This window comes from Diabrotica virgifera, chromosome 6 (assembly GCF_917563875.1).
Source record: "Diabrotica virgifera virgifera chromosome 6, PGI_DIABVI_V3a".
NCBI lineage: Eukaryota > Metazoa > Arthropoda > Insecta > Coleoptera > Chrysomelidae > Diabrotica > Diabrotica virgifera.
In genome coordinates, this window is record NC_065448.1 from 112,594,575 (window position 1) to 112,666,663 (window position 72,089).

General features: G+C 32.9%; 1 protein-coding gene across 1 annotated transcript; it reads right to left on the reverse strand.

Annotated features, from left to right (window-relative positions):
* Positions 1 to 11,691: 11,691 nt before the first annotated feature.
* LOC114336253 (solute carrier family 2, facilitated glucose transporter member 8-like) lies at positions 11,692 to 45,564 on the reverse strand. The gene is made up of 3 exons (XM_028286582.2): positions 45,087 to 45,564; positions 41,486 to 41,601; positions 11,692 to 12,703 (listed from the first exon to the last, which is right to left on the reverse strand). Exons 2-3 carry the CDS (start codon positions 41,553 to 41,555, stop codon positions 12,123 to 12,125), a joined length of 651 nt encoding a protein of 216 aa, XP_028142383.2. The 5' UTR covers positions 41,556 to 41,601; positions 45,087 to 45,564; the 3' UTR covers positions 11,692 to 12,122.
* Positions 45,565 to 72,089: the final 26,525 nt, after the last annotated feature.

Below are 72,089 nucleotides of genomic sequence, written 5' to 3' on the forward strand. Positions count from 1 at the left end.
TCGTACTTTTTAGCCACTCTGTTTTCCTCATTGATCAAATTTTCGTAGTTTCTTAACATCAACCGCAATTCTTTTTCTTTCCCTTCTCCACATATCAATTTTCTGTCTTTTTTCTCAGATTCTTCACACATGTTTACCGTGCATTCTGCATCCTCGTTTGCATATACCTCCTCTTCAAATACCACTGTTTCAATCATATTCTTTTCACTTTCATTTTTTAGCTTTATTTCTTCTTCTCCTGAGCCCGTCTCTTCTTTTGAGGAATCCCAGGTTTCCTTTGTTTCTGATACTCTCAAATTTTCTTCTTCTGGGCTCAACTCTTCTTTTGAGGAGCCACAGGTTTCATTTTCTTTTATCTTTTTCTGACCTTTTCTCCTTTTTCTTCTTTGTCCTTGCTTCGCTGCCAAATTCATTTCCACTGTTTGTTCTTTACCTGATTCGTCCGTATTTTGTTTCTCATGTTCCTTGTCCTGTTCTTTTTCTTTTTCTTCTGTTAGTTTCATCGTATTATTTTTAAAATCTATCACTACATGTTTTTCTGCCAATTCGTCCACTCCTACTATCATGTCATGTGACATGTTTGGCATTATTACACATTGTAGTGCATACATATTCTTGCCCAGTCGTACCATTACTCGTATGCCTTCATTTATAGTTGCCAATGTCCGTTTGTTTGCGCCCACTAAATTTACCCTAGGTATTTTATAAATTAAATTTGTTAAGTTAACTTCTTCTATTAGTTTTCTGTTGACCAATGTTATTTCAGATCCAGTGTCTATCATAATTTTAATTGGTTTCTCGTTGATAAATCCATCCACAAATTTTAAATTAACTCCATTTTTCTTTTCGTTGTTTCCTGCCAATTTAATAAACTCCTTGGGGTGACAAAAGATTCCTGTTTGATTTTTGGTTTTTAGTGAGCGCCGTCGTGAAAAGACGCCGGTTGCTCATCGTTGTTTATATTTTCGTCATAATGTCTCTCTCCGTCATATTCATCTGTCTGGGTATTATTTACTTCTCTTCTATTTTCTCTTGGTCTGTCGGATCTGTTTCGGTTTTCTCGATATCCCTGTTCATTTTGTCTACCATTATTTCTGTTTTCTTGATTTGAGCGTGTGGTGTTTCTATTCTGGTATTCTCGATTTCTGTCCTCATTCCATTGCCTATTTCTTTGTTCATAATTTCCTCTTCCGTTGTCTCTATTTTCGTTTTCCCTTCTGGGATTAAAATCTCGTCTTGTATAGTCCCTATTATTTTGATTTCTACCTCTGTAATCTTGTGTTTCTCGGGGCCTGTAATCTTCTCGCGACCTTCTTGATTTTCTTTCTCTTAGACGTGATTCTCTTATTTGTAGGAATTGGCATAAACTATCTATGTCTTTGTAATTTTGCAATGTGATATGGTCTTCCAGCGTTTCCTCGAAATGTCTTGCAATCAGTTCGACTAATTGTTCCGATGAGTAATTATATTGTAAATGTTTTGCATTATTGTAAATTTGCAAAGCATATGTCCTTTCTGATACACCCATCCTATCATTGTATTTCCCATTTTGCAATTCCTTGTTAATTTCCAATTGTTGGACCTTTCCCCAGAAATAATTCAAAAATTTTTGTTCAAATTGTTGCCAATTGCCGAATTCTTCTTCTTTACTATCGAACCATAGGCTTGCTTCATATTTGAGATGGTTTCTGATAGTTTCTTTTGCTGTATCGAAATTTCCGATGTGTTGTATTTTCTTTTTCAGGCTATTTATGAACGGCACTGGGTGTAATCTTCTTACATCCCCGCCAAACCTTATCTTCACGTCATCTGTGCTATGTATAACCATTTCTCTTCTTTCTCCGACATTTTGTTGCGTCCGGTTTTCGGTGACTTGTTTTTCTATTTCTGTGATTCTTTTTTCCACTTCTTCTCTGTCTACTTGATAAGCATTTTCCAACTTATTTTCCAAATTTTCTAGTTCCTTTTTCTGGCCATTCGTTAACTCCTTTATTTTATCTTGAATTTTCATTTCATACTTTTCTATGCGCTCCTCCATTTTCTTGTTGTTCTCTTCTATGGCTTGTTTTGTTTCCTTCTGATTTTCTTGCATTATTCTTTTTGTTTCATCCATTTTTTGATCCAATTTTTGTTGTGTTTCATCCATTTTTCGTTGTGTTTCTTCCTGATTTTTATCCATTGTCCTTTTTGCTTCATCCATTGCTTGTTTTGTTTCTCTTTGATTGTCATCCAGTTTTTGTGACTGGAGTTGCATCAGTTGTAATAGTTTATCTATTCCTGATAATTCTTGCTGTTCTGATGCCATGATTGTCGTGTCTAAAATATCTTCTTGGTCTGAATGTTCTTTTTGTTTTTTGTTGTCCTTGCTTTGGCTTCTTGTCACAGACATTTGTTTTCAAGAAGTATTATCCCCGCCAAATATGAAATTTTACTAGTATGTTACCAAAACGATTTTTTTTTTTACCCAAATATTATAAATTGTCAATAAATATATCAAATGTAAATATCGTAAAAATAAAATATTAAATCAGTTATGTGAAATTTGTACCTAAAGAGATCTAAAATTTTATGTTATCAAATGTAAGTATCTCACTTTTTACCACAGGCATATAAATTTTCAAATACCGGCTTTACTCTTTCTATCCTTCAAATTTGCCACTAGAAATACTTTACAATGCTTTCCACGTTGGACGACAGTTGATGTGATCTTGATTATTGATATGAGATAATATTCTTATATGTTACTTAATTTAATCAATGTATTAATACTAATCTAATTAATTAACCAGATCACATATCAATATGTTTTCAATCTCAGGGCGAATTATAAATTAATTACTTACTCCCGTGGCTTCTAAATATTTCTTAATGGTTCCTAATCGGGATAAAAAAGAAAAGAGTAAAAAAAAATACACATATGGGTTACAATTATAATCAAAATATTTTTTATTTTATTTAAAAGGCAATCAATGCTTAATATTTGCTATTTCTTATTATTCTTAAACATAACATTTACAAATGGGAATCTTATTTCCTTTTGGTTTTCAATTGAAAGTTTTTATTAACATTTAACTATTAGGAGTTATTAGGAACAACTCTATTTAAGTTTGATGAAGCTTTTCTGATATTATTGATTATGTTATTCAATTTTTTATGTGGAATTTAATACGAAAAACCCATACATTCATGTCCAAACAAATGAGACTGACCTTTTCCTGGTGAACTGAAAATGTCCTCACACAAAACCCTTTCCTGCTATCCTTGGCTGCGATCAAACCTCGTCCTGGCTTCCAGTGATGTTCTCCTTTGAAAAACTAGCTCGAATAGCTCTCGTTCCTGCTTTTGTCGTGATGCTGTGTTCTACCTTTTTCGAAACTGCTATCAGCTACCGGGACACTCTGGGCTCAAGGAGGTTCTTTTACTCTCGACCTGGCCTACTTCTCGTTCCACGATAGATACTCCACACTCACGGAACTACACCGGCTTTCTCACTCCTCGAACACCACCGTCTACTACTCGACTTCACTTCTCGACAGCTCAAAACATTCTGATCTCACTTTCTCATCCATTCCCCTACTTTCTAAATATCCCTTCCAGATTCACAAATCAATCTTCCACCACCAACTCTCATTCGTAATATTCCTCAAAACCAATTTTTAATCTTTCTAAATATGCTTAATGGATTTCAAAAGAAAATATTTAATTCCCATTCTAAAATACTTTCTAACTATTTACAAATTTTAATGACCTATTCTCTCTTTCAAATGAGTCTTATTTAGCATAGGCTAATGATCGAAACCTTCCGCGAAAAACGATAATGAACTATCATCTATTTCACTGAGTTTTATTTAGCATAGGCTAATGATCGACCTTCCGAGAAGAACGATAATGGTCCGCGTCATTCACTTTGTTTTTTCTAAGCACATTGTTCCGAGTTTCGTACGCTTATTCTAATCACTTCTTAAAATTAAATATAACAATTTGTTGTATACAGGTTGTTCTAAATTTATATGCCCGTGGTTGAGAAAATTGAAAATATTTTATATTAAATTGAATTTTGTTTATAATTATCAACATTTAATTTTCATATCAAATAGAAATATAACAATACATACATACATACATACATACATACATACATACATACATACATACATACATACATACATACATACATACATACATACATACATACATACATACATACATACATACATACATACATACATACATACATACATACATACATACATACATACATACATACATACATACATACATACATACATACATACATACATACATACATACATACATACATACATACATACATACATACATACATACATACATACATACATACATACATACATACATACATACATACATACATACATACATACATACATACATACATACATACATACATACATACATACATACATACATACATACATACATACATACATACATACATACATACATACATACATACATACATACATACATACATACATACATACATACATACATACATACATACATACATACATACATACATACATACATACATACATACATACATACATACATACATACATACATACATACATACATACATACATACAAACATACAAACATACAAACATACAAACATACAAACATACAAACATACAAACATACAAACATACAAACATACAAACATACAAACATACAAACATACAAACATACAAACATACAAACATACAAACATACAAACATACAAACATACAAACATACAAACATACAAACATTCATTTTTATTTATATAGATTACATAATTTTAATTCATTCTTCTTTTTTGTCAAATAATTCAATTAAAAAATTTCTTTTTTGAAATCCTGTATAAATAATTATTATTTAAATGTTAATATTACTGAATAGAGAATTACATGATCTTTGAAATGAGCTAGCACACGACCCCTATTCCCTTTTAAAAAAATCATCGACTACGTCATCATGCCCAGATGGATGATGTCACTAGTATGACATACCTATATGCCAAAATATCATAAATTAAATATAAAAATTTACTTATTTCGGGATTTTACTGTCGCTGGTTTACAAAGTAACGAATTTATTCCTTTCATTCGCACCATACTCTATATTATTATTAAAAATAAATATGTTTTTTATATTTATGTGCATGAATTACATTTTTTTTTTAATTTTTCAAACCTTATAGCAACCAAAAATCCGAAAATTAACAAGTCGAAAATCACGAAAACCTTATTCTTCTATATTTCTGAAAGTGTAGTGACTGAATATTTTCACCCACGATTTCTTTGAAACTTCATCGATTTTCATGAAAATTGTTGATTAGTTAGAGGATACTTCAAAAAACAAAAGTGATATGGCACCAAGTTGCGCTTTCTGCATTTTAGGGGTGAAATCCACCTTTTTTTTTAATGGTAAAAATGCAGATTTCAGCATTCTGGCTCAAGAAATCTAGGTTAATTAAGTAAAATAAATATTTTTTTTCATTTATGTGCATGATTTATAATTTTTATTAATTTTTTAAACCTTACAGCAACCAAAAATCAGAAAATTAGCAAATCGACAATCACGAAAAAAATTAATCTTTTATATTTCCAAAAAGGCAGTCACTGAAGGTTTTCACCCCTGATTTCGTTGAACCTCCATCAATTTTCATGAAAATTGGTAAGTAGTTAGAGGATACCTCAAGAAACAAAAATGATGTGGTACCAACTTGCGCTTTTATCCTGGGGGTGGACGTTACCCCTTCTCATGGGTGAACACTATTTTATTAAAAATAACCCCATAATTAGATAGAGGAGTAAATTCTAAGCAAACTTCCTTTTATCAAGTTTATAAATTTTTTATTTAAATAGTATTTCATAATTTAATAAAATATTATTGGTACAGTAAAACCTGACAATAACGGCCACTAAAAATAGAAAACAATTGGCCGTTATAGAAATGTGGCCGCTAATGCTAGGTTTCCTTTTCCACAAATACATAAAATATAATTGAAAATTTATTTATTTTAGTAATTAAAGCAAATCTAATTAAATATAATTCTACAAACAAACGGAACGTACTAAAACTAAATTCAATTTACTACAATATAAAACAATATCTATACGAAAAAACAACTAAAAGAAAAACAGAATTTTTGTTTGTTTTACATTTTTTTAGATAAACGAAACATACTAAAACTAATTTAATATAGGTAATACATAATATAAAACAATAAAACAACTTATCACTAAAGTATCGTCGTGCTTCCATGCTATATTCAACAAAACCAACTTGGTATGGCCTTTAATTAGATATCGCAAATCACTTTGGCTGAGTTTGTCTGCATATATATTATGTTTGAGGAATCCCTTTTTTTTGTGAGACTGGATATAGGACATTTCTCAAGTATGAATTCACATTCATGGTATATCGTTGCTATACAGGGATAATAATCTATGCAATGTTATGGTACAGGCTACGTTAAATATGAAGATATACACTGGTTATTCATTTCAATTTAATTTGATTGTTTTTTAATCGTTTACAATATTTAAAATAATTAAAGACATAAAGTTAGGGACTTCAAAAATAAATTCAGTTCTCACTGGCAGTGTGAGAAATAATAAAGTGCCATACAATAGCATTTCATTACAATGCTCATTACAGGCATTACAGGCTGCTCCGTTTGAGAAAACTCATACTCTCAAACTTTGAGAAAACACTCATTCAGTTTCGACCAACCCTGTACTAGCTAAAATTAAACGTTTTGCTAGATTAATAATATTTAACAATAATAGATTATATTAAAAATCACTTGAACATAAATTGATTTTCTGATGTCAAATCACTACAATTATACAGGGGGTGAATATTGCTATGAAATTTGAAAATAAAAACGTAATTATCTTTTAAACTACTTCGTATAACATCACAAAACCTGATATTTTAAGAAATAAAACATAGAGGAGAATCCAAAAATGTAAAAATATACAGGGTGTTCCATTAAACAAAAGATAATTTTGTTTCACCCTCTCAATATGAGTGGCCCTGTATATTTGGAAATGTATTTAAATTCTGATATTATCTATGCCCCAATCTCACCTAAATAAACTTTTTTCGTATCTCCTACAACAAACGACTAATAATTGGACTTCCCACAACCTGTATACATACAAAATCTCCGCTATAAAATTTTTTCAAAGAAAATGTTATTGGTTTTTTTAAAATAACTCCGTTAAATTTTGAAATATGAGATTTATCCAAAAACCATTACAAAGCTAAGTAAAAGTTCTATAACACTGTATTAAAAATAATTTTCTAAATCCTTTATTTTTTTTTTAAATACAAGGTGAAAGGGCCCCGGTTACATGGTTCTCGCAGTAAAATTTAGGTTTTAAATGTTTCTATCTCGGTTATTTTGCCGTAAAAAACTATTAAAAAAGTAAAAGCTTAAACAAAGTTAAAACTAAAATTTTGTTCTCTACCATTTTTTTAAGTATATCGAGTATTTTTGGAGTTATTATCAAAAGAAAATGAAATTCACGAAAATTTTAAAAATTCTAATTTTTTTTAATCGTATTTTTTTTTCAAAAATATGCATTCTAAACCTATCAAAATCGTTGAAGTTATTACTCATGTTAAAATAAATAAAGTTTTAAATGGGTTACTATAAATTTTAATTTTTGTGGAAATGACGTATGTTTCATTTTTCATTCTTCCCTAAAAAATCTGAAAGGGTCCTCTTATTTCCATCACAACTTGCTTAATTTTGATGCTATCGACTTCTTATATAGCTTTTTGATAATTACCTTTAAGTACTTTATTAAAATGTTTAACATCAATATTTAACAAAGTGCATCGTTTTCCTGTTATTTAAGCTTGAATACTAAGATTTGAGTACTCGCGGAAAAAAATATACATTAAATTGCATATAACTCACTTTGTGTATGTAATAAAGGATTTTTCGAATAAGGAGCTCATTTATTTTTATATTATCTTCGATTTTGGTAATAACAACTTTTTTGAAGAAACTTATGGTTTTTGAGTTATTTATGAAAAACTGCTTTAAAACATGGATTTTTTTCAGGAAAAATCAAAACTTTTGATCTTTAATAACTCAAAAACTATTGATTTATTGAAATAACTTTATATAACAAATTTTACTTATAATTTGTCCCTTTATCGATTAGTGGTATCATTTTTAATAAAATAATTTCCACCCCCGAGAAGGGGTGGCATCCCCCCCCCCCAGGGTAAGTAAAAGCGCAAGTTGGCACCATGTCACCTTTGTTTCTTGAGGTATCCTCTACATACTTACCAATTTTCATGAAAATCGATGGAGGTTCAACGAAATCGGAGGTGAAAACCTTCATTGACTCCACTAGAAGTACAGTTTTACTATTTTTATTTTAAGTTAAAAATATAAAAATAAACGGGACTTGCACATCACTGCTCACAAACTATATTAAATATGAATACAAAAATGTAATTGTAATAAGTATATTGTGTAAATTCTAAAACAAGGAGTATAAGATAAATTTTCTTATTAATAGTTTGTTTTATTTTTAGTAATTTTTCCTTTTAATAAGATTTGAATTTCATTTAATGTTTTTTCTTTTGTTTCGGGAACTAAAAAATACGTAACCAATATAGCAGAAAAACAGCATGCAGTAAAAATATAAAAAGGGTATTGTACTCCAAAAGAATCAGCCAATCTCTGATATACTTGCAAGGATAATAGGGATGCAACCACGTATATGCCGTCTGCAAATGCCATACCATATACCTTTACTGAAGTAGGAAATATTTCCGCTGTTACAACTATAGGAACTATCCCTAACCCATGCTTAACTGTAAAAGCGTATGTCATTACTAGAGACTGGAAAATATGCACTAAAAAATGTCTAAAATATGCATGCAATATGCATTTTAAAACAAGCTGAATATGCACAATTAACATGCAAATATGCATTTATATATGCACTTATTTTTATATGAATAATTTTATGGTTTACGTTAAATACATAAATAAATAAAAAATAATAAAAATAAATAAATAGGTTTGAATTTAAACCAAATTGTATTATTATTTCTTAATATATTTTTTTAACTTCAGGTTTTGTGACAAATAAAACGGCAAAATATTTTATTTTGACCACAAGATAAATAAGAGTACAATAAAATAAATGTACATATTTTTATTGTTACAATATTGATTCATATTTTCTAAACTAATATTATAAAAAGAGTACAATAAAACAAATTTACATATTTTTATTGTTACAATAAATAATCATATATTGATTCATATTTTCTAAACTAATATTATGTCTTCTATCTGTTAATATTTGTTTATAGGCAGAAAAAGATCTCTCAACGTCACAAGATGTAATTGGGGCATATTTAAACTTTGCTATTAGAGACGGATCCATATTAATATTTTCATCGAAGTTTCCAAAATTGATTATATTATTTATTGAACGCAATAAAGTGAAACCCTCATTTTTGTTTAAAACGTCATCAAGTTTATCTTTAATTTTTACTCCAATTTCCCCATTCAGATTTGTTATTTTCTGTTTAACCGAATCAACAATAGACATACTATTGTGAAGACATAAATTTTGAGCCTCTAATTTTGTAATTGAACTTTCAATGATATCGAAATTCGATTTTATATACAACAATTGATTTTTAATAGACTTTTCTTTAAAAATATTTTGACAGTTATCAATAGCGGTACAAGTCGGATCAAAACTTGAAATAACGCTTTTGATGTCGTCGTAGTGTTCAGATAAAAATATAGCACTTTTAAGCCAAGTTCCCCATCTGGTTAATACTGGTTCTGGTGGTAAAGGAATATCGGGAAGCATCTCCCTATATACCTGTATACGTAGTGGTGCTTTCAGAAATACTTTTTTTACATTATTTATTAAGGTGTTTACATTGGGAAATTCAATTCTAACTTTCTCTGCAACTCTGTTTAGGCCGTGCGCCAAACATGTACAGTGAATTAAATTAGGGAAAAAGATTTTAAGATTGGATGCAGCTTTCATCATATATGAGGCGGCATCACTAAGCATTAATAATATTTTTTCAAATGGTACTTGATCAGGTAAAAAAAAATTTGTTAGGGATTCGTTAACAAATCTAGCTATTGTAGCATAGTTTGTTTTTTCCAAACATTTTACACTAATTAAGTATGAGTTTTTAAAATCGCCAGAGTCGTTAAGAACTCCAACAATTAGATTCGCAATTTGTCGACCCTTTGTATCCGTTGTTTCGTCGACGGAAATCCAAAGATATTCGGCTTTTAACTGATTTTTAATACTCGTCATCACATCTTTGTAACATGCACTGACATATTTTTTCCGAAGAGTTGAAGAACTTGGTATTTGAGCTGGTTTATCTTTAATCTTGCAATAAGTTTTTAAAAAGTTTTGACACGATTTATGTTCTAACTTGTGCAGAGGGATATTGCAGTTCAAAAAAAAATGGCATAAATCCTTTGCAAAGGTTTCTTGCCCAACTGACGTATTCTGAATCTGCAAACTGTTCTGTAGAATCTGCTGGCGAGGTTTATTATCATTTTTTGATAGCTTAGTTTGGTGAAGTGAAGTTTTTATGTGTTGAACTACTTGGAATTTCTTTTGACATGGAATCTGGAATATAATGATAATGATGTTTTAGATGTTTTCGTAAATAGATACCTACATTAAAATGATCAAACTTTTTAAACCTCCCCCAATTTTTTTTTATTTCTCAAAGTGAAATTGAAATCGTCAAACAATAAAGTACAGTCAGTGTACCGTAGTATACAGGGTGGGCCACTCTCAACACCTCGCTCTGTATAAGCCAAACCGTTGCGAACTTTAAAAAACAGTTTTTGAAGAAATGGGACGGTTTGTCATTTTAGAATAGACAGACACATAGATGTGCAAAGAAGTTTGATAAGTTTAAAAATCTATTGAAGTGGAGAACTTACCTTTTTATCACAAATGGTGCAAAACATACTTTCACTGTCGATAACTTTTAGATGATTGTTACTTCCAATCCAACTTCTGAGAAGACTTGATTTTTCCCTTGCTACTTTAGGCATTTTCACAATAATAATAAAATGATTTTTTTACACAGTATAGTCAATAACTTGCAATCACAAAAGTTGAATAATCGGCGATTGATTTAAGACTAACCATTCATAAAATAAAATAATCTATCCTACCCTTAAAATGCTTAAAATTTCGTTTTGGTTGGTTTTCCCAGAATAATTCATAGTTGGCCGACACCAGCAGAAAGTACAGGTAATATTTGTAATGTTATTCAAAATATAATCGGTATTTACTTAGGTAATTTGTAAATTCTGAGAAGTCTATAAATCTTAAATATCCGGATAATGATACCTGCAGCTATAAATAACGCCCATTATGTTTATGGGTACAACAACAAAGGAGCTTAACAGCAAAATATTTACTTTCACATTTTATTTTAATGGATGTTGATGTTACTAATATATACCTTATTTTTAAATGGGGTAGAGTAAATTCCCATCAAAATATGCATTTATATGCTCTTAAATCTCCAAATATGCAAGGCATATGCATTTATGAAAAACATGAGAAATATGCAGCATATATATGCATATGCATTTTGCATATAATCCAGTCTTTAGTCATTACACATGCAATAGGAATCCAACTAAAGCTAGCAGTGTTTAATTCAACGTTTTTTAAATTAAAATAACACGCTAATGTTAGCAAACAGAATCCTGTTGAAAGACTTGAACTAATAAGTAAAATTTTTCTTCCAAATTGATCTACTAAAATTGATCCCGTTAGTGACGCTACTAGCATGATAGCTCCGAATACGATTGCCGTTATATGAGAATCCATATAGGTAGATCCAGCTTCTTGTAAAATAATATGCATGTTCATTAAAAATACGGTAACACCGCCAAAATGTTGTAAAAAATGAAGATACGTCATTATAAACAGTGCTTTTCTATTGCTTGCTATCATAAACAGATCCAGAAATCGTTTTCGATCAGTTCTTTCCTGATCTACAGCAAATTTAATGTGTTTGATCTCTTCATCTATGTCTGCTTCGTTCTATCTTAGTCTGCTTAGAGCATTTCTGTCAGATTCCGGCTGGTTTTTAGTTAAGAGATAATAAGGACTCTCTGGCATAAACGAAAACCAAATTAGTTCTATAAAGACAAGTGCTGCTCCTAAAAGGCAATGTACATATATGGGAAAAAACGAAGCAATACAATAGATCAAAAGAATTCCACAAAGCGCCATAAAATAAATTAAACCACTTAAAAAACCCCTTATTTTTTGGTCAGCTATTTCAGCAATATACATTGGAGTTGCTACGAATGCCATGTTTCCGGCTGCCCCAGCCACTCCTCTTGCCACAATAATATATTCCACACTTGGGGCCAGAGCAATTGTAATCCAGACAATCATAGATACAAAGGATGCCAGTAAAATTGATTTTTTTCGGCCTACTTTATCTGCGAAGTACATTGTTGGCCAAAGCCCAATAACTCCTCCAATTATAAATGCATTTTCCAACCATTCTCCCTGATATTTTGTAATGGGAATTGGTGAGTCACTGCTCAGCAGTATTGGAACTACGGGAGCACTCCAACCATAATGCATTCCATCGCTTAAAGCACACAGAGTCCCTACAAAAAATTTAAATTCAAATAAAAATAAAGTACGATAGCTGAACATTATATTTAAAATAACAAATAGGGGAGTCAAGATAGAACGAAAACATGCACTGTTTCGGAATAATTCAAACAAACTTATATTTTTCTAAAACTTTTTTTGTTAGTTTATATACATATGTAAAAAATTCTACTTGCCGTTAATTGTTTATTAAATAATTTTAAACATATCGTTGAATTCATCATTTTACTTTGCTCAAATATGTTTCTATTTTGGTTTTGATTATGCTGAATCGGAATATATGGCATTACAATTTGAAAATTCTTATACAGAAGCTCTTATACAATATGTCTGCGTATTCTTTTTCTCATGATCATCTTTCAGTGCGTCACAGTTTTTCGATTTCTTTCTAACGTATTAAATTGTATATGACAGAAAAAAAGGCACGTCGGTGATTACTTTGGCAATTATTTCTAGTTCGGCGATTATTCTAGTTGTCGATAGATGGCGCCATAATAAAAAAATAATTTTTTTTTAATTAGATAATAATATTACAAAAATGATCTGTATAATTTATAAGACCATACAAATCAAAGAAAATACCATTTTATAAATGCAAGAAACACATTTGATTTGTTTTTATTCCAAATTGAAAATGAAATGTGACAACTGTCAGATTTAACTAAAATGTCATGTTAGAATAAATGTCATAAATGTGTATTATCACGGACTTACCCTTTTTCCTATCATTTGTTACGCACTGAAAAATGATCATGAAAAGGACAATAGCTAGTAACCATATGGGAAACTTTTTTATTATCAGTTTTACAAAAAAAAGTTATTCTCCATAAAATACTATACTAAAATCTAAAACTCAACCATAAGATATCAAATTTTATCAATTTGATACGAGGTAGGTATATCAAAAATATTAATTTCGTTAAAGAGTAAAGTACCTACCTTTATATTCCAGTATATTAAAAATTGTTAATACAAAAAGTTATTTGGAATTAAAAACTATGTTTTAATATACAATTACATCCTTCTAATTGAAAAAAAAAAATCAATTTTTCCTCACATTACGCGATACCCATCATAGGTCTGGATCCCGCGTATGAAAAAAAAGTTGATTAATAGCAAGCTGAAAATTTGTTAATAGCTTAAGGGTGTCTAGTCGGATAAACTTTAATATATGGGAACACTGGAACAGGGGCAGTTTTAGCTGTGGAACAGGTTAAAAATTTGGAACGGTCATACTACGAAAACGGTACATTTACTTTGTCCGACAGAATAGACTTAAACTCTCCGAACAAAGATTAAACTCTCATGCAAAAATCAGACTGCTATTTATCACCTGTCATAATTCCTCTCATTTGACACATTCTACATGTTCCACTCATTAAAACGCCCATTTGGTGATAAATAGCAGTCTGATTTTTGCATGAGAGTTTAATCTCTGTTCTGAGAGTTTAAGTCTGTTCTGACGGACAAAATAAATGTGCCGTGTTCGTGGTCGGACCGTCCCAAATTTTTAATCTGTTCCACAATTAAAACTTCCCCTGTTCCAGTGTTCCCATACATCAAAGATTGTCCGACTAGACACCCTTAAGCTATTAACAAATTTTCAGCTTGCTATTAATCAACCTTTTTTTCATACGCGGGATCATAAGTATGATACTATTTATAAGCCTTATTTTAGTTTTCAGTCTTATTTTACTTTTCTTTCCTGTGAGTCCTCTTAGTGTTGCTCTTGCCATGTTGGCTTTCTGGACTGTGGCTTCTACGTGTTTCTTGAACGTTAGTCCTTTGTCCATGATGACTCCTAGGTATTTGGCTTCGTCTTTCCACTCCATGGGGATGTTTTGCACCGTCAGTTGTTCTTCTGGCTGTTGTCTACCTTTCTTATATAGTACCGCTTGCGTTTTCTCGGAGTTGATGGCTATCTTCCACTTTATACTCCATTTCTCGATGTCTTCTAACGCTGTTTGCAGGTTGGTCACTGCTATGTCTACGTTTCTGTGTTTGGCCGCTATCGCTGTGTCGCCTGCATAGAGGCTCATAAGGGTACCTGGTGTCTTAGGTACGTCTGCGGTGTATATTGTGTACAGCAGGGGTGACAGGACTGCTCCCTGTGGTACTCCGGCCTCCGGGCTCCCGAGTTCGGACAGGACTTGTCCTATCCGAACTCCGAAACTCCGGCCGCCCAAGTACGAAGAGATCAGCCTCGTCATCGCCCCGCTGTACCCATAGCCTCGCATTTTATATATGAGCCCCTGATGCCATACTCTGTCGAAAGCTTTGCATACGTCCAGGAATGTTGCTCCAGTGTACTGCTTATCGTTGAAACCAGCTGCTATGTACTCAGTTAGTCTGAGTACTTGTAGCTCACTGGAGTGCTCTGCTCTGAATCCAAATTGAGCTTCTGGGATTATCTCTAATCTATTTGTTTCCGCTTGCAGTCTGCTGAGGATGATTCTTTCCACTATCTTGCTGATCGCTGGGAGTAAGCTGACTGGCCTGTAGTTCTGCGGGAACGTGTGGTTTTTGCCAGAAGTAGCATCGCACTCTGAACAAGAGAGTTTATATACCCCACTAGTCAATATATGAACCGTAGTGGGGTATATAAACTCTCTTGTTTAGACCGCGTTGCTACCTACATCGGTAGAATTTATAGATCCCATTCCACATGATCTGTTGAACACAGTAAGGGATATACCACTTCAGCCTTTTCATATCACTTAAAAGTCAATATACATGAACAACTCAAGATTCCTGAAGGTTTTTAATTAATACACAACATTCACCAAAAAAATACACTCCTTAGATTTTATGAGGATTTGGAAATTATCAAAGACTTGAAAAAAAGTCCCAATTGTGTTAATCGACAATCATCTATTAACCACAATTTTAAGCCCATTCACCGTCAGTGATTTTCCTAATTTCTTACTACAGCACGACCAAATTCACTTTGTATTTTCCAAATTTTTTAAATTATAATGTCTATAAACTGTAAATGTGTATTTCTGGTGCTACTTCGATTGATAACTTATTTTGTTTTTAAATTCTATTTTGGTATCGTCTCGCCAAGTAACATGCCTGCACGGTACCAAAACAAAATTCAGAAAATATGTAAAAACCGAGCGCCAAAAACAGTGCGCATCCAAATCTCAAATACAAAGTGAATCTGGTCGTGCTGTACTTCATTACATACCTTTCTTCTATTTCAACCATAACACTTCATCTACTTCAATTTGTAACCTTTCAACTTATTCTTCAACCTGCTTTTCTATACTTCCCCTCTTTTCCCAAATTTCATGCATAGGTACAGTTGATCAAGATGGTTGTATAAGATTTCGGGTAGGGTTTCGTAATGTTCCCGGAAGGTATCCGCTAACATCGGCTTTAAGCCTTTACAATTTTACGATTTAAGAATGTAAATTGAGACCTGTTTGTAAACACACGTTTATAACTTACGGTCGATTTATGCAAAATTACCGCTAAATTAAAGCCTTTTAATAGTTAAGTTTTAATAGTTCAGTGGTACAAAACTTCAAGAACAGTACTGTAATTAAATTTTTCAATATTTACTGCATCTAAACGACCTTTGTTAGGCCGAGTTTGAGGTTAAAAATTCAGATCCACACGGTTCATTCAAATATAATGTCACAACCAACATTTACAAATCAATCTTCATCCACCAACACTCAACCAGAGAATACTGGTAGCTCCAATTTAAATAATATGAGTACCTCCAAGGCATCTTATGCAAGCACTGTCTCCCAAAATATCTAGAAGTATCCAAAAAAGGAGCAGGCAATTAATTATCTTCGGCTCCATTCAGGGAGCAAAACTTCAAGATTATCTTCTCCAATTGGGACCTCTGGTAAAACCAATAAATATCATTTTCTGTAGCAGAATTTCACACAACAGAATATGTATTTATGTAACCAATAAATCACTGGTTGATGAGTTTTTAACTAATTGTTTGCGCCATCCCATATCGAATGGTAGAACTGTTGCAGATACAGCGAGCGGCGAACTACCTAGATTGTTAAAATCTTTTTTATCGACCTGTGTAGAGATCCATATGGTACCGTCGCGCGCGAGCGTGATATTTATATTGAGGCAAGTTCAAGAGAAATCGTTGGAATACAACAAACCGGCATATTTATGTTTCGTGGACCTTAAGAAGGCGTTTGACAGGGTCACATTAAAGGACGTTATCCATTTGTTATACTCGAGGTACCTCTAGGAATAATTAAAACCATCGAAAACATCTACCAGAACAACACAATAAAAGTAAAGGTGGAAGATGAACTAACTGACCCAATTGAAGTCGGCAATGGCATAAGACAGGGCGACTCTTTAAGTCCTTTATTGTTCAACCTGATCATGAACGAAGTAATAAAAAAAGTAAGAACTAAAAAAGGATACCAAATGGGAGAAAAACAACTTAAAATTATTTGCTATGCAAACGATGCAATACTAATCTCTCAAAGTGAAGATGATTTACAACGTATGCTGCACCAATTTAACATAACCGCCAGAAAATTTAACATGTTAATTTCCTCAAAAAAGACAAAATGCATGGGCATAACAGCAGATCTAATAAGATGTAAATTGGAGCTGGAAGGTCAGATAATAGAACAAGTGATGGAGTTTAAATACCTAGGCATCACACTATCTAGCTACGGGAGGCTCGAAACAGAAGTGGAAGATCAAGTGAATAGAGCAAACGGAGCTGCAGGTTGCCTGAATGACACAATACGGAGAAATAAAAATATCGGAAAAGAAATGAAAGGCAGAATTTACAAAACAGTCATCAGACCAATAATGATATACGCGGCAGAAACACGACCCAGCACAGAGAGGACAAAAAAATTGCTCGAAACAGCGGAGATGAAAACCATTCGAAAAATCATGGTAAGGCTCTATGGGACAGAGCTAGAAGTACAGATATACGACGAAGATGCAAGGTGGATAACATTAATAACTGGGTAAGAAACAGAAGAATAGAATGGAATGACAACATAAGCCGAATGACAACAAATAGGGTAGTCAGGACAGCGAGAGACGGTTCACCAATAGGAAGACGATCAGTGGGAAAACCATGAAAACGATGGAACGACAACTTACTGGAGGCACATTAAAAAAACAGACAGTCATGTCTATACAAAAAGAAGAAGAAGAAGAAGAAGAAGAAGAAGAAGAAGAAGAAGAAGAAGAAGAAGAAGAATAAGAAGAATAAGAATAAGAATAAGAATAAGAATAAGAATAAGAATAAGAATAAGAATAAGAATAAGAATAAGAATAAGAATAAGAATAAGAATAAGAATAAGAATAAGAATAAGAATAAGAATAAGAATAAGAATAAGAATAAGAATAAGAATAAGAATAAGAATAAGAATAAGAATAAGAATAAGAATAAGAATAAGAATAAGAATAAGAATAAGAATAAGAATAAGAATAAGAATAAGAATAAGAATAAGAATAAGAATAAGAATAAGAATAAGAATAAGAATAAGAATAAGAATAAGAATAAGAATAAGAATAAGAATAAGAATAAGAATAAGAATAAGAATAAGAATAAGAATAAGAATAAGAATAAGAATAAGAATAAGAATAAGAATAAGAATAAGAATAAGAATAAGAATAAGAATAAGAATAAGAATAAGAATAAGAATAAGAATAAGAATAAGAATAAGAATAAGAATAAGAATAAGAATAAGAATAAGAATAAGAATAAGAATAAGAATAAGAATAAGAATAAGAATAAGAAGAAGAAGAAGAAGAAGTTTTGATAAAGGCATAGAGATTCTTGTTTAAGCTCGAGTTAATTTCACCAAAAATTGAGTCAGAACAAGGTAGCGTTAATTTATCCGAATTAAATAATAAAAGAGGTTCTGCCAGAAGGTTTTTCACTATTTTAGTAATGCCATTGAGAAAGATCCACATAATGTACATGTAATTTTAAATTCAATTAAAAATGCCGAACGAGCTTTAAATTCATTTTTCCTGGCAATTGAAAGTAATTATGTTAAAGAATTTCATAATGAATTCGCTGCTTACTTTGAAAGTCATGCTGAACTAGGTTATAAAATTCTTAAAATCAAGGATGGGTATTCTCCATCCACTTGCGAGACGGGGTATACGGGTTCCGGAATTGGGTTGCCAGTTCCATACTTGCCTAAATTTTCGGGCAAAATATCCGAGTGGGCTTCCTTTAAATCCAGATTCCACACACTAGTGAATTGTCGTAGTAATTTATCCGAGATTAACAAGTTGCAATATTTGCTATCCTCCCTTTCCGATGTCGCTTTGAACGTAGTTCGTGGCTTAGACGTTACTCCTGGTAGTTACCAGATTGCGATGCAATCTTTAATTGAGCGCTTTGACAATCTCAGAATCACAGTGTATGGTCACGTAAAGGCAATATGTCATATCCCCCTATCCAAAAGGAGTCATATGACGCAATCAGATATTTATTAGGTACTTTAGTTCAAAGCCATAGATCGCTTAAAAATTTAAAGCGCCTAGTAGAGCATTGTGATAATTTCATTATCCAAATTATCCATGAAAATTTTCCTCCTTCAATACAGAAAGAATGGGATGCTACCTTAAAGGGTAATGAGTTTCCTACCTTTGAACAGTTGAGAGCATTTTTAGTGAAAAAATGTCAACTCCTTGAGACCACTCCAACTCACACGTGACAATAGTACTAAAAATTACAAGTCTTTGGCATGTATAAATTACGATCCTCCCAAAGGGAAAATTAAATATGCCGTATGCATGGCTCCTCATTTCACGCGTTTATGTCCTGATTTGTTGAAATTAAATCCAAGAGAAAGAGTTGCTCTAATTATAAGCAAGCATGTTTGTCTAAATTGCTTTAATGCGGGGCATTTAATAAAACCTGCAGAAAGTCAAAATATACTGTATGTACTGGCCTACATAATACGGTACTGTACGTAGACAGAATTCCAGTACGGCCAATAATGATGTGAATAGTACTACGCCAACCCCCGTAAGTACTAATTTATCCAGTCTTGGTGTACCAAAACTCCTCACTACTTGCATAGTCGGGCTAAGGGACCACACCGGTGAAATTCACGCTGTGCGCGGTCTCTTGGACTCCGGTTCCCAGGTAAATGTCGTTACTTCTAGATTAGCAAATCGCTTAAACTTATGTCGCCATCCTGCGAAGCTGTCCATATAGGGTGTTGGAGGTAAAGCTTTTACTGCTGCCCATATCATCAACGTTGAAATTTCCTCCTTTTCTCTTCCTCCTTGAATCGTTATATATTAGATCACATTAGATATTGTATTCCTGCAAAATCAGTGGATCGCAGTTTATTTAATATTCCCGCTGAAATAAGGCTAGTAGATCCTCAGTATAATTTATCTAATGAAATTGACTTATTGATAGGTGCTCAGTTATTTTGGAGATGCCTCAAACAAGACAGACTCGTTATTGACCCAAATTTATTACTTCAAAACAGCGTGTTTAGCTGGTTAATTAATGGTGCGGTGAACACTGAAATTCCCCAATCCCATTCCATGTGTCATTTGCTAAATTTATCTTAAGTAGAGAAATCCACTGCTGGAATATACAGAAAATGAAGACCAACTACCATAGTTAATCAAGATAACCAAATAGTGCTAGGTGAAAAAAGAAAATTCATATATGGGAAAAGTATATCCAGGAGCTCTTTCATGACGAAAGACCCATGAGTGAAGTTTATACAGACGACCAGCTGACTGGCCCTTCAATCACTAAAGAGGAGATAGAATAGGCAATATTATATTCAAAAAACAGTAAGGCACCTGGACCAGATGAAATCCCTTCAGAAATACTCAAACTACTGGATGAAAGAGGAATTTCAGCAATACATAAAATATTTAACTTTATTTATGAAACTGGTTGCTATCCTCAACAGAGGTTGGTCTCTACATTTATTCCCCTACCCAAAATATTCAATGCAAAAAGATGTGAGGATCACAGACTCATTAGCCTGATGAGTCACACTTTAAAAATATTTTTAAAGATACTACATCAAAGATTATACAAAAAATGTGAATGGGACATCAGTGATTCTCATTTTGGGTTTAGGCAAGGTTTAGGAACAAGAGAAGCAATAGTAGCAACACAGGTGTTGGTCCAAAATTGTTACGATCAGAGGAAGGATGTGTTCCTGTGCTTTTTAGATTACGAGAAAGCGTTTGATCGTGTCCAACATCACAAGGTAATGCAAATCCTCAAGAAGCTTGATATAGACCAAAAAGACATAAGATGCATTGAAAACTTGTAATGGTATTAGGCAGCACAATTAAAAATAGACAATTCTATATCCACATCCATACATATAAGAAGGGGTGTTCGGCAGGGATGTGTGCTTTCCCCTCTTTTATTTAACATTTATTCGGAAGCCATATTTCAAGAGTCTTTGGAAGATGCAGGGAAGGGAATCAAAGTGAATGGGGTATTGATCAACAACATACGATATGCTGATGTGACTTAATTTGTGACAATATAGCAGATCTTCAACAACTTGTCACTATAATCGGAGAATACAGTAAGCGAATGGGATTAGAGATTAATACCAAAAGACCAAATTCATGATCATCTCCAGAAACTTGGATGCATTTAAAAGCTCCACCATAACACTGAATACTAAGTCCATTGAAAGAGTGAGAAAATTTAAATAACTGGGAACGTGGCTTTTTGAGGACTGGGCATCGGACAGGGAAGTAAAATGTCGCATTGAGCAAGCTCGACAAGCTTTCGTAAAATACAGGAAGGTACTGACCTGTTCAGAGTTCGATCTTACGCTGAGACTAAGGTTTACTAAATGATACGTGTGATCGGTGCTGATATATGGCATAGAGGGCTGGACACTCAAAACGAGGGCTATAAACAGATTAGAAGCTTTCGAAATGTGGCTTTATCGCCGTATCCTTAAGATACCATGGACGGCGAAAGTCACAAATGTAGATATCCTTAAAAGAATCAACCAAGAACGCCAGCTTTTCGAAAATATCAAGAAAAGAAAAACGGATTATTTGGGTCACATCACGTGAAACAAAAAATACCAGTTCCTTCAACTGATAATCCAGGGTAAAATTGAAGGCAAGAGAGGAATAGGACGCAAGAAAATGCCCTGGTTTCGAAACATAAGGCAATTGACGACATACAATCTCTGAAACACATTGCAAGAAACAGAGAGTTAATGGAAAATGTGATCGCTAACATCCATTAGTGGATTTGCATCTGAAGAAGAAGAAGAGAAATCCATATCCAGATTTTGGGAAAAAGAGCATTTTGTGGATGCAAGCCCTATCTTAGCCGTTGAAGACAAGAGTGCCGAAAGTCATTTTTCCTCACATACTCATCGCGATGATTCTGGTCGTTTTGTAGTTGCTCTGCCCTTCGTCGAATCCCCCGAAAAGTTAGGAGAATCTCTTACTGGTTTTAAGAAGAGATTTCTGAATCTCGAAACCAAATTAAAGCGTAATCCGAGTCTTAAGTTGCACTATGACGAAATTATCCTGGAATATTTAAAACTTGGTCACGACATGTCCCTTTTATATGATATTTCCTGTGCGAAAGATTCTGGTTATTATATTCCACATCGTGCTGTCTTGAAAGACGGTATTGGATCCAAAATCCGAGTTGTTGTTGATGCTTCGTTTAAAACCTCCAATGATGTCAGTTTAAACGACATATTGTTGAAAGGTCCTGTGATCCAAGATAATCTATTTGTATTATTATTACGTTTTCTTTTCTACAAGTGGGCTATGACCGTAGACATTCGTAAAATGTATAGACAATCTTTAATAAGAGAATGCGACCGAGTTTTCCAAAACATTTTATATCGATTTAATAGTGACCAACCAATCTCAGTAAATCGATTGAATACCGTAACTTATGGTACCAAGCCCGCTTCATTCCTTGCCACAAGGTGGCTAAAGGCCTTGGGTGAATCTGTTCTGCATTCTGACGCTGATGTAGCTAGATAAGTCTGTAATGATTTTTATATTAATGATGCTTTAACCGGCTCTGATTCCGAAAAGGAATTGATCTCTTTGTGTAACCGTTTGATAAGTTTATTCTCCACAGCTGGTTTAGAATTGAGCAAATGGTGTACCAATTCCACCAAATTTGGTGAAATCGCACCTTTCAACGATCTAGCGACCGAGAAGATGTTGAGTGCGTCGGAAAATGAATTACCGAAAGTCTTGTGTGAATATTGTTCGAATCGTGGTGATCATCTAAAATACTATTACGACATAAATTCCAGATTTGCTCGTACAAAGCGATGCATGTTATCCGAAATTTCCCGATTGTTTGACCCTCTTGGATTAATTGGTCCAGTCATTGTTCGTGCTGTTATTCATGCAGAAACTTTGGAAATCTAATTGCTTATGGGATGAGGTGTTGCCTGAAGATTTATTATCCGAATGGTCAGATCTAAGTGTGGATTGGTCCTCGGTAAGTAAAATCGCGATCCCTCGATGCATATCGTGTTGCTCCAGTACCTATGAGTTAAGGGGATACTGTGATGCTAGTGAAAAGGCCTACGGTTGCTGCATTTACCTTATTTCATGTAACAGTGGCCGCGTCACTCATAGCCTTACATGCGGCAAATCGCTAGTAGCGCCACTTAAAACGATCTCCCTTACTAGGTCAGAGCTCTGCGCTGCAGTGCTGCTAGCTGACCTCATGAATGTAGTCTCTCACGTCTTACCCTTGAAAATATCAAGAAAACGTTATTTTTCCGACTCATTAGTCTCACTTTCCTGGATTAGCCTGGACTAGCATAGAGTTAGTCATATTATTGATTTATCCAATCCAGATGATTGGTTTTTTGTTCTCGATCGTTTAAATCCAGGGGATGCTCGGTTTAGGATTTCAGAACTTGGTGGAACGATCCTGATGGATTCCCTGATAATCCCATCCAGATTCCGCAGGAATTACCTGAACTGCGGGTTCTAACCGTGGCTCTTAAGTCAATAAATCCTTCTTTCATTAAAATAATTTCAAACCTAAAAAAACTTATACGAGTAACTGCCTGGTGCTTAAGATTTTCTTACAACTCTCGTGTTAAACCTCCTCAATCCGGTATACTATCTGTTTCAGAGCTAAGAAGCGCAGAACTTGCCTTAGTTAAGTTAGTTAAAAGTCGTGCACTCCAATCCGAAATGGATGAGTTAATGAAATCTCGAGATCTACCAAAGAATTCCTCCTTCTTATCCCTGAATCCGTTTGTCGACTCTGCGGTTGTTTTGCATGTAGGAGGTCGCCTTGCTTTGTCTAATCTGACCAAATTCCAAAAACATTCTATATTGTTACCGAAAGGTCATTTCTCTGAGCTGATTTTTCGCCGTATTCATATCTTGAATGGTCATGTCGGTGCTCAAACCACCTTAGCTCTAGTGAGAAACCGTTTTTGGATAATAAACGGTCGTAGTTCTACCCGGAACGTATTAGGAAACAGTATCTCCTGTTTCCGTTTTCGTCCTCGTTTCACACACCCTATAATGGGACAATTGTCGCTTGAACGTGTCAGTCTCACCAAACCCTTTAATAATATTTTCCTAAATCAAACGAATTTCTAAAGTTTATGGATGTGTCTTCATTTTTTGCTAAAGTACAAAGGCTGTACATTGTGAAGTGGTGGACACAGTGGACAGTTTATGCTCGGACTCGTTTTTAGCGGTCCTCACAAGGTTTTCCTCTCGCCGTGGCTTGCCTTCGTGTATAGTCACCGATAATGCGACTAATTTTGTAGGCGGTCGCCGCATTTTGAATGAAGCCTACCGATTTTTATTGGATTATTTCATTCATAGGAGATTCTGACCAATAGAAAGCTACAGAAATGAAAATTAAGGTGATTTTTTATTCATAATTTTAACTTTCAATCGTATAGTAAGATATTTGATCACGTTTTTAATTCTGTCCAATCAGATTAAAATTATACTGATTATTTCATTCATAGGAGATTCTGATCCATATTGATACCAAATGGGAGAAAAACAACTTAAAATAATCTGCTATGCAGACGATGCAATACTAATTTCTCAAAGTGAAGATGATTTACAACGTATGCTGCACGAATTTAATATAACCGCTAGAAAATACATGTAAATTTCCCCAAAAAAGACAGCAGATCTAATAAGGTGTAAATTAGAGCTGGAGGGTCAAATAATAGAACAAGTCATGGAGTTTAAATATCTAGGCATCATACTATGCAGCTACGGAAAGCTCGAGACAGAAGTGGAAGATCAGGTGAATAAAGCAAACAGAGCCGCAGGTTGCCTGAATGAAACAATATGGAGAAATAAAAACATCGGAAAAAAAGTGAAAGGCAGAATTTACACAACAGTCATCAGACCAATAATGACATACGCGGCAGAAACACGACCTGATACAGAAAGGACAAAAAGAATGCTAGAAATAGCAGAGATGAAAACATTGCGAAAAATCGATGGTAAGAAGCTGTGGGATAGAGCTATAAGTGCAGATATACGAAGGAGATACAAGGTGGACAACATTAATAACTGGGTGAAAAGCAGCAGAGTAGAATGGACGGCGAGAGACGATTCCCCATCAGGACCGCGTTTAGGTCAATTGCCGCCCTAGGCAATTCTCTAGTAGCCGCCCTTCAAACATGTACCATTTTTGCGAAAAAAAAATGCAAGCAGAATTTTTTATTTAGGGAGCGTTCAAGTATTATGTAACACGATTTTTGAAGATTTTTTACCCCCACTCCCCCCCTACGTAACGCAATTTTTGAAGATTGTGAGAAGAACAAAAATCACACTGATCACAGTATGGTATGAATTCGCTTTTGACCGGTGAAAATAAACACAGAATGTTTTACATAAAAATGAAAAATTATGATTATGTATAATTTGCAATTTGCACTAGTATAAGATAGGAATGTGTTGCGATAGCAGTAGCCGTTATGTTTTAACTGTTATTTCACTGAAGCTATTTCACACTGTTACATCATTTTCATAACAACTGAAATATTCAGGTAGCTGACTGCTTTTTTAATTATTGTAGATATATAGGTAGAAAACCTACCCGTGTCCTGTCTAGAGTTCACGTCCGTTTTTTTTTAATTATTAACAATTTAATTTGTATGTAATTTCTACATACATTACATATATGCAATTTTAATATAAATGTATTAATTAGTAAAGGGTCTACTTTGTTTAAACATTTCTTGAAAAAATTATTTTTTTCCAAATACCTATTTTCTTAATCATATCATTATAGTATGGTATAACTAGATCCAAACCCAGACATCCAAAGTGAAAGTTAACCTCCAGCACCAAATTGTTCTATATGTCCTACATAATGTTCAGAAAAAAGTCACACCATTTTGAGCGTCGGGTTGGGGGGAAGAGGGGGGAGAAATCGGTAAATTCGTAGTTTTTTAGGTTTTTCGTCAATATTTCTAAAACTATGAGGTTTAGCCTGAACAATATTTTATACAAAAATGTTCTACAATAAATTTGAAATAAAAAATGTCCTATACATAATCCTTCTAAAATGAACGATTCCAAAGTTACGGAGGTAGTATAGTATAATTGGTCCAAAAAAAGGCCTAACCTAGACATCCAAAGTAAAAGTTTTCCTCCAACACCAAATTGTTCTACATGGTCCTGATATTATTCAGTAAAAAGTTACACCATTTTGAGCGTCCCGTTTGGGGGTTAAATAGAGGAGAAATCGGCAAATTAGTAGTTTTTTTATGTTTTTCGTCAATATTTCTAAAAATATGCTTTAATGTTCTATACAAAAATGTTCTACATTAAATTTAAAACAAAAAAGGTCCTATACAGAATTGTTATAAAATCAACGATTCCACAGTTACGGAGGGTGAAAAGTGGAGGTTTTCGATACTTTTTATATTTTTTGAGCAATTTATAATATTTTTACTGATTGAAATAAATTTTCTTTAACAGGATTTGCTATTTCAGTTTCCGGTGGTATGTTAGTGATAATCCCTTGAAGAATTAAACGTCAACCTCACCACCCAAAATCATCTTCAATTGCCCAAAAAATATAAAAAGTATCGAAAACCTCCACATTTCACCCTCCGTAACTCTGAAACCGTTGATTTTATAACAATTAAGGATAGGACCATTTTTGTTTTAAATTTTATGTAGAACGTTTTTGTATATAACATTGTCTACGCTTAAACATAGTTTTAGAAATATTGACGAAAAACGTAAAGAAATAACTAATTTACCGACTTCTCCCCCATCTCCCCCCCAAACCGGAAGCTTAAAATGGTGTAACTTTTTACTGAACAATATGTGGATCATATAGAACAATTTGGTGTTGGAGGAAAACTTTTACTTTGGATGTCTAGGTTAGGCCTTTTTTGGACCAATTATACTATACTACCTCCGTAACTTTGGAATCGTTCATTTTAGAAGGATTATGTATAGGACATTTTTTATTTCAAATTTATTGTAGAACATTTTTGTATAAAATATTGTTCAGGCTAAACCTCATAGTTTTAGAAATATTGACGAAAAACCTAAAAAACTACGAATTTACCGACTTCTACCCTCCCCCCTCTACCCCTCAAACCCGACGCTCAAAAAGTGTACCTTTTTTCTGAACATTATATGGACGATATAGAACAATTTGGTGTTCGAGGATAACTTTCACTTTGGATGTCTGGGTTATGTCATTTTTTGAATCAATTCTATCATATTATTAATGATCATAGAAAAAGTTAAAGTATATTTTAATAAATAAATTATTTTTATTAAATAATAATTTATTGAACATAATTTATTCATTAAAATATACCTTAACTTTTTCTATGATTAATAATGATAGTATCATTACAAAAAATGGATTTTTGAGAAAATATTATTTTTTCAAAAATTGTATAAAAAATTAGACTGTTTATTAATTATTAAATATCTAGACAAATTGCTTATTTGTCATTTACACAAAAGTACATACAAATTAAAAGAAGAAATATCAAAATTCATTGAGTAGATCCCAAGATATAGAAAATGGTAGTAGTTTTAAGTTGCTTTTTAGTTTTTGAACTCGTGCATTTTTCGGCTCCCGCCAGGTAGCTGACAACTGTTTTAATTGTTGACCTATAGGATGAAAACGTACATGTTTCCTGCCTAGAGTTCGCGTTCGTTTTTTAATTATTAACAATTTAGTGCAATCAACGCAGAAGCTCCCCCTTCACTTACTATGACTAATCATCATTTGAACTACATTTTTAAAAATTCGAGTAAAATATCATCTTTCCGAATACCTATGTAAGAAGATGTTTTCTACAGACAAAATTTTTAAAGTTATTGTAAATATTTATAAACTAGTATTTTTTACTATATTAGATAATTTTTATCTTTTCTTAATACATTTTGACAGGACCACTTTTCTACTTTCATTTGGCATATGCAGAATTATCCTATCTTCATTATTTTCTGTCATTTGTTATTGCAAAACAAAGGTCTCTGGGATAAATAAATAGAATAACTAACTTTTAAACTAATTAATGGATCGGTCTCAAATTTTGGGAGTTTGTTATGTACCCCAATAACCAACTTTGAGTAAAGCGAAACACTACAGTTCTAAGTTAGTTTTAGGAAAACTTATTAATAAATAACGATTTTCAGTTATTTTGCAGTTTACGAAGCTACAAATTAACATTTTGAATTTCAAAAATCGTCATTTTGAAGGTTTTCAATGTTCTAAAAAAATAAATTTTGTAATTTTATGTCAAATATTTAGCTTTTTAATTGAGTGCAAAAAATGGAAAAAATTGCGTTGATTGCACCAAATTGTTAATAATTAAAAAACACGAACTCTAGGCAGGAAACATGATGGTTTTCATCCTATAGGTCAAGTCCACGATAACTAAAAAGTAGTCAGCTACCTTGATATTAATTTCATTGTCCCGAACATGGTCTTGCTTATTTCCCTGTCTGGAGTATTATATCAGTGCGACGACACGAATATTACCTCCTTGTAATAATTCAGTTTGAAAATCCCAACTCTAACTCGATTTCCTACTGGTAATCTTTAGTTTCTGCAATATGTGCAATATTGATGTGATCAGTCAATTCACCGTCTTTGCGGAGCTTCTGGCGGCCCAATAATCACAAATTTATGACTTCCGTTTTTTTGGATGAATAGTGTTAGTTTTAAGATAACAGAATGCTATGTTTGTTTTATTTTTGATATGAATGCAATTTCTTTTATTTAGAAACGATTTTCTATTTCATTGATGGATGAATGATGAATAATATACATATTTGTTATTCGATTTTAATTTTTAAATACAAATATTTTTTTGTACAGTATTTTTGCCGCCCCAGGGGCGTCATTTGATAGGATTAGGGGAGGCAGTTGCCCCCTCCCCTGAAACTAAAAATGACTAAAATTTACAAAAAATGCTTACAGTTTTCATCATTACATCATTTAATATAATGTATTGTATATTATATAATGCTTGCCCCCCCCCCCCAATCAAAATTTCAAGCCCCTGTGCCGCCCTCTCACAATTTGCCGCCCTAGGCAGCTGCCTATATTGCCTAATGGATAAAGCAGCCCTATCCCCAATAGGAAGACGATCAGTGGGAATACCACGAAAAAGATGGAATGACAACTTACTGGAGGCACATTAAAAAAACAGACAAAGTAATGTCTATTTAAAAAGAAGAAGAGAAGAGATTCTGACCAATCGAAAGCTACAGAAATAAAAATGAAACTGATAATTTTTCATAATATCCCGATGTCAAGTATATTACGACAGGTGCCCTTCGTTGCTACGAAAAAATACATTCAGTGACAATAATGACAATTAATGTTTTAAAAATTATAAAAGTAATGACTTTCAACCGTTAAATATTTTATAACAACTGTGTGTTTAATTGTATTACTTTGTACTTGTAAATCGACCTGTGTAGAGATATATGGAAGCGTCGCGCGCAAGCGTGATTTGCAAATGTAGACCGTAAAGATACTCTCTTGTACTTGTAACAAAAAGGAATGTAACAAAGTTTTGTGCCATTAAATAAATTGTGTTTGAATTCTGAATTTCGTAATAATACACCTTCCCAGTGCATCCATCTCCACCCACCGACGAAGCCTGTTCGAAGAAATCCTTATTTGATAGTCCACTGCCTGAACATTTGGTCCATTCGATAGCCGAATCTTTTGAACGCATCGCTGTTAAGGTGCCGCCATTCGCCATTGTTGGATGCACGTTGTAAAAGGGTGAGTACCTGTCTCAGCTAATGTTATTAAATGATCCGGGTGTTTTATTACCATATCCACAGTATCCTTTGCTTTTGTATATCCATTTTAAACGTGTTTATTACCCAATTAACCATTTTTACAATTTATTTATTTTATTTTTCAAATTGTGGTGCAATTTTGGTCAAATAATGGTAACCTCATGGTCAAATTATTGTAAATGATGAAATCATCAAAGCAAGACGTCTAATTTCACCAGCGGACAGACTAATATTATCGAATGTAAGCCCAACGATCCTACATGAATCTCTTGTAACCTTGCTGGAAAATATTGAATTAAAATTAATTTCTTCAATAAAGTTTCTTAGAATAGGCGCTGAAACATGGACACTCACTGAAGCAATAGAGAAAAAACTTGAAGCCTTCGAGATATGGCGATACAGGCGAATCCTAAGGATATCATGAACAGACAAGGTAACCAACGAGACAGTATTACGAAGAGTGGGCAAACAAAGAGAGGTGATGTATACCATTAAAAGGAGAAATTTAGAATATCTCGGACACATAATGAGAAACGGCATTAATACAGATTACTGAAGGTAAACCTTCAAGGTAAAGTATTCGGGAAGCGAGGAATTTTGAGAAGAATAATATCATTGTTAAAGAACCTGAGTAAATGGTTCTCCACAACAACAACTAATCTATTTAAAACAGCAGTTAATAAAATAATTATGGCCAGAATTATCGCCAACATTCGCAACGAATAGGCACCAAAAGAAGAAGAAGAATAGGCGCATCAAATTCGGAATACCAACACATACTTAGCTTCAGAAGACAGGTGTATATCGGTTCTTCCCCAGATATTATCATACCCGAATTCTTAGAAATAACACATGATAATATATCATATCGAATCTTTTTAGCCCTAGACAGTCAACGCTGCTTCACCTGCAAACTATCTGGACATGTTGCATCCCAATTCCCTTCCTGGCAATATTAACCCAAATATCCAACAATCACCACAATTCACACATAATGTTCAGATCTCGCCAACATCTCAACCCGAAGAAAAATTTTCTAATGACTTACATTCTCACACAATATATAATATTCTACCCGAAAGTTCCTCAGTAGTAGAAAATTGTGCAAAGCCGTCAATATTGCTTTAATCACATCCAATCTGGCAACAAATCCAAATTGCACTGCTCAATCTGAAAATATCCCAACCTAAGGTAAAAGTTACCTTAGGTAAAAGTTACCTTAGGTTGGGATATTTTCAGATTGAAATTCAACAACTTCATCAGCAACAAAACGAACAGCTAATTATATGTCTCCAGCTACTACAGAAGAACAAACGCCACCCAATACTTCTACTTTCTCTCTTCCCCAAACAGTCGTTCAGAAAAACAAAAAACCCAAAACTAATACATCAGCTTAAGAAATAGAACTTACTGAATCCATTATAAACTATATCGACATTCTCCTCCCCTCATAATAAACAGGCCATCAGTTTAAACAGCTCCTAGAAAATACACACTGATCGAGGGATGTTCTTAGCATTGCTGAAGACTTCACAGAAGATATTCCAAAATTAATAGATATCTTAGAAGAACTCCATCTCCACGCAAACACTAAGAAGCTAAAAACTCGTGTCGCAAGGCTAAAAAATAAATTACTAAAGCAATCCCAAGATTTAAGTAATACCCAATCTGATATCTCAAACCCATGTCAAGAGACCCAATAAATACATTCGAGTCATTACTCCAGTGGAACTTAAGTGGGTACTATACCCGTTTAAATATGGTACAACATCTCATAGCCCTCCATTCTCTGGAAATATTGTGTTTACAAGAAACTCATTTCCGAAACGAAAATGTTTGCAAAATGAGGGGATGTAATGAGTTCGTTAAAAACCGAAATGTACAAGTTGCGAGTGGCGGCGTAGCAATTGACGTCTCAAAGAATCTACAAGCAACACAACTTAAAGTAAATGCAAACCTTGAAGCGACAGCCGTAAAAATTAAAGCACAACTAAATTACACCATCTGCAACATAATATACATTCCTCCTGACCATTATTTAGTTCAGCATGAATTAGAATCTCTAATTAATCAACTTCCAACACCTTTCATTCTCCTAGGAGATTTTAATGCCCACAATTACTCCTGGGGTTCTCAGAAAACAGACAGAAGGGGACGAATTCTATCAGACATATTTAACACTATGAACCTAAGTCTACTAAATGATGGCAGCATTACTGGATTCAATATAGCTACTGGCAATTCTTCTAGCATCGATCTTTCATTATGTAGACCACTAGCCCAACTATTAGTCCTTGCCTACAGTGGACAGTTATGGATAACTTGCTAGGCAGTGACCACTTTCCTATAAAATTAACGAATTCAAATATAATAGACAAAGTATCCATCAGAAGTGGAAAATAAGGAAAACCGACTGGAGCTCTTTCTCAAAAAATATTGAGAATAACATAAACAAAATTAATGATTTGAAGGACGCAAATACAGCAGTAACTCAACTTAACGAAATAATAATAAAAGCCGCTTAATTTTCAATAGGGAAAACAAAGCATATCAAGAAATTTAAACCTGTGCCTTGGTGGAATGACGATTGTGCCGAAGCAATGCAAAACAGCAAACCTGCTCTAAATAGATGTAGGAGGGAGAAAACCGGAGCAAGTATAATTGAATAAAAAAACATAGGGCAAAAGCAAGATATATTACCAACAAAAGTAAAAAAGGGTCATGGAAGAAGTTCGTCGGAATCATAAACAGAAACACTACAATATCATCGGCATGGAGGAAGATACAAGGTATTTATGGAAACAAAACTTACCATGCCATTAAAGCATTAGATTATGACGGCAAAAAATAAACCGAACAAAAGAAATAGTTGAAGCATTCGCAGACTGTTATTATAAGCTTTCTATAAACAGAAATATAATTAATTATAACATTCCTCTCCCCACGGAATTCAAAGAGCTGGAAAACCTTGATTCCCTAAACAAGCGACTGACAAAAGAAAAAATGGAGGAATCTCTCTCATCACTAAAAGACATTTCTTCTGTCCTCGATGACATCCCACCTATTTTTCTTACAAATCTCCCAGAAACGGCGAAACAAACCCTGCTCAATATTTTTAGTCACATGTGGAATAATAGTGACTTCCCTTAATCTAGAAGAAAACAACAATCATCCCCATACTTAAATATAATAAATCTTCACTCTTACCTGAATCTTACTGGCCAATCTCCCTAACCTGCTCCATGGGTAAATTGTTAGAAAAAATAATCAATAAGAGACTAATATGGTTTTTGGAAACTCACAAATTATTGATTTCCGAACAATCCGGATTTCGACCATCTAGAAGCACACTTGAAAACATTTCCACATTGACCTAGCAAGTCATATTCACGAAGCAATTGCTACTAAAGATAAATGTCTAGTATTTTATTTATTTATGTCATGGGATCTGACATCAGCACCCCAAGGGAACTGAAGAATTGACTGCCTCAGGGATCTGTCCTGGCTTCTCTTCTCTTTAGCCTATACATCTCTGATATGCCAGAAACCAGATCAAGGAAGTTTGGTTACGCCGATGACTGGGTCCTTGCAACAAGGTGTAAGTCATTTGAAGAAACAGAGGTTTCCAGTTTCCACCTAAATAACAAGTTTGCAGTAAGTATACTCTCAATATTCAGTTCGAAAACACCACACTCGCCTACAATAAAACACCAAAGTACCTTGGGGTGACTCTTGGCAGAACCCTATCATTCAAGAAACATCTGACAAAAACAGCAAAAAACCTTAAATCCAGAAACAACATCATCCAGAAGCTGTGCGGCACAACATGGGGAGCATCGGCTTCCACCTTGCGATCATCTACCCTGGGCCTAGTCTTCTCAACTGCGGAATACTGCTCTTCAGCATGGCTTAACAGTCCAAATATACACAAAGTATATGCCCAACTGAATAATACAATGAGAATAATTGCTGGAGTTATCAAATCCACCCCGCAATGGCTCCCAGTACTGAGCCACATTCCACCACCTAAACGACGATGCATACACGCACTCACTAGTGAGTACAGAAAGATAGTAGATAACGAGAACCTATCAATCCATCAAGATATAGATGCCGCCAACGGTAACCGTCTACGCTCCAGACGACCACCAATAAAAACAGCAAAGGTGGCTGTGGAAATTGAGTTCAATTTAACGACAACATGGACTCGAGAATGGATTGAACAACAAAATAGCAACTTACCCTGCATCACACAAAAACCACCAGGCTTTGACTTACCACGCAACACATGGTCTATGCTGAACCGAATCAGAACCCAACACGGCAGATGTGGTTACATGATGCACAAATGGGGTAAACGATCATCCCCACTCTGTGACTGTGGACAACCACAAACCATCTATCACATCACAGAACAGTGTCCCACAAGATCATATTATGGCAGGTCAGAGGATTTCCTGATGGCGACTCCAGAGTCGATAGACTATGTAAATAAGTTAGATATACGTTTGTGAACCTATGTATTGTCTTATACAAAATATATGTAAATGTAAATGTGTCAGGTGCCATACGCTGAATAAAATAAATCCTTTATATGTAAAAAATTTGAATGAATTTTGAATTAATTAGTTTTCAAATAAGTACATTTACCAGAAATAGTCGTAACGTAATTGTGGTAACCATAGTTTTACTTATAGTTTTATTTGTCAACTTGACAGTATTTAATTCGTTATTTAAATTTAATAGGCCCTAGGGCGTTATATCGTACTTAATAGACTTCGAAATAATGTCATTATTTGTCAAAACTAGACCAGTCGGACATCAAAGACTTAAAGAAACCAGTTGTACCCAGACTTTACGCAGATGATATGATCGTGTTTATCAAGGAAAAATGTCTTAGCACCATAGCTTAAAGTCTTCGGCAATGCATAACTTCCTTCGAACGTTGGTCTATGATGTCTGGATACAATTTTTCCCCAAACAAAATAAACTGCATATTATTCTCAAAAAGAAACATAACAAAACAACAACTATAATCAATTTTCTTATACAACCAGAAACTAAACTATACTTCACACATAAATTTTCTGGCTATGATATTCGACGAACGTCTGTCGTGGTAAAGTCATAATAAAACACTAACTCTTTCATGCCAAAAGGGCTTAAATTTATTAAGATGCCTAGCAAACAAGTCTTGGAGATCTGATGGTCTAATGCTGCTAAAAATTTACAGAAGCCTTATTCGATCGAAAATTGATTAAGTATGAATGTATTGCATACATATCTGCTTGCCCTTCAATATTAAAATACTTAGATACTATACAATACACAACACCGCATTAGAAATAATAATTCTAGGGGCTTACAGGACAACGCCTGTAGAAAGCCTATACTGCGAACTGGGCGAACCAGCACTATCTTATATATATACACCATTATTAGGCATCAACGTCCTTCGGTAGGGATCTATGGAGGAGTATCAACATGCCCCAAACCCTTATCTCTTGAAGTACCGCTCCTACGTAGGCCGATCAGACACCAGTTTATTCCAGACCAAGACCAGTAGATTCTATTGAATTTTATACTACCGACGTAGGTCTTTTATTAATTTCAAATGACCTGGCTGAGGCTCGAACCGTCGATCGCAAATCCACTAAACTTGTCGATCGCAAATCCACTAAACTTTTCGATCGACTGCACCTCTGTCAACTGAGCCGTCGTGACAGACACCAGAACTATCTTTCAGACGACAAATTCTTAAAAATAAAATAAAAATTTCTTTTTTAATTCAGTTGCAATGCGAAGACAAAACAATCGTACTTTTCAATTAGAATACGGAGCGCAGTCCAGTCCTCTGAATCGCGATTTTCGACTCTAATTGGAGTCTCATCGGAGAGAACGAAGGCTTGTTCTCCATATTCTAACCGATCAGCACCAAGAGCTTTTCCCACCCATTGCAACTGAAGTGAAAATATTAAGTGACTAGCGTCATCTGGCAATTAAAAGATGAAGTTTTCAATCCTAATAGCGTTATTAATAATATTTAAAAATATTAAAAATATTACTTTAAAACCATTAAAATATTACCAAATATTTTTCTTTTGTGGCTCAGCTAGCATCCAGTTTGTAAGTATAACCAACTTGCTCTAACCTTTGTCAATATTTAAATAATAACTTTATATTCATTAAATCGGTTATACTTATTTTTAGATCGAACACTGATGATGATTTTTAAAAAAAAAATCGAAAACGTTTTGTTGTGATGTAGGCCTTTTAAGGGATTTTTAATAAAAAAATTTTTATACCTTTTACAAAGGATTTCTTTCCAATTACTAAAAGATTTTTAAATTGAAATCTTATTGGTCCATTTCCTTGGTAACACCTCCAAGGCTTCTAAAATTTGCAAGCCATATGGATGCTGAAGCGAAGAAGACAAGAGGGAATTCAAAAACTTACAATTCACGACCCCGTCTGTTCAGCTGGTAAATTCCAACAGAAAATGGACCTAGTTACTCAAAGGAGTAAAGACTAATATAAAAATAAAACAGAAATTTCATTTTTAATTCAGTTGCAATACGAAGGCAAAACAATCTTACTTTTTAATTAGAATACGGAGAGCAGTCCAGTCCTCTGAATCGCGATTTTCGACTCTAATTGGAGTCTCATCGGAGAGAACGTAGGCCTGCTGCTCCATAATCTAAGTGACTAACAACGAGAGTTTATCCCCCACACCACAACTGACGTGAATGGATTAGGTGACTAGCGTCATCTGGCAATTGAAAGGTAAAGTTTTCAATCCTAATAGCGACATTAATAATATTGAAAAATATTAAAAATATTACTTAAACATTTTTAAACTGAAAACTTATTGGTCCATTTCCCTGGTGATACCTCCAAGGCTTCTACAATATGCAAGCCAAATAGATGCTGCAGTGAAGACAAAAGGAAAGGAATTCACAACCCCCGTCTGCAGCTTGGTAAAGTTCCAACGGAAAATGGACCTAGTTACTCTATAGGAGTAATACCGATATAAAAATAAAAATGTATACCATTTTTATTCAGTTGCAATGCGAAGGCAAAACAATCTTATTTTTCACTTAGAATACGTAGCGCAGTCCAGCACTCTGAATCTACGATTTTCGACTCTTATTGGAGTCTCATCGGAGAGACTTAGGCCTGCTGCTCCATACTCTAAGTGACCAACAACGAGAGTTTATCCCCCACACCGCAACTGACGTGAATGGATTAGGTGACTAGCGTCATCTGGCAATTGAAAGGTAAAGTTTTCAATCCTAATAGCGACATTAATAATATTGAAAAATATTAAAAATACTACTAAAAGATTTTTAAATTAAAAACTTATTGGTCCATTTCCCTGGTGACACCTCCAAGGCTTCTACAATATGCAAGCCAAATGGATGCTGCAGTGAAGACAACAGGGAAGGAATTCTACACTATGCAATTCACAACCCCCGTCTGTAGCTTGGAAAAGTTCCAACGGAAAATGGACCTAGTTACTGTATAGGAGTAATACTAACATAAAAATAAAAATGTATACCATTTTTATTCAGTTGCAATGCGAACATTCTTATTTTTCACATAGAATACGGAGCGCAGTCCAGCACTCTGAATCGACGATTTTCGACTCTTATTGGAGTCTCATCGGTATACATTTTTATTTTTATATTAGTATTACTCCTATAGAGTAATTAGGTCCATTTTCCGTTGGAACTTTACAAAGCTGTAGACGGGGGTTGTGAATTGCATAGTGTAGAATTCCTTCCCTTTTGTCTTCACTGCAGCATATTTGGCTTGCATATTGTAGAAGCCTTGGATGTGTCACCAGGGAAATGGACCAATATGGTTTCAATTTAAAAATCTTTTAGTAATATTTTTAATATTTTTCATGTCGCTATTAGGATTGAAAACTTTACCTTTCAATTGGCAGATGACGCTAGTCACCTAATCCATTCACGTCAGTTGCGGTGTGGGGGATAAACTCTCGTTGTCGGTCACTTAGAGTATGGAGCAGGCCTACGTCTCTCCGATGAGACTCTAATAAGAGTCGAAAATCGTCGATTCAGAGTGCTGGACTGCGCTTCGTATCCTAAGTGAAAAATAAGATTGTTTTGCCTTCACATTGCAACTGAATAAAAATGGTATACATTCTTATTTTTATATTAGTATTACTCCTATAGAGTAACTAGGTCCATTTTCCGTTGGAACTTTACCAAACTACAGACGGGGTCTACACTATGCAATGCATAGTGTAGAATTCTTTCCCTTTTTTCGTCACTGCAGCATCCATTTGGCTTGCATATTGTAGAAACCTTGGAGGTGTCACCAGGGAAATGGACCAATACGTTTCCAATTTAAAATTTTTTTAGTAATATTTTTAATATTCTTCAATAGTATTTGTCGCTATTAGGAGTGAAAACTTTACTTAAAAAAAAGAATGTAAATTGAATATTTAGGGCTATTTTGCAAGTACATTAGTAAGTAATCATAACCATATTTTTATTAACAGTCGAAATTTCAGCCATCTTTTTCATTTTTATATGTGGGATTACCTATTCTATTTTAGGTTCACTGATGAGAAAAAAAATGACCAAATGAGAAGTAAAAAAAATGACTAAATGAGAAAAAAAACATGAAAAACTAAAATTTTAGAAATATAACTTAAAAGGAAGTTATTCTTATTTATTAATACTATTTTTACAAACATTTAAAATAAATAAATAAACCTAAAACGAAACAATCAGAAAAAAAAAACATGAAAAACTAAGAATTCAGAAATATATCTTAAAAAGAAGTTGGTCTTATTTATTAATGTTATTTTTACAAACGTTTTCTTTCATACATCGGCATCGAGATATACAGGAAATCCAGCTTTTTAACATCTACCTAAGTTTAGAAGCAATTTCTATAAATACATGGTCGTAATAAGTCTGTTTTTGGAGATATTTAAATTAAAACTTTCTGGGGCTCCAGAGTATCATTATCTATGTATATGATATATCCTTGTAAAAGTGAATCTAGTTCTTTTGTAGCATCATCAAGGCACGTCAATTGTTTGTACGCCACCACATAAAATGCTCGTTTTATATGGAACGCTAATGCTGGAAAACAACTCTATCCACTTTTATTTGGATATCATATAGATACTGAGATTCTGAAGCTCCAAATTGTTTCAATTTGATTGTCTCCACGAACAGACTTAGTACTTGCAAGACGTACCACTGCAAAAGTTGCTCTAAAACCTTATGTAGATGTAAAAAAGCTGAGATTTCCTGTATATTGTATATCTCAATGCAGATGCACAAAGGAAAATGTTTGCAAAAATACAACTAATAAATAAGAACAACTTCCTTTTAGGTTATATTTTTGAAATCTGAGTTTTTTATTGTTTTTTCTCATATAGTACGAAATATAGAAGAAAAAGTTAATAGAATGAAAGGTGATACGAGGTGCTGTATGATGATTTAATTATAAGATTCGATTATACGAAATTAAACTTTAATAAAAATAAACATACAGTAATTATTAGGGAGCGGATTTTATGCTAAATGCATAATGCATGCATATTTCGCATATTTGAGAACTTTACTAAATTTTGCATATTTTTAAAAAAACATGCATATTTTGTGCCTATTTAAAAACATTTAAGTCCAAAAAAAATTTTTAATTTTTTAATTCGACACAAAATATTTCCCCGCACAGGCTGTTCTATTAATTCGAGAACTACCTGAAGAGAGACGGCTTATTCACTGTCTTTTTATTTTTTCTTAGAAAATACCCGATCTTTACACAAACTACTTATAGTGCTTATAGTACGCCGTTATAAAATGATTGTAGGATGTTAAAATGATGAAGGATGGTTAACCGGGAAATCAGAATTTTATTTACTTTTATTATATTTAGTAGGTACCTATAATTCTGGTGATTCTTTTAAATCCCCTATTGTTAAGAGGATTTACACCTTTAACCATAGTTTTACGATTTTCTAACGGAAATTATTAACGGAACATATTAGGGGTGAATTCCATAATGTAAATGTACTAATAAGTAGCGTAAAAAAAGTATTCGTCAAAAGTCCTTTACGGGTCCAGATGTACAGGAACAAATTACAAATGTACCTTTACCTCCCGAACCAGTACTGACTAGGTGGGGAACTTGGTTGGAAGCTGAAATTTTTTATGATGAACATTTTGTTGCAATTAAGCAATTGCTTTTAGAATTTACCGCCGAAGACAGTGCTGCTATTCTATTATAAAGGCACAACATATTGTTAGAACAACTTCATTGGTAAATCAGCTATCTTTTATCAAGACGTATTATAGTTTTATAGCAAAAATCATAAATAATTTAGAAAATCGGAAAATGTCTTTAACAGAGTCCGTCGAAATAGTTAGAAATTTTAAAGCAAACATTTCGAAAGTTCCCGGTGAAATCGGTAATTCAGTTAAAAAGAAATTAGAATTGGTTCTAGAAAAAAATAATGGCTTTAAAATTTTGGAGGACATATGCGAAATTTTTAATGGAAATTTTGAAATTTATTTTGGTGCAGAATAACAAGTTATTTTAAATACGCCCCAATTACTAATGTTGATGTTGAAAGGAGTTTTTCAAGTTATAAAAATATTTTACCTTGTCAACGAAAATGTTTACTCGTAAAAAAATTGGAAAAGCACATTGTAGTGAATAATTATTATAATCGAAGATATATATAGTGATATTGTTGTTTTATTTTAAATAGGTAACTATTGGTATCAGTTTTAGTAAAAAATGTGAATAATGTGTTAAAAATGTGAAAAATAATGATTTTATTTGAAAGATCATAAATAAGATTGCCTCCCCCCCTATAAAAGAACCCCCTAGAATAGAATAGAACAGTAAATTTGTGGTTTCTCGAAATGCGCATTTTTTGAATGTTTGTGCATATCTTGCGCATATTTCGTAATTTTTTAATGCATATATATGCGCATATTTCCTCAAAATTTATCGCATATAAATCCGCTCCCTAGTAATTATTAAACAAACTTTGTTTGGAAGTCTATGAATTAAGCTTTAAAATGAGATTTTGTAAAGCTCCTTTGCATGCCGAGTTACGATCGAAAGGGCTTTGAAAAATAATTAATTTGCAATTTTTAACTTGCATTTTGCACTAATCTTAAACAAATTTTATTGGAAATTTTTTTATATGTTTTAATTTATGAGCTAGTGCCGTAAAAACAATTATTAAACAATTAAATTTTTTATCATAATTTTTTGACCACTCTGACCGCAATCCACCCTCGAAATTCTTAATCAGCAGCCAAAAATCCATAATATACAGGTGTGTTTGCCCATCAGAATTGAAAAGGTCAAGGTGACTCCTATTTGGCGCCTAGACTAATAGTACTTAATGTAAAAAGGTAATAAAAGTAGAAAACTTGACAAAAGCTATTTGTTTTCTTCGGTTTAAAATAATTTTAGTTTAGAAAATTTAAGGTACTGAATTCACCAACCTGCTAATACGGCCGATAACTGTCGCAAGGTTCCTTTAGAAATATCGGTGAATCCTGGAGTAACAAACATTTTAATTAATTTCTTGGGGACAAATCTCAATTCATTAGTGTTGATTCTGTTAAAAAATATAGGTATTAAAACAATATTACAAACTTACATAGATCTTTTACAAAGTTTATTTTTAAAAATTAGGTATAACATAAAAACCTAAAACATATTTATAGTCCAGGGTAATAAGGATTTTCTCGAGACACTCAAAGATCCAGGTAGCTGACTACTTTTTTAGTTATTGTAGACCTATGGGAAGAAAACCTACCTGTTTCCCGCCTAGAGTGTTCGCTTCCGTTTTTTAGTTATTAACAATTTAGTGCAAAAATCGCGATTTTTTCGATTTTTTGCACTCCATTCAAAAACTAAATAGTTGACATAAAATTACAAAATTCAGTTTTTTAGAACATTGAAAAACCTTCAAAATGCCGATTTTTGAAAGTTAAAAAGTTAATTTGTTGCTACGAAAACTTCAAAATAAGTGAAAATCGTTATTTGTTAATAACTTTTACTAAAACTACCTTAGAACTTTAATTATTTAAATTGGTTTTTAAACCCAAGGTTGGATATTGAGGTACTTAACAAACCCTCAACATTTGAAACGGTTTATACCAGAGACCTTTATTTTCCAATAAGATAAGACATAAAATATTGAAGATAGAGCAATTCTGAGTACGCGAAATGAAAGTATAAAAGTGATAGTATCAAAATGTATTAAAAAAAGATAAAAAAAAGTGATTAATATAGTCAAAAATCATAATGCCAAATTTTTAAAATTTTGTAGTTTATAAACATTTATACTAACTTTAAAAATGTTGTCCGTAGAAACAATCTTTTTATATATTCGGAAAGATAGTGTTTTAACACGAATTTTCAAATAAAAAAATTTAGCCTGGGCTCATTTGGGACAAAGTTAGCCATGTGTCTTTTTGAATTCACAGCTAATTTGTTTATAATAATTGAGTAATCTCATTAATGCCATTTTAAAAAGGGGATTTGTATTTTTTCTTAAAATATTTGCACAAACATTATACCTTCACAGCACCCTCTACGATTTTTCAAAAATGTAGTGCAAACGATTACTAGGGGGAACCTAAAAATCCAGCGAGTTTAAATACCGAAAAAACAATTTCAAACGAATATAATTTGTAGGATGAAGTTTTCGATCCTAATAGCATTATTAATAATATTTAAAAAATATTAAAATATTACTAAAAGATTTTTAAATTGAAAACTTATTTTCATTTTATTTGAATATAATTTGCTTTATCTCCGGAACAACTCAATGGATTTTGATCTTTCTTCTTTTAATTGGTATGTAATTTTTACGTAGAGTACAAATATGCAATTTGTTTATAAATTTGTTAATTAATAAACAGTCTAATTTGTTTAAACAATTCTTGAAAAAATATTTTTTTTACAAAAATCTATTTTTTTAATCATAGTAGGTATCATTAATGATCACAGAAAACGTTAAAGTACATTTTATTAAATAAATGATTTTTATTAGATAATTATTTACTGAAGATAATTTATTTATTAAAGTATACCTTAACTTTTTCTATGATTAATAAGGATAGTATGATTAAAATCATGGATTTTTGGGAAAAAATTATTTTTTCAAAAATTGTTTAAACAAATTAGACTGTTTATTAATTAATAAATGTCTAGACAAATAACAGATTTGTAATGTACAGAAAAATTACATACACATTAAAAAAAGAACGATGAAAATATAGTCAGTAGATCCCGAGATATAGAAAATGATAATCGTTTTAAGTTGCTTTTTTAGTTTTTGAACTCTTGCATTTGTCGGCTCCCAGCTCCCCCTTCACTTACCATGACTAGTCACCAATTAAACTTCATTTTTAAAAATTCGTGTAAAATACCAGCATTTCTAATATGTAAAATGACTTTTTCTACAGACAATATTTTTAAAGTTATTCTAAATGTTTTTAAACTACAAAATTTCACAAATTTGGCATTAGGATTTTTGACTATATTAGATAACCTTTTCATCGTTTTTTAGTATATTTTAATAGTATTAGTTTTCTACTTTCATTTGGCATACTTAGAATTGCCCTATCTTCATTATTTTCTGTCTTATGTTATTGCAAAATAAAGGTCTCTGGAATAAACAATTAGAATAACTCTTAAACTAATTAATGGATCATTCTCAAAATTTTTGGGGGTTTGTTAATGCCCAACTTTAAGTGAAACACTAAAGTTCTAAGGTAGTTTTAGTAAAAGTTATTAACAAATAACGATTTTCTCTTATTTTGCAGTTTGCGTAGCAACAAATTAACTTTTTAAGTTTCAAAAATCGGCATTTTGAAGGTTTTTTAATGTTCTAAAAAATTTAATTTTGTAATTTTATGTCAATTATTTATCTTTTGAATGGAGTGTAAAAAATCGAAAAAATCGCGATTTTTGCACTAAATTGTTAATAATTAAAAAACGAACGCGAACTCTAGGCAGGAAACAAGTAGGTTTTCATCCTATAGGTATACAATAACTAAAAAAGTAGTCAGCTACCTGGATCTTTGGAATATCCCGGTTTAACGAATACAAATTTGAGGTCCCGAAACGTTTTTACTAGCCACCAATGATCGGTTATTAGAATATCCCGGTTATAGGAGTACTTTTGATTGGCATGAAGGCTATTTCAATAAGCGGGTTCGACTGTATTACTATTTTTATTGGAAATAGGCCGAAATTTTACTTTACACTAAGTTCCTTTTTACGATTTCTCTAGAAATCGTTCTCAAAATACGAATTTTACAAAATTCAACACATTTGGTTTTTGTTATTTGGTGAAAATTATAATATTTACTCTTCTACTCTTCTTAAATATATTTGAAAGGGTACTACGTGGGAACAACACACTATCAATCTAAATATACCATGAAAACTTACTACTCTGACAACAATATCCATAACTGAAACCAAAGGCATACAGATATTAAAAAAAAATTGGAAATTGCGCATCTATCTCAACCACTTCTTCGACCACGAGATGAAAAATCATAATAACCATCACATATCCAATAAATTTAAGCCATAGTGAATTTTGGAAACCTCCAATGCTGCTATGAGGCATCATAAAAAAGACATTCTTATGTACTTGTATATCAAATTTATGTTTACGAACACTAAGATGTCTGGTACCTACATATGTATATAAAAATGAGAGACAAAGAAAAATTATTAGACAGGTGCCTATGATAGAGAAACCAAACGGATAACTTAAATAAGACTGGGGACTAGATAAACGATGAAATTGGGAGACCTGAAACCAGAAGTCAACAGAACTAATTCAAAGGCATAAACAAATAATGTAAAACCAAAAATAGAGTAACTTTAATAACTTTTGCAACAAAAAATTATTTCTAATAAAAACAGCATACCATACGTGTTATTAAGCTCTAGCTATGTTTTTAGTGCAGTAATATCTTAAATCTAAGAATCTGTCTTAAATATTTTGTCAAAGGTGTTTTGTAATTGAATATTAGTTACTTTATTTTTAATACTTCTAATCAAATATAATCTTACCTTTTTTGTACTTGTTGGTATTGATTTGGCACAAGTCAAGAACGAAGCTCTTATCATCAACAAGTAAAAATATCACTTTTGATAAAGGTCACATTTAAATTATGTACTACAAAATATAAGTATAAAAATATGCTGTCTTCTTATAAACCTTCCATTCTACACTGATATCAAGAACGGCTTTTGTAATTATGTTTTTGCCACTTATTGTTTCCTTAGTATCATTGTTGGTTGCACCAGAGAACAATAACCACACCACCAGAACAATAACCACATGTGGTTATTGTTCTCTGGTTGCACCTTAAATTAATATTGGAGCGTGTTTTATAAATATTGCTGTTATACGAGGTATGTTCTTTAACTTTCTAGACTAAGGCAAAAAACACATTATACAGCAACGTATTTTTGGCGCAGTGTATTTTCTATTGGTGTAGTGTTTATTATATACAGAATATTTTAATTTGTTTTATTATTCATTTTGGTCTGTAAACTCACATGTTGGCGTAGTACAGATCGTTAAGTTAATTGAAAATTAACGATAAATTGACTGCTACCTACAAATTATAAGCAAAATAGCTTGAACTTGCTTATATGTTTAATAGTCTAATAGGCCTGTCACTGAGTTGCAGAGTGTGATCTCAGCTGATAGCTAAGTTATATTTAAGGTGTTTGTGATTTTGGTATATGTGATGAAAGTCGTCGGCCATCAACTGTAAAACATATCCTGGCGCAGACTGTGGAAGCGATCATCAACTCCAGGTATTGACCGTTCGACTTTGTTTTAAAGTCCCCAAAAGAAGACCCCAGAGAAAAGTCATATCTCTAAATCCATCAAAAATCAATGACTTCCAACAAAATCTAGTAGAAGCGCTTTCTTTAGACCAAGTAGATAGTGACCCTGAGAGCACTTGGATCTATCTCAAAGATAAGGTAATCGAGGCCGCAAAAGACTGTGAGGCAGCGGTTTCCACTGGCCGTAAGCCATGGATATCCGATAATACGTGGACTGTGATTCAACGCAGAAAAGAACATAAAACTAGATACGGAACAAACGATGAATACAGAGTGTTATCGAAAGAAACCTGAAAACAGTGCCGCAAAGACAAAGCTGATTACATCTCTCAAATATGCAGAGAGATGGAGGAACATGGCTGTCGAAATAAACCGGGGGATTTATTCCAGAAGATCAAACTCCTTACCAGACAATTTAAACCTCAAACGCGGTCTGTAATAGATAAGGAAGGTAATCTATAGACCGATACTGACGAAATATTGGAAACATGGTGAAACTACTGTGGCGAGCTATATAAAAATAACGAGGTATCAGCAGAAAATCAGTGGGCTTCTGATTACCCTAGAGAATCTACTGACGAGAACCTCTACAAAAATGCAATTAAATCACTAAAGAGAAATAAATCCCCAGGCATTGATTCAATACCATGTGAAATACTACAGTTACTAGGTGACATGGTGACAAATGATTACATATCATCCATTCTATCTGTGTCGCTGTTTCGAATTCAAGAAAATGGCCATCTGATTGGCGTCAGAAAGCTACCAACCCTCAATAGTGGCAAACTGAGATAATCAAGTTTAAAGTTTTTATTGATTTAAAAAATCTGTAGGATATGTTGCTACTACTTTGTAACTTTTTTTTTGACTGTGGATAAATATTTTGGTATTTTCTACATGTTTAAATATTTTAATTGTAAATTAAAAAGAGAAATGGCAAATTTTTGTGGATTGGTAGGTTTCTGCATTTTGCAAAGTGGGAAATTAATACCAACAATATTAAATAAAAACAAATACAAAATAAATATTTTTATTTGCAGGAAAGTTAAGGATATGAATATTTAACGTATTAACTTAATAAATTTTAATATTAATCTACTTCATCCACTTCAAAATCTAGATCTTCAACATTGACATTTTAACCCTCAACATCTTCAGTTACATTGGCACTCTGCAAATTTTAATAAAAAGTCGATGCATCAGCAGGAATAAGGTGCATCATTTCCTTTAAATTTTGTAATTTCGCCTCAACGATAGGTTTTCCGTTAGGCCACAGTGGTATTAAATCGCTAAAGATTTCTTCGTTAGCAGTTCTATCTCGAGAAGATTTTTTTATATAAATTTTTTGATACGGTTGTGAAAAATCGTGTTGTTTTATCATTAGCCGAAATGGGTCAGACTTTTCTATTTTGATTGACCTAATCTTCAAAAAATTAATTTTTTCTTTATCTTCGGTCACTTTGCGATTAGTAATTTCTTTCTCGATGTTTATTACGCCTAAAAAATCTTCGACGTGCATTTGGGTTACTACCAATGGTCTCTGCTTTCTACAAGAACGCATTACTTCGATATAGTCATTTTATTTGGGGTATAATATAATATTTACTGTCGTTTAAGAGCCGACTCAATATCACTGAAATCAGTGTCGTTGGGCAAAAACTATGACCAGAACAGAGATATTTTACGGTAATGCTTTCTAGGTTTGTGCTTGTCCCATGCAAAATTTATTTAAGCATAAGTATTACCTTAATATTTCGATTTTGCCCACCGCAAAAATCACACCAAAGCAGATGTTTGACTTCTGGAGTTAATTTAGTTGTAACATGTTTTATAAGGCAAGAGCCTATTTCTTGGGCGCCCCTTCCAGCTGAACCTTCTACCCAAACGTAGCAGTATCCTCTATTTTCTTTAGCACTGTGCATTCCTGCATTATACACCCACAACTGACGCTTATAAAATACGATGCCTGTAGGTATTCTGGGAAGCGGTAGGGTTTTTTCCAAGTCAAAACGTAAACACTCTTGATCTGTTTGTTCAGTCGCTATCTTGAAATCATCTCTTCTCATTTTCTGTGCCTCCTCTGCAACTTGCAAATGCTTCGTATGTTCCTGCTTGAACTCTTCTTTTTTTTCTTAGTCCCTTTCATTATCTATTTTCATTTTAAAAGTATAGCAAACATTGCAGGTGTCTTTTTAATGGCTTTATTTTCAAATTAAATTTCGTGTAGAATATGTTCTTGTATGACATTAAGCTTACGGGATTGGTTTCTTCCTGCTTGTACATTTTAAGTAAACAATTTGATTACCTAATTTATTTAGTCTAGTTTGTTTAGTTACAATCCGTCTGTAAGCTTTTGTACCAAAATTTCGAGGATAAAAATTAAATATTATAATAATACAAGACATTTGCCTGAATTTTCCTGTATTGCAAGAGCAGCCTTTAAAATCCTAACACTTCGATTACTGTACAATATGCTAAATAAAAAGTGTACTTTCAACCACTTTGTCGCTGTATTCAAAGTTCTTTTTAACTATCTAGACAATCTAGACCACTACTAAAACACATTAAACACGCCGGTAATCTGGTAAACCACACGCAAAACAATACATAAAGTTATTAGGTTAGGTTATTATAACTGTAGAGTTGTAGAGCCCAATATTGGCAGAAAGCTACCAACCCATTTGGATGCAAGTGGCGCTTTATTAAAATTCTACCAAGTGGGTTGGAAGGTTTCTGTAGTTTAAAAGTATACTACCAAGTGGGTTGGTAGGTTTCTGCAAATTAGAATATCAGATAAATTTAATGTGTGGCTTAGCATTTTTATAGTTTTATAGGTTATATATTAATCTAGAGGTGGTAGGTTTTTACAGAATGAATGACTCGTATTTTGTTGTCCAAATATGCATCCAACCCAATATCTGATATATTGAGGGTTGGTAGCTTTCTGCATAACGCCGTCCAATTCATATCCCGCTACACAAAAAAGGAACTACTACTAGATGTCAAAACTACCGCACACTGTCACTAATAACACATGCTAGTAAAATATTGTTGCGCATCATCAAAAACAGATTAAGAACCTATCTATATTGCCAAATACCTAAGGAACAAGCGGGATTTGTAAAGGGTAAAGGTACAAGGGAACAAATCCTGAACCTGAGACAACTCATTGAAAAGTCTAGAGAATTTCAAGTACCTATGATTATATATGCTTCGTTGACTACTAAAAGGCATTGATTGTGTAAGCTGGATAAATCTGTGGTCACTTTTAATAGAAATGGGCGCACCAATGCACCTGGTGACACTTATTAAAAATCTGTACCAGTCCAATATAGCGAGGGTACGACTAGATCATAAGTTATCAAACCAAATCAAGACCGAGAGAGGTGTTAGACAAGGATGCGTGTTGTCACCTGACTTATTTAACATTTATGGTGAACATGTCATGAGGATGGTTTTAGAAGGATGGGCCGGTGGAGTAACAGTAGCTGGTAGGATAATCTCCAATTTAAGATTTGCTGATGACACTACACTTATAGCAGCAATTTTTTTTTATTAAACACAAGCTGTGTTTAGACTACTGAAATCTGGTCATTAGTTGACCAATTATCAGTTCTTTTTAACTTTTATTACTAAATGATACATAATCTAAGATTTAAACCCTATGGTGTCCTCTTATTTTTTTTTAACAAGTATGCATTTTAAAACTAAAACTAACACGCAATACAACACTATGCTCTGCTTTTACACTAACACTTTACACTAACTCAAATGGTTTTCTTCGTTTGAGTCTTCTTTCTAGCCCAGTATTATCGAGGAGCTGGATGGCCTCGATGTTTACATGACTATGGAGCCGTTGTTCGTGACTACCTGCCATCTTCTTGATTATTTCATTCACAGAAAATTCTGACCAATAGAAAGCTACAGAAATCTAAATTAAATTGATAATTTTTGATAATTTCCCGTCGTCAAGTATATTACGTCAGATGCCCTTCGTTTCTATGAAAAAATACATTCAGTGACATTAATGACAATTAATGTTTTAAAAATTATAAAAGTGATGAGTTTCAACCGTAAAATATTTATAACAACTGTGTGTTTAGTTGTACTAATTTGTACTGACATAAATAAATTACAATAAAATTTTGGTTTTTAACAGTTTTATTCATGAAATAATCGCAACAAATTGCACTCGATCTCTAAAATTAATATATAATTTTAGAGCCCTTGTGCAATTACTACTGATAACTTTGTCCACATCTTCCATCTCAAGATCCTTGTGGAGGTCGACATTTCGGATATACCAAGGAGCATCAACGATGTTCCGTAATACTTTATTTTGGAATCTCTGGATAAACTGAATATTACTTGAATTGGCACAGCCCCAGAGTTGGCAACCATACATCCATACTGGTCTAATAGTGGAGTCAATGAAGGTGGATATGATCTATTAGCTCCGATTTCGTTGAACCTACATCGATTTGCATGAAAATTGGTGAGTGGTTAGAGGATATCTCAAGGAACAAAGGTGACATGGTGTCAACTTGCGCTTTTACCCTGGGGGTGGATGCCACCCCTTCTCGGGGGTGAAAATTATTTTATTAAAAATAACCCCATAATTCGATAGAGTGACAAATTTCAAGCATAATTGGTTATATAAAGTTATTAAAATAAATCAAAACTTTTTGAGTTATTAAAGATCAAAGATTTTAATTTTTCTTGAGAAAAATGCATGTTTTTAACCAATTTTTCATCAATAACTCAAAAACTGTAAGTTTTTACAAAAAAGTTATTATTTTCAAAATTAAAGCTAATAAAAAGTGAAATAAACCCTTACTACAAAATCCTTTTAATGTTAACTAAAGGTGAGTTATAGGTAATAATTTAATGTATATTTTTTTCGGCGAGTAAAAAACTCTATGTATTCAAGCTGAAATAACAGGAAATTGATGCATTTTATAACATAAACTTATTAAAATTTGTCAAAGTACTTAAAAATATCTATTAAATAAGCCCCCGAACATGTTATAGCGTTAAAATTTATGCTCAAAATTTTCAAAATTTATCTTATAAAATTTTTTTCAAAAAATGCTATTGTTTTTTTTTAATAACTTCGTTTGTGTTTACGATAACAGGTTTATCTAAAAACTGTTTGAAAGTTAATTCCAAGTGCTATTTAAACACGTTAAACCTAATCTTTTAAACCCCTTACGTTTTTAAAAATAAAAGGTTAAATGACCCCGGTTGCATGATTCCCACAGCAAAATTTAAGATTTAAACGTTTCTATCTCGGTTATTTTTTACCCTATAGAAATAATAAAACAGATAAAATATTTGGCACAGAAAAAATTAAAATTTGGTTTTATATAATTTTTTACGTATGTTGAGCATTTTTGGAGTTATTATCAAAAGAATATGAGAATTACAATAATTTTAAAAATTATGTTTTTTTTAAATCATACCTTTTTTCAAAAATATGCATTCTAAACCGGTCAAAATTATCAAAAACATTACTTATGCTAATATAGAGAAGATTTTGTAAGGATTACTATAAATTTTAATTCTTGTGGAAATGGCGTATGTTTTATTTTTAACTTTTTCCTAAAAAATTCGAAACGGTTCTTTTATTTTCATTATAACTTGCTTACTTATGACGCTACTACCTTGTTCTGAAGCTCATTTGATAGGTATTCCGAAGTACTTTGGCAAATGTTTAGCAGGAATATTTTATACATTGCATGGTTTTCCCGTTATTTATGCTTGAATAATTAGATTTGAGTACTCCTCGAAAAAAATACACATTCAATTGCCAATAACTCATTTTGAACTAACATTAGTTTAGTTCTTTATGTGAGAAATGTATTTAATTTTTTATTATCTTCAGTTTCAGTAACAATAACTTTTTTGTAAAAGCTTATAGTTTTTGATTTATACGTGAAAAACCGATTTAAAACATGCATTTTTTTACGAAATAATAAAATTTTTGGTCTTTAATAACTCAAAAAGTGTTGATTTATTTTAATAACTTGATATAACAAAATTTGCTTAAAATTTGTCCCTCTATCGACTTATGGTATTATTTTTATTAAAATAATTTTCACCCACGAGAAGGGGTGGCATCCACCCCCAGGGTAAAAGCGCAAGGTGGCATCATGTCACTTTGTTCCTTGAGGTATCCTCTAATTACTCACCAATTTTCATGAAAATCGATGGAGGTTCAACGAAATCGGAGGTGAAAACCTTCAGTGACTGCACTATAAGTATTTGTTTGTAAAAAAGTATTTTGTTATATTATGTGGACAATGCAGAGTTCCTTCCCATCAGCCAGTACATTTTTTTGTAACGGATACCTAATTCTTCCCTTTTCTTTTTAATGTGGACTTTCCAGCGAAGCCTTGCATCAAGTGTGATACCTAAATATTTTGCAGAAGATGCATATGGTATTTGAGCATCATTTATTCTAATTGGAATGTTTTCGATTTTTTTATTTGTAAAATTGACATAAATAGATTTAGATTCATTTAATTTGATTTTCCATTTTTTAGTCCAGTTGTGTATTTTATTTATTGCCAACTGTAATTTTTCTGCTGCTTCTTCGCTGGTATCACCTACTGCTAAAATAGCGGTGTCATCTGCAAATGTGGCTATAGTATCATTTTCCATTTCAGGTATATCGTATGTGTATAACAGGTAGAGAACATGACCTAATACGCTTCCTTGAGGGACTCCTGCTCTGATTTCTTTTAGATCAGTGTACACGTCTTCTTGCTTAATTCTGAAATATCTGTCAGATATATATGATTGTAAAATTTCTGAGTATTGTTTAGGCATACGAATTTTGAGTTTGTAGACGTAGACTAAACCTTCATGCTATACTTTCTCGAAGACCTTAGCTACGTCTAAGAAGATTGTAGAACAGACTTTCTTTTCTTCTAATGATTTCTCAATTATGTTAGTAATTCTGTGTACCTGATCAATCGTAGAATGTTTATTTCTGAAGCCAAATTGGTGGTTTGGAATCATTTTTTCCTCTTCTATTATTGGTTTTATTCTTTTAGCAGAAGTTTCTCAAAAAGCTTTGACATCACTGGTAAAAGTGATAATGGTCTATATGAAGACACTTCATTTGGTGATTTTCCTGGTTTTGGTATCATTATAACCTCAGCTATTTTCCATAAATTTGGAACATAACGCAATCTAAATGCAGCATTGATGATGTTGGTCAATTTGACTATGGCTGTACGAGGCAGGTTTTTTAGTAATTCTCCAGTAATTAGATCATTGGCTGGTGCCTTTTTGGATGTATATTGTCTTTTATTTCATCAGCTACTTCCTTCGGGGATGTTGGTCTGATTCTCTCCTCTATCTGATTAGGCTTTATCGATATTTGATCATTATTTTGGTCATCATGCGGTTTTAATGTATTTTCTAAATATGTGGCAAGTCTCTCCGCCTTTTGCTCATTACTTCTAGCCCAGCTACCGTCTTCTAGTTTAATGAGTGGAGAACGGGTTACTGGTCTATTTAGCCTTTTTGTTGCTTTCCATAGAGAGCACTCCGTGCTACTATCATCAGCCAACTCTCTCAGGTAATAACTGATTTACTCATTTTTTATATTTTGAATCTCTCTTTTAAGTTTTTGACTAGCATTGTTTAAATTTGTTTTATCTTGGGGTGCTCTGGTTTGTTGCCACTTCCTTCTATGTTTTCTTTTCTCTTTAATTAACTTTTGAATTTCTTTCGAAGAGTTGTTTCCTTTGACGTTTGATCTTATAGTAGGAGTACTTTCCATAACAGCAAATGAGCAAGAAATGTTTATCAATAAAGCTAAGACAAAAATAATGGTGGTCGACAGATTCGACACAATTCAACTGACTAACATGTTACAGGAATACCAGATAGTAAACACCTTTGTCTATCTCGAGTCTAGTATAACTAATGATGGTAACTGTGAAGCAGAAGTTCGGAGACGTATTGGTATGGTAAAAAATGCGATTAGTCGCCTAACTAAAGTTTGTAAAGACAGATATATCTCTCAAAATATCAAGATAAGACTGGCGAATGCCCTTGTATTCTCAATATTTCTATACAGAGCAGAGACTTGGATACTTCGCGCATGCGAGCGCCAAAATATTAATGACTTTGAGATATGGTGCTGGAGAAGAACGCTGCGCATACCTTAGACAGCTCATAGGACAAACGTTTCCATTCTAAACCAACTCAAGTTTAAAAAATGGCTGTCCTCAGTATGTCTGCGACGAATACTGCAATTCTTTGGCCACGTGGTTCGCAGGGTACCGACAGTTTGAATAGATTAATTGTTTCTGTAAACGTTTCGGGCGATCCCGACGATCACCAACTAGATGGTCCGACCAAATAAAGAATTCAGCTGGAAACTCATTCTGCGATGCTTTTAGAGCAGCTGAAGATAGAGACCAATGGAGAAACATTGTTAGGAATATTGGAAGAAATAGAAGAGAGAGAGAGAGAGATTTTGGTATCCAGTATCACAACATGAAAACCCCAACATCACACTTACTTTATACACAGACTTTCATCCCATCAACTTACTGTAAATGATCCAGTAATAAATAACACTTAGTAAATAATACAAATAACACTTTTGCTCCCAGGTCTTACGCACTTGTTACCTCTGCAAAATTGCCTACCCTCCTGTACTTTCTCGAGACTATCACCATGCCCTATCTGCCAATGGTGTACTCTTTGAATAGATTTAAGCAATTATGTAGTATTGTTGCTACCAACAACCTAGAATCCGCAAGATATATTTCACCTTCCCAAATGATATAAAATTAATAGTGAAAATCACAAAAATCCCAGAAAACTGATCTAATGTAATTGTACATTTTTTCACGGTTTTTGCCGTAAATTTTAAAGAACCGCTTGGATTGATATGAACATGAAATTTGGTATGCGGCCATGCGCATAGCTAACATGTCAAAGAAAAAAAGTGATATTGTGCCGATGTGTGATTTTGCCCTGGGGGTAAGTTTCACCCCTTTTAGGTGGTGAAAAAATATACGTTCAAAATAAGTCCGGAATTCGATTAACTGACTAATTCTATGATGTTTTTTCACTTAGTCAATATTTTAGAGTTGCGAGTGAATATGTTTATTTTTCAACAAAAAAAATACACGTTTTTATACGATTTTTCGCAAATAATTCAAAAAGTAAGTATTTTATCGAAAAAATAATTTATAGCAAAAATATAGCTTAAAAAAAGAAAAAAGTGGTGTATGCACGAGGTCTCTAGACCTGTTAGAAGCAGAGTTATGCTAATGAAAAATAGGTTCGTATTCGTCAAATAAAAAATCGAACATTTTAACGTGGAATAACCAAAAAATGAAGCGATTTTTGGGGAAAATTAATTACAACTTTTTTAAAGTATTTAACAAAAGCAGTATTTATGTTTTTATAAAAAAAGTTTCTAGCATCAAATGTAAGCAAGTTACGCTCAAAATAAAGTTGGTCCCTTTTGTTTTGGCAAAAAACAATCTGGAAAATCGCCGACTAATTAGCAAATTAAACAAAATTATTCATCACCGCTTCACAAATTGCTTTACTTATGTTGTGTTTGTAGGTATTACCTGTAAAAAAAAATTCACGGTAAAATATTCAATTTGGAATTTGACGAATATGTGAACCTATTTTTCATTATCTACATGCTGTATAACTATGCTTCTGCTAGTTATACAGAACTAACATATACACCATTTTTTTCAATTTTTTACAGGGTATATTTTTTCTACAAAAATGTTTTTTCAACAAAATACTTACTTTTTGAGTTATTTACGAAAAACCGTCTAAAAACATGGTTATTTTGATGAAAAATGAACATATTCACTCGCAAATAACTCAAAAAGTATTGATTTGGCAAAAAAACTCTATACAACAAAAGTTGCTTAAAAGTGGTCAGTTTATCCATTTTGGGATTTACTTTGGACGTATGTACATGTTTTCACCTCCGGAAAGGGGTGAAACTCAGCCTCAGGGGAAAAGCACACATCGGCACAATATCACTTTTTTTCTTTGACTTGTTAGCTACGTGTATGTCAAATTTCTTTTTTATCCAAGTGGTTCTTTAAAATATAGAGGTTTTCAATCTATTACCGTTAATGAACGTAGATACTAGCCCATCCATTCGTCAACCCGTTACTAAGTACTCCAGGACCTAGAATATTATCACTTAACTCTCTTGTTTCTAAGCCTAAATGTGTTTTACCTGAAGGTAAGTACGCTCATGTTTTGAATTTCCGCCGCACAACTTATATTTCACTCAGTAGTGATGATGTTTCTCTGCAAAAAGCGACTACTATCGAATATCGAATAGCTACTACTATTTTATCCAAAAAAATCCACTTATTAAAAATTTCGTGTTGTCCCATGCCTGTCAGGAAATATTCAAAAATAAATCAAATAAAAGTTTCACTTTGACACCCTGTATATCGGTTATTATCAACTTTTGTACTAAGGTAAGTTATCTTGAATCAACCTATTTTAACTTCAGGAATCTAAGGTTAAGCTATGGTCCATTTGTTACCAAACACCCTGTATATTATGTACGTACACAGTTCTACTCTGCTATTCTATAATTTTTGAGACGAAAAAATATGTTTGAAGTTCTTAATACTTATAACTTATGAATCTCCTGCTAAGCAATGCTAACAAGCGACGGTACTCTCGTGGGTGGTACTCGGCATAAATAAATTGTCAACAATGGCGTTATTAAATAAAATAGTGGATATTGTCGATCAATTATCGGTATAGGCATTATACGAAAGAAGCAGTATCTTATCTCATTGTGTACCAACCAGCTTAGGTTAGGTTAGTCACATAATGCACAACTCCAGTGCCGTAGCTGTATAGCAGTATATGCAAATAAAAATCAACATTTTATGTTCACTGGCATATAGTATTATTTATATAGAGGTTTATTAGGGTTGCAGTCAGAAGTTTGGCCAAGATATCAAAGAATCACTCTTTTGACTTTTTGTCTAGCTTTAGGGATTGTTTGATCCCTTTATCAAGACCGTAATGTAAAACAAAAATATAAGTATTGATTAAAATATTACATTGCATTAGTAAAACCTACTAGTCGTCGATATTATTAATAATTTATGAGATTTTAGTAATGTCAACGACTAGTAGGTTTTTAGTAGTAGGTTTCATATACTTTTGCAATGCGTGCCAATGACGTCCTCCGGAATGCCGATCAGTGGACGCGCCCTGCGCGCTCTGTTCGATTGGTCCAGTGAAAGCTAATCTACGGCTATTTGCATTTGACGATCGTCCTGTCAATACCTGATTTTGCATCATGGACGCATCACGACTAATTACAGTTGAGCAATAATATGTAGACCTATCATCATGGCTATCTTGGCTTTGTTTACCGCAACGCGGAAGAGTTCAGTGGTAGTGGTGTTATACCACTTTCGTAAATTTTGAAGCCAGGAAATGCGTCTTCTTCCCGGTCCTCTTTTACCATTTACCTTCCCTTGGAGAATCAGTTGCAGAAGGCCGTAACGTTCCTGATTTCCCATTACATGTCCTAGATGTTCTAATTTTTGTGTTTTGATGGTTATGAGAATTTCACACTCTTTCCCCATTCTACGCAGGATTTCCACATTAGTAATTCGGTCAACCCAGGATATACGTAATATGCGCCTATAACACCACATTTCTAAAGCTTCGAGCCGATTCCTAGATGCAACAGTTAGTGTCCACGCCTCCATTCCGTAGAGCAAAACTGTGAACATATAGCTTTTCAACAGACGGTGTTTTGTTTTTAATGATATGTCTCGACTGTTGAAAATGGGTCTCATTCTAACGTATGCTGCTTTCGCTTTTATTATTCGCTGTTTAATTTCTGTCGAGTGCTCCCATTGGCTATTTAAATTCGTACCCAGATAAGTATATTGCTCAGCTCTCTCGATATTCTGTTGGTTGACTGAAAGTTGAGCGTTTAATATTGGTTTTTTACTAATTGTCATAAATTTGGTCTTCTTTATGTTAAGAGCTAGTCCATATCTGTTGCTGACTTCTGTTATACGATTTGTTAATATCTGTAAATCATTCAGATTATCGGCAAAAACTATGGTGTCATCTGCACGTCTAATATTATTCAACCATTCACCATTTATTAATACTCCCTTCGCACAACCGTCTAAAGCTTCCTTAAATATCCATTCAGAGTAAATATTGAATAGTAGTGGAGATAAAATACGGCCCTGTCGTACTCCTCATTCTATTGCAATTTTATCAGTTAACTGGTCTTCTATTTTGATTTTTGCCGTTTGATTGTAATAAATGTTTCTGATAATTCTTAGATCTTTGTTGTCAATTCCAATTTCTTGCATTAGAGTTAATAATTTGTCATGTTTTACTCTGTCAAATGCTTTCTGGTAATCAATAAAGCATACGTATATATCAAAATTTACATCCCTGTATCTCTGAAATAGCACTTGCACAGCAAAAAGGGCCTGCCGTGTTCCCAGAGCATCACGAAATCCGAACTGTGTTCTTGTTAGTTGTTCCTCGCACTTTGTATATATTCGTTTGTGAATGACCTTTAGAAATGTTTTAAGTAAATGGCTCATAAGGCTTATAATTCTATAGTCTTCGCAGTTTCTTACATATAACTTAGCACACAAAAAAGGAATAATATCTGGGATTAAATTGGAAGAATATTAACGCTCAACTGGCATGGTGATTTAGTTAACCTTCTAAGGTATTTTGGGTCAATGGTGACCCGCGAGTACCTATACCTATAAATCCTACACGTCAATACCTTTTACACACAATGTAGCGAGCAAGTATGGAAACACGGTAATTTCTCCGAAACCGGTGAATATAAATATATTTATGATATTCTAGGATCATTAATGAAATTAATGACATTCTACATTTTTTAGAAAACATTTAAATTTATGTGAGGTCAGGGTTTAGCGTATCGCCGTCATCTTAATTATTTTTTAAATGGAAACCTTGGTCGAGTGATATATCATAAAAGATTATTTGTTCCTCCGTTCAGGAATATCAAAAAAGTACCATATTACTTATGAAAAACTCTATTACATTGCAATTTTATTAATCCATTTTCATTTTTCACTATTCTTGGTACGCCACTGATAGATAGATAATCTAAAACTAAAACCAGTAGTAGGCACTGAAAATGTCAAAAACCATTTTGTATACAATAACAAGAATAAAAAACCGCTAAACGCCGTAAAAATGAGAGGCGCATACAATATTCCAGCTACAAAAGAGCTGATATGAATATTACGTGGCGCGAAAATTTATTTTCATTTTGATGGAAAATAATATTCTAGTTTTATTTTAAAAGATGTTTCCATAACATTTGCTAAATTTGAAGTAAAACGTGCCACAAAAGAGCTTTGCGGTAAAAGTGACCTTGAGGGTTTTTGTTAACCCTGTTTACCTGTATTTATAAATTAAATGTATGAAGTTAAAAATGTAATGTTTCTCGATTCCACCTTAAGCGTTATAAATGGTTGCCTTTCTAGTATTATCTCTCAAATGATCTAGTGTTCATCGAATGTACACTAGATTTTTTTTCTATTCGAAAAAGATTCAACAAAAATATTGGGATGGCCGGTAAATGAACTCGGATTGCCCTATCTTTAGTGTCGTAACCACTACAACTACATAAACCATTTCGGCGATAATGGTCAAATGGATTATACTTTGGAGTTGATAATTTGGAAAGGCTTAACCAATTTTGATCACTAAACATGAGTTTGAAACGTATTGGCAAGTAGTATCTAATACATCCAAGGTCAAGTATGATATGAACGAAAAACCGTTTTTCGTTCATATCAAAAGAGTTAAGAGTCCTCCTACAAACGCTCAGTTATAGGCGCAATTCGTAGGTTGAAATTTTGAATAATTGTCGAAAAACCAAAATTTTCAAAGTTTAGTTTTTCAGTTTTGCGGCTATACTGAGCCGTGTGCATGTCTGATCCTAACCGCTTGGGCACCATTTGAAAGCTTCATTCAACGCTATTGATTTGGTGTATTTGCGGTTTTCCTGTCTCTCCTTGAACCTAAGATATATACCCCCAAAAACGATGCCGTTTTGTACCTACCTAGTCCTTATAGCTGGCTTATGGGTAGTCGAAAATAACAAACTACACCGGTTCTGAATCGGCCCTGACCCCATCTTGAAACACAGAAAAAATAATTCAGATCGGTGTATCGGTGTAACTTTTCCACAAACATACACACATACAAACATTTTCCCCTTTTTAAATAGAAATTGGATAAAATTTCTGAGCCCAGTAACTTTTGAATGGTATAACCGATTTTCAAAATTAAACATGCATTGGAAAGGTAATGATCAGTACTATCAGAAGGAGCAAAGGTCGGACTTAAATTTTCAAAATTTTTAGGAGTGTTAGGGACGAGAATGAAAAACAGACCCTAAAGGGGAAGGGCCGTAAAATCCACACCCTTGGACCAAAATGGATGGTTGACATAATAATTTATATGGGCGACTCTTTTCCTATACTTTAATATGGGATTTGGCTCAATTTTCAATTCAGTCAGATTTAGAAAATCGAAAACTTCGTGTATATTTTTTTTAAATGGCAACCTATTAACAATTAATATTTTGCGACTATCGTTGACTAATTTATGAGCTTACAAAATAAGCGAGTTTCGATTATGTTTATCGAATTGCAACTTCTTTTCTATGGTGCAGTCAGTAAAGCTAAAAATCACCTATTACCTTCGATCCTCTATATACTCCATCGATTTTCACGAAAATTGGTAAGTGGTTAGGGTTATAGGATACCTCAGAAACAAAAACAACATAGTGCCAACTTGCACTTTTACCTTGGGAGTGAATGCCAACCCTTTTTCGTAGGTCAAAATCACTTTATTAAAAATAGCCCCATATATAGATAGAGGGACAAATTCTAAGCAAAATTTGTTATATAAAGTTATTAAGATATGTGAATACTTTGTAAGTTATTTAAGATCAAAGATTTTTAATTTTCGTGAAAAATTCATGTTTTAAAGCGATTTTTATGAATAACTCAAAAACTATAAGTATTTGCACAATCTGTAAAAGTTTCAAGTTTGTACATTTTCAAGAACAAGAGAATTTAAGCACTTTTCATTGAAATCGTTTTTTTTTTGTATTTAAACAATTATTAAACTTTTTTTATTGGCTATTCGTGTATTGTTCCCACGAATGCATATGTCTGCAAATTTTCATTTATGTATTTGCATTGAAGAAAAGGCAGTCAAATTAACGTCTAAAGATTTGACCCAAACGATTGAACTAAAGAAAAGCGTTTAATAAAAATTAGTATTTAATGAAGTAGCTAAATTTTAACAAATCGTATAACAGTTACATTTTGAACAAAAACCGTAATTAAAAGAGAATACCAAAATGCCTATTACTAATAAATAGGTACAGGTACTGAACATGTAGAATAAACTCAAAAATCATCTTACGAAAGATCTATAAGTCGATTAGAAGTCCTATTGAATTGAATTTTTATTTTTAATTGAAATTTTTAACATAAAAGTCAACATAAAAAATATTCATATGTTATTTATCTGTATAAAATACAAGAATAAAAAACCGCTAAACGCCGTAAAAATGAGTGGCGCATACAATATTCGAGCTACAAAATATCTGATATGAATATTACGTGGCGCGAAAATGTATTTTCATTTTGATGCAAAACAAAATTTTAGTTTTATTTTAAAAGATTTTTCCATAATATTTGCTCAATTTGAAGTAAAGCGCGCCACAAAAGAGTAACTTTGATACAGTTTGAATTTTGAAACCCTTTTGTGGCGCGTTTACTTCAAATTTAGCAAATATTATGGAAAAATCTTTCAAAATAAAACTAGAATTTTGTTTTGCATCAAAATGAAAATACATTTTCTCGCCACGTAATATTCATATCAGATCTTTTGTAGCTGGAATATTGTATGCGCCACTCATTTTTACGGCGTTTAGCGGTTTTTTATTCTTGTATCAGGAGTTTTTCAAAGTTGTTTATAAACTAAATATATGAAGTTGAATGCAATGTTTCTCGATTACACGTTAAGCTTTATAAATGGTCGCCTTTGTCGCATTACCTCCCAAACGATCTAGTGTTCATCTAAGGTATACTAGATTGTTTTCTATTCGAAATAGATTGAAAAAAAATATTGGGATGGCTGGTTAATAAACTCGGATTGCCCGTTGCCAGATCAAATTTAGGGGTAACCACTACAACTACATAAACCATGTCGGGAAAAATCGTTAATTGGATTACAGTTTTGTAGCTCAATACCTTCTAATCTAAACGGCTTAACCGATTTTGATCACTAAACATGAGTTTGAAACGTATGAATAAGTAGTATCTGATGCATCTATGGTCAAGTATGATAACTAATGCTATTACAGGAATTATTAAGCTTGAAAAACCGTTTTTTTTTTTCATAGATAATAGATTTGATCATACTTATGAAGCCTATAACGTAAAAATTCGAATTTTCCCGGATATCACGTATACACCGTTAGATTCCTCTAGAGTCCTTCTACAAACGCTCAGTTATTGGCGCAATTCGTTGGTTGAAATTTTGAGTAATTGTCGAAAAACCAAAATTTTCCCAAAGTTTAGTTTTTCAGTTTTTCGGCTATACTGAGCTGTGTGTATGTCTGATCGTGACGTCTTATACACCATTTGAAAGCTTAACTCAACACTATTAATTTGGTTTATTTGCAGTTCTCCTGTCTCTTCTTGAACCGAAGTTATATACCCCCAAAAATATGCCGTTTTGTACCTACCAAGTCCTATAGCTGGCTTATGGGTGGTCAAAAGTCACAAACTACACCGGTTCTGAATCGGCCCTCACCCCCTCTTCAAACACAGAAAAAAAAATTCAGATCGGTTTAACTTTTCCAGTCACATACATACATACAGTCCATCTAATTTACTTACCGTTGCACGTCATTATCTACGTTAGAGATCTAAGTTGACATTGTTGCCCAATTACAAAAAATTCTTGAATTTTAAATCAAATACTAAATTCTAAAATGTATAATATACGTCTGAATTGCCAATATAATTGAGTAAGATTAAATAAATTATTCGAAGAATTTTTTTACTTAGCAACAACATTTTTGTTTATTGACAACGAAACCCGATTTGGGCTTCGAAACGTTAATAAAATCATTTTTTTTTTTGTAAAATTGTGGCTTATTCCCATTAGAAATAGTTGATTAAAAAAATGCCACAAGGAAATAGCTTCAGAACAACAATAAATCAAATACATCACACAATTTTTGCGGAAGTGGATTATACAGCAAAACCAATTAATATTCAATGTAAATAAATAAAAACTTTAGAAATAGAGAACAAGCATTAAGTTATAATCTTACGTTAAAGTACATAATAAAAACAGTAAATATAATAAAACAAATACTTATAGTAAAGAATATAAACAAATATGAAGTGTCATCACCGCAACTGTCAAATAAATGTTACCAATTTATGCCAAAATATCACCTTCATTCGATTATAGTTACAGTGTATTCCGAACAAATTTGCTTTATAAAAACGCTTTATAAGCCATTTATACAAATCAAATGAAACATATTATTGTGTACTTCTTTAAGTTAACATTAATAGAAATCTTTAAATATTATTTCTACCAGTATATAATAAAATATGTCCAGTGGCTGTAATGCCTGTAATGGCTGTAATGCCTAAATATTTCGTGTTGGTATCATGTGACGTCACGGGCTATGACGCGGATGACGTGCAACGGTAAGTAAATTAGATGGAGTATACATACATATCCACAAACATTTTTCCTTTTTTAAATAGAAATTGAGTCATATTTCTGAGCTCGGTAACTTTTGAATGGTATAACCGATTTTCAAAATTAGACATGCGATGGAAAGGTAATGATCAGTACTATTAGAAGCCGTAAAGGTCGGACTTAAATTTTTGAAGTTTTTGGGAGTTTTGGGGACGAGAACGAAAAACAGACCCTAAATAGGAAGGGCCGTAAAATCCACACCCTTGGACCAAAATGGATGGTTGACATAGGAATGGGTGAGTCTTTTCCTGAACTTTAAGATGGGAGTTGACCCAATTTTCAATTCAGTCAGATTTAGAAAATCGAAAATTTCGTGTATACAGCGTGTCTACTTAAGTTGGAAACATATGGGAAACTTTTTTGTTATTCATTTTACGAAAAAAAGTTATTCTTTATAAAAAGTTCTGCATGCTCAAAACCTAAGATTCAATCATCAAATATCAAATTTTGTCAATATTATACGGGGTGTGTCAAAAAATATGAACTTCGTTTAAGAGTAAAGTACCTTTATTTCTCTCAATATCGAAAATTATTATTATGAAAAGTTGTTTGTAAATAAAAACTAAGATCAAATATGCAATTACGTGCTTCTAATTGGAAAAAAATATTTTCCAAATTTTTCTCAAATTTACGGATACTAACTTCGTTTTTATTTATTACACATACGATAACTCTTTTATTATTACTTTTACGAAAAAAAGGTATTCCTTATAAAAAGCTCTGTATGTCCTAAGACCGAAGATGCAACCATCAGATATCACATTTTATTAATTTTATACGAGGTATGTCAAAAAATATGAATTTCACTCAGGAGTAAAGTACCTTTATTTTTCACAATATTGAAAACGGTTATTAAAAAAGTTGTTTAGAATTAAAACTATGTTTCAATATGCAATTACACCTTTCTAATTGAAATATTGTGAAATATAAAGGTACTATAATCTTGAGCGAATTTCACATTTTTTGACACACCTCGTATAAAATTAATAAAAGTTGATATATCATGGTTGTGTCTTGGATTTTAGACCATGCAAAGCTTTTTATGAAGAATAACTTTTTTTCGTAAAATGAATAATAAACGAGTTATCATATTTGTAATAATTAAAAACGATGTTGGGTATCCATAGATTTGAGAAAAAAATTTTTTTTTTCAATTAGAAGCATGTAATTGCATATTTGATCTTAGTTTTTAATTCCAAACAACTTTTTTCATAAGAATTTTCGATATTGAGAGAAATAATGGTACTTTACCCTTGACCGAAATTCATATTTTTTGTCATACCTCGTATAATATTGAGAAAATTTGATATATGATGATTGAATCTTAGGTTTTGGGGCATGCAGAACTTTTTATAAAGAATAACTTTTTTTCGTAAAATTAATAATAAAAAAGTTTCCCATATGTTTCCAACTTAAGTAGACACGCTGTATATAGTGTCGCCTGTAGGGGGGTTTGGGTGTGCGCCACTGTCGAGAACTGCCGTGCTCTGGTAATATCATAATTAATAGAAGACAAAAATTTGAAATTATTTTGAACACATTGTAATTTAAACTACAAATGTATTTTATAAAAAATAATATATGTATTTTTTTTTTCTTTTAATGCCATTTTAATTAATGATGAACCATATTCTCCACCTTGCCCCTCTGTGGTGATGTCCGGGTGAGGGCTCGTGCTCTTTAAATCTACGAAGTAGCCGTAGACTGGATATGAAGCGGGCAGCCACCCGTGCGATATTTCGTTCGCTCGGCGGCATCCGTTAGTTATACCTGGGCCGATGACTCCTTAACAATATATTATATCACGAACACCCAATATTATATTCTTAAAGTGGATACATCAAACACAAGGCACGAGCGAGCGACTTTATAATGACCGTTAGACAGTTGTCTGTTCCAAGATTTCGAGGAATTATTTAAAACTTCTTATTTATAAGCGAAAAATGATGATAATAATTTCTTTAAAATGAATAATAGCAAATTTTCCTTTTCTAAACAATTATTTTCGTTAACACGAATAATTTTGGCTTTATCGTATAATGATTTAATATCTCCCGTCGCATATATCCTATCCAGCATCATCTTTCCAAAGTTTTTTCCGAAAGTGCAACACCTTGGCTGCGTTATGGAACAAATAGACCTCGTATTTGTATACGGGACATATACGCCTCGTAACGCACTTAACGTAATTTTATAAAGATCTCTAAGGTCCGGTTTCACCAACAACAAATAAATCAACGAATTATTATTATTATTTATTAGTCAGATTTAGCCATACGGATTTATTTATTACTTATTATTATTTTATTATTAATATTATTAATAGAATATAGAATATTATTAATAGAATTATTATTTTATAGTTATTCTTCGAATAAATTAGACTTTTATATTTTTATTTTGTTTCAATATAATTTTGATTATTTCATTCATAGGAGATTCTGACCAATAGAGAGCTACAGAAATAAAAATTAAAGTGATTATTTTTTAATGATTTTAACTTCCAATCGTATAGTAAGGTATTTGATCACGTGTTTAATTCTGTGCAATCAGATTAAAATTATACTGAGAATTATCTACTGTAGAAAATTACCGATATAATTTTTTTAAGTAGACTGTTTCTATTTAATGTCAAGCAGTTTCCTAGTTTTGACAACTGTCACATTTAAGAAAATAATATCCATAATATACTTATTAAAAAATAATATTACGAATATCACACGACAGTATGAATAAATAAAAAAATAATGCTTCATTTTTACTCAAATTTGTTGTCATTGGGCAATAGCCACTCGAGCCCTGCGGGCTCTCGTGTCTATTGCCAGACAACACATTTTCAAAAAACAGTCGCATTATTTTCAATTTATTCTCACTCTCTTGTGATATTATACCCGATTATTTTATTCATAGGAGATTCTGACCAATAGAAAGTTACAGAAATCTGAATTAAATCGATAATTTTTGATAATTGCCCGTCGTTAAGTATATTACGTCAGATGATTTTCGTTGCTACGAAAAAATACATTCACTGACATTAATGACAATTAATGTTTTAAAAATTATAAAAGTGATGACTTTCAATCGTCAAATATTTATAAAAACTTTTTGTTTAATTGTACTAATTTGTACTTACATACATAAATTACAATAAAATTTTGGTTTCGAACAGTTTTATTCATGAGATAATCGCAACAAATTGCACTCGAACTCTAAAATTAATATAAAATTTTTACCCTCGTGACACTTTGACATAATTTCACTCACCTACGGCTCGTGAAATTAAAACTGTCAAAGTGTCACTCGGGAAAACTTCAATACTTTTAGAGCTCTTGTGCAATTACTACTGATAATTTTTTTGTCTAAAAAGCTACAAACTGACGAATTTACTTCTACTCTTATATATATTTACAGCGAGATTAACTTGCCAATTTATACGAAGAGTATATATTTATTTGATAAATAAATAAAATAACTCTTATTTGGCGTTAGTAAAATGGAGAAATATGTCAGTTTATTGGTCGAATAACTTTATTCATAGAATAAACTACTATTTTTCGTTGGTGAAACCGGCCATAAAGGTGTTAATTTTTGGGTTATTTTTGAAATATTCGATTTAGAATTTGACGAATTAGAACCTACTTTCATTAGCTACAGCTCTGCTTCTACTGTGTGGACAGACTTCATATACACCGTTTTTTTCACTTTTTTATAAGCTATATGTGGGCTAAGAACATATTTTTCGATAAAATAATTACTTCCGGAGCTATTTGCAAGAAACCGTCTAAAAACGATGTTTTTTGCTGAAAAATGAACATATCCATTCGCAAATAACTCGAAAAGTACTGACTTAGTGAAAAAGCTCCATAGAACAAAAGTTGCTTGGAATTAGTCAGTTTATCCAATGTTTTTCAATGTTTTTTAAGAGTAAACAGTAGCGCGTCATTAATATTTTTGTTTTTCTACGAACTTTCAACAGTGCGTCGGAAATACGACAGTGACAGTGAATTCATACTATCAAAAACAATAAATATTATTTTTATTCTCATAGGCGCACTAAATGTTGCCAAGTCAGTCACGTTCGATTTCTTGTTATAGAAAATCAATTTCTAGTAGATCCAATGTGACATAAAATCTAGGCATGTAATCAGAAAGTTTATTTGAAGGAAGTGTATTTTTTTGTTCTTTTTAATGGCGGTACAAGCTCCTTTTTGCAATGTTTTATTTAGTTATAGAGTCATTTCCTCATACTAACATATTTCTCAAATTGGGCTCTGTACCGCCACTCTTTATTATATGAGGAATATGTGTGCCAAATATCTCGACAAAATATTCAAAATTACAGCCGCAATCTTGGACCGCGTTTTCCGCGCGTTACTCTTGCCTCTTAACCCAGTTTTAATGTTTCGAGAAGGGGTGAAACTCACCCCCAGAGCAAAAGTGCACAAAAATGTGCACATCGGCACATTATCACCTTTTTTTCTCTAACATTTTAGCTATGTGCATGCCAAATTTCATGTCAATTCAAGCGGTTGTTTAAAATTTGGAGGTTTTGCAATATTTTACTGTGATAGTCCACAGTATATCGTCCTTTTTAGAAGATGATTACAAAAGTCTTAAAAATGGTCTTAACTGCTTCGTTTGAGCGAGTCTACCACTCTCTGAAAAATTTCAGGGTGCAGGTTGGACGCGTTTCCGCGTCCCGCGTCATTAACATATTTACGTTGTCGGACTAACGAAACGCGGCAGTAAATTTGTCGGACAAGATATCGGCAATCTTTATTAATTAAATATAAGTACTTTAGACTGAAAATTAAGAGTTTTGTAATAACAAAATCGTAGAGTCCGACACCCGCCTACTCTAGCGCGGTAGTTTTGTTATTACAAAACTCTTAATTTTCAATTTAAAGTAATTATATTTAATTAATAAATATTGTAGATTAGGGTGGAGCGAAATTTTTTTTTCATAATTCCCTAAAGCCTATGTGTAAAAAAGTTGCTTTTTACTACCAGTATTAGCCAAAAAAAATCTCAGGTCAATCAACTTAAAACTTCTACTGCCCAAACCGCTTTGAAAATTGGAATTTTCCCTATATTTAAATATATATATATATATATAGATACAAGTTTTTATTGAGGTTGCAGTCAGTGTAAGGGGCAGGATGAGAGAAACTCTTTGTTACAATCGAGCTTTCGCAAAATTTATTTGCTTCGTCAAGATTAGCTAAAATGAGTATATAATTATAAATACAATGAAATTAAAGATAAAAGAACATTGTATAAAAAAGCACAAAAACTTACAACGTGAGGTTAGTTCATTAATTTATTTAATGAAATAAATAAAAAAAATAAAACTTGTATCTTACCCTTACACTGACTGCAACCTCAATAAAAACTTGTATCTACATATTGTCAGTCAATAATACCAAACTACTTTATATATATATATATATATATATATATATATATATATATATATATATATATATATATATATATATATATATATATTATCAAACAAATGAAATAGAGAATGTGGAAAAATCCCACTTACGAATAACTCACACATCCACTATTTCGGGCTGGGAAAAATTTTCTGAATATTTATATTTATATATATATATATATATATATATATATATATATATATATATATATATATTCCGCTTCCATACAAAGTCAGTCCAGTAATAGGTAAACGAATGCACTATGCCGAGCCATCAAAACAATTCCGAGCCGTTTATATGGATCGGGATTGTTTCTCGCAGTTTTCTACATCAATTTGCATATTTTATTGACTATTGCGAAAGAAAATGAAAAATTATCTACTGAAAATGATACCAACATGCCTATATTTGAGCTACATGTAGTCAAAAAGTTGAAGGCAAAATTGAACTGAACTGGCTCAACATTGTACGAAAGATCGTTTTGTTAGTTCTACAGAAATCCGCTTGAAATTATATACACCGCGCTAGTTGCATAAATTTGTATATGTTTGAAAATGAACAATCTCAGTCCATAAAAATTGGCAACAGCGCTGTTGTTATCAATACCAAGTTAGGTGCTGTATTCTTTGCCAATACCTACAATACGCTACAATATTGTTTCGGTAATGAAAGTAGGTAACATTTTTTGAAGGGAGAGGATAATGTTACTAACGAATTTAACCCTAGGATGCATAAGCAAATATTTCTACGTTATGGCATAACATGAGTCTCGCAGAGTCGCTATGTAAATAATTTATGTTCTTTAATAGTTGTCTAATATATATTTAATATTTCTTTCATTATACCAGGTAGAATGACAAATGAGGTGTCAAATGACAGCTTATAATCCAAGGATGGTACTAAAGGTGAGATATTTGACCTATGCTGTCTGTCGGTCGGTCCGTCCGACCGCGAATATAATTCTTCCGTCATTATAACAGCTACAATGACAAATGAGGTGTCAAATGAAAGCTTATAATCCAAGGATGGTAGTAAATGTGAAATATTTGACCTATATTGTCTTTCCGTCGGTCCGTCCGACCGCGAATATACCTCCTTCTTTATTATACCAGGTAGAATGACAAATGAAGTGTCAAATGACAGCTTATAATCCGAGGATGGTACTAAAGGTGAGATATTTGACCTATGCTCTCTGTCCGTCGGTCCGTCCGACCGCGAATATAATTCTTCCGTCATTATAACAGCTAGAATGACAAATGAGGTGTCAAATGAAAACTTATAATCCAAGGATGGTAGCAAATGTGAAATATTTGACCTAGGCTGTCTTTCCGTCGGACCGCGAATATAACTTCTCCTTCATTATACCAGGTAGAATGACAAATGAGGTGTCAAATGAAAACTTATAATCCAAGGAGGGCAATAAAGGTGAGATATTTGACCTATGCTGTCTGTCCGTCGGTCCGTCCGACCGCGAATATAATTCTTCCGTCATTATAACAGCTAGAATGACAAATGAGGTGTCAAATGAAAGCTTATAATCCAAGGATGGTAGTAAATGTGAAATATTTGACTTAGGCTGTCTTTCCGTCGGTCCGTCCGACCGCGAATATACCTCCTCCTTCATTATACCAGGTAGAATGACAAATGAGGTGTCAAGAAAGATTATAATCCAAGGATGGTAGTAAATGTGAAACATTTGACTTAGGCTGTCTTTCCGTCGGTCCGTCCGACCGCGAATATAACTCTTCCTTCATTATACCAGGTAAAATGACAAATGAGGTGTCAAATGAAAGCTTGTAATTCAAGGATGGTACTAGTGGTGAGATATTTGACCTAGGCTGTCTGTCCGTCGGTCCGTCCGACCGCGAATATAATTCCTCCATCATTATAACAGCTTGAATGACAAATGAGGTGTCAAATGAAAACTTATAATCCAAGGAAGGTAGTCCATGTGAAATAGTTGACCTAGGCTGTCTTTCCGTCGGTCCGTCCGACCGCAAATATAACTCCTCTTTTATTATACCAGGTAGAATGACAAATGAGATGTTAAATGAAAGCTTATAATCCAAGAATGGTACCAAAGACGTGATATTTGACCTAGGCTCTCTGTCTGTCGGTCCGTCCGACCGTGAATATAACTTCTACGTCAATATACCAGGTAGAATGACAAATGAGATATCAAATGAAAGCTTACAATACAAGGATGGTACTAAATGTGAGAAATTTGACCTAGGCTGTGTGTCCGTCTGTCCGTCCAACTGCGAATATAACTTCTCCGTCACTATACCAGGTAGAATAACAATTAAGGTGTCGAATGAAAGCTTATACTCCAAGGATGGTACTAAATGTGCGAAATGTGACCTAGGACTTCCGGTTTTATAAATGCGATCAGAAGTACTGTTTTAAAGTCACCGGAATAGTACACGTCGATGATTAAGAGCACAGATATAGTATGTCCACTTTTTGCTGATTTTAAGATAACATTTTAAAAATATTCAGTAGGGTCATATGAATGTTCTGCATAATTATTGTAAGTCCAGAATGATTGTAAATGGGTTAAACGGCCTTGCCAAAATATAGTATTTCCCATTTGTACTAAAAACCGACTTGCACAGATATTTTATGTCCGTTTGGAAGTGCACAAACATAGTATGTTTTGGGACATTCAATGTTAGTGCTCACGCGATCAAACTTATCATGGCTGTAAATATTATTTGACCGGACATGCAGTAACATGCGTCTTATGTTGTATGTCATACACATTTTCAAAAAAAATATTTTTTAACCCAATAATACATAGTATTTTAAAAAAGCTAATAATGATACCCGAACTTATTACCCAAACATTATGATATATCGGTATATCAGCAGTATCAAACAAAAAGTAACGCGAAAACTTCAA

What these genes read in the sequence shown, in the direction of transcription:
- LOC114336253 (XM_028286582.2), bottom strand. Translation starts at nt 41,555, where the DNA reads ATGTTTGTTACTCCAGGATTCACCGATATTTCTAAAGGAACCTTGCGA. An exon ending in GTTATCGGCCGTATTAGCAG is followed by an intron (nt 12,704 to 41,485) that starts GTTGGTGAATTC and finishes AATTTTTTGTAG; the next exon opens with GGACTCTGTGTGCTTTAAGC.